General features: G+C 41.6%; 5 protein-coding genes and 1 pseudogene across 6 annotated transcripts; 2 read left to right on the forward strand and 4 right to left on the reverse strand.

Moving 5' to 3' along the window:
- Positions 1-13,015: 13,015 nt before the first annotated feature.
- Positions 13,016-17,819, reverse strand: LOC110526255 (G1/S-specific cyclin-E1). The gene is made up of 12 exons (XM_021607060.3): positions 17,610-17,819; positions 17,058-17,103; positions 16,772-16,859; positions 16,619-16,678; positions 16,211-16,380; positions 15,650-15,785; positions 15,068-15,214; positions 14,874-14,969; positions 14,459-14,593; positions 14,127-14,238; positions 13,836-13,993; positions 13,016-13,670 (listed from the first exon to the last, which is right to left on the reverse strand). The coding sequence occupies exons 2-12, from the start codon at positions 17,069-17,071 to the stop codon at positions 13,554-13,556; spliced, it is 1,233 nt and encodes a 410-aa protein (XP_021462735.3). The 5' UTR covers positions 17,072-17,103; positions 17,610-17,819; the 3' UTR covers positions 13,016-13,553.
- Positions 17,820-18,056: 237 nt separating this feature from the next.
- Positions 18,057-22,012, forward strand: LOC118965037 (uncharacterized protein F13E9.13, mitochondrial-like; annotated as a pseudogene). Its single transcript, XR_016496784.1, has 6 exons — positions 18,057-18,213; positions 18,810-18,880; positions 19,001-19,166; positions 19,317-19,468; positions 19,670-19,798; positions 20,954-22,012. The product of XR_016496784.1 is annotated as an uncharacterized protein F13E9.13, mitochondrial-like (transcript).
- Positions 21,156-24,727, reverse strand: si:ch211-260e23.9 (tumor protein p53-inducible nuclear protein 2). The gene is made up of 4 exons (XM_021607065.3): positions 24,092-24,727; positions 22,657-22,823; positions 22,318-22,453; positions 21,156-22,205 (listed from the first exon to the last, which is right to left on the reverse strand). The coding sequence occupies exons 2-4, from the start codon at positions 22,781-22,783 to the stop codon at positions 21,977-21,979; spliced, it is 492 nt and encodes a 163-aa protein (XP_021462740.2). The 5' UTR covers positions 22,784-22,823; positions 24,092-24,727; the 3' UTR covers positions 21,156-21,976.
- LOC110526256 (protein C19orf12 homolog) lies at positions 24,563-42,413 on the forward strand. The gene is made up of 3 exons (XM_021607061.3): positions 24,563-24,878; positions 25,535-25,708; positions 40,488-42,413. The coding sequence occupies exons 1-3, from the start codon at positions 24,674-24,676 to the stop codon at positions 40,751-40,753; spliced, it is 645 nt and encodes a 214-aa protein (XP_021462736.3). The 5' UTR covers positions 24,563-24,673; the 3' UTR covers positions 40,754-42,413.
- Positions 42,414-43,536: 1,123 nt separating this feature from the next.
- Positions 43,537-45,326, reverse strand: LOC110526258 (pleckstrin homology domain-containing family F member 2). Its single transcript, XM_021607067.3, has 2 exons — positions 45,056-45,326; positions 43,537-44,909 (listed from the first exon to the last, which is right to left on the reverse strand). The coding sequence occupies exons 1-2, from the start codon at positions 45,253-45,255 to the stop codon at positions 44,006-44,008; spliced, it is 1,104 nt and encodes a 367-aa protein (XP_021462742.3). The 5' UTR covers positions 45,256-45,326; the 3' UTR covers positions 43,537-44,005.
- Positions 45,327-47,215: 1,889 nt separating this feature from the next.
- Positions 47,216-50,800, reverse strand: pop4 (POP4 homolog, ribonuclease P/MRP subunit). Its single transcript, XM_021607068.3, has 7 exons — positions 50,413-50,800; positions 50,174-50,226; positions 49,386-49,609; positions 49,180-49,257; positions 49,027-49,088; positions 48,777-48,878; positions 47,216-48,654 (listed from the first exon to the last, which is right to left on the reverse strand). The coding sequence occupies exons 1-7, from the start codon at positions 50,417-50,419 to the stop codon at positions 48,518-48,520; spliced, it is 663 nt and encodes a 220-aa protein (XP_021462743.1). The 5' UTR covers positions 50,420-50,800; the 3' UTR covers positions 47,216-48,517.
- Positions 50,801-71,390: the final 20,590 nt, after the last annotated feature.

Genomic DNA, 71,390 nt, shown 5'->3' on the forward strand with positions numbered 1-71,390 from the left:
GATAGAACGTTCAGAAACCCTCGCGTTTCAACAGAACATGAACGCCTGACAAGTAGGCTATCATCCAAGAGATCATTAAGCAAAAGGGTTGAAGTGCCATCTCCAATGTGTGGGGGATGCCATGGCAACAGGGTTCGCCCTGCTTGAGAGACAAGATAAAAACAATGAGGCCGGGTGCAGGCAGGGCGCTGAACGATCGGCACTGATCGATGGATCCTCTCCTCTCTGTTATCCCCCCTTCAGAGAGGAGGGAGGAGAGGGGGAGGGAAGGAGGCAGGAGGGAGGGAGGGAAGAAGGGAAAGGCCAACCTGCTTTAGGCTTCATAGGTTGAGCAGGAATAGTGGGAACCTTCTTCAAAGCCCTAATTGTTTCCTCACAAGGGTCCAATTGAACATGCTATACAGTGTATTTGCATACAAGCAATTTCACACCATTACTTCATACAATGGCTAGAGAGCAGCATGTCAACAAAACTGGACTGGACGACCTGTGAGGAGGCTTCCTGCTATTTTACATTTGGCAATCATCCTGCTGCTTTGACTACAGGAAAAAATAATATTATGCAAACATACTGTATACTACTGTGTAGTTACTGCACTTTGAGTTTGAGTGAGGTGAGCCTTGAGTCTCTTTTCTGCATTATCTTTTGCAGATGTCAGCACAGTTAGAGTGTTGTGCTAAACCCCAGCAGGATGCCAGCTAAATGCCATCATGTTACGGCTGTGGTTGTTTGCTTCTTTTAATTTTCAGAATGATAAGCACTCCATGTCCCCCCCCCACCCCTCTCAGAGGCGCTCGTGCACACACACAGGCACACACACAGACACAGTTCACTTACTAACAACATGTGCTAATCAATCTGGTGAAAGCAATCTGTCAGGAAATCTTTAGCATTAAGAAACCCTCCTTGAATAAGGATAAGGCCCATCCACAGGGCAGGGCACGGCTGGGACTTAGGAATAGCTGCCTTTACGCATCCCTCTTGTCAATAAGGATTATGAGCAAGCTTTTATCTATTCAACCACACAGACCAGTCACTCATTTAAATGGATGAATAGTTTAGTTCTCTTCAAATACTCACATAAATACATTCAAATCCTAACCCAATTCAAATTCCAACACCATATGCCTAATGTGAGATCTAATCTTTCTTTTTATTCCTCGGAAATTCACTGAAGGCAATCTTTTAACATACTTACTTAAGACCTCAAAGGATAAACATAGCCCACCTATTGTTGACGGCACAGCACCTTTATTCTCAATTTAAGACCGACAATTCCTTTGAGAATATGCCATTCAGCGACCGACAGAAGCCGCATGCAAAGCAGGAGTATTGAAGAAGGATGCTGAACAAAAGAGACATTATTGTGTTTTATGATCTACCCAAAATACTGCTGAATATTTTTTAAAACGAACTGTGTTTACAGATACTTCAATAGAGCAGAAATGGCCTCATTTATATCTACGCCATCAAATAAATAGTACAAAAGAACAAATAGTGAAGAACAAATAAAAGCTAATTTTGACATTTTGCATTCAACGCCTTCATTTATAGGTCAGAGGGAACACCAGCCGACCTCACATTGTTTCTAAATGCCATTTTGTTAAACAGGGACACTGGAATTAATTAATGCGCGGGTATCTGCCACTGTCAAGAGGCGCGCATTAAAATCAATGATTAATAAATTCAAAACAGACAACAAACTCAGAGGGGAGATGAAAATAGTATTGTGCTCCCTAGGAAGCAGCCCCAGTGCGGGTCCTCCAACCAACGAGGCGGCCACTCAGATGCCTAATGGAAAGTAGCCGGTGCCAGCTGTGTGCCTGTGAATAAAATCACTTTAATTAAAGGAATTACAATGGAAAGGAACCGGGAATATGTGGAACAGAATTGACAGGAAGCGGCCCTCGTGTTCGACACACACTCCCTCCAAAAACCTAAAGACTTAAAGGAACAAGAGGGTCTTTGTGTTGCCCTTTTCAAATAAGCCTATAATTCCCTCATGCTTTATTATACACAGCACTGTACAGTCTAGTTTGAGATTTGATCATATCTGTCTTTTTCAATTTAAAACAATAGGCCAAAGACTGGTACTGTGGCAACTACAGATGTTAAAATCAGACAAATGAAATGTATTATTATTAACAAAGATGATGCAATGGATAACCCTGCTGGTTTGTTTGAGAAATGACAGCAAATAACAATCAAAGGGTCGTGGGAGGGTTTTTGTTCTGACATTGAATCAACACTTCGTTAGGTTACACATCAGAGCAACCTTTCAAATCACAAATCACACTACCGGCAGTTCTGAGAGCTATTGTCGTCCAAACACCATGGAGGCAGAATACTGCAGCTGGAGCAAAGAATAGCCAAAATAGTCACAATTTGTAGAAAGCCATAGCTTCACTGACCCTGCAGTTAATGTCAGAGGCCACAAGGGGGTGGCAGATGCACACTAAAACAGCATAACAAAACCTGAGTGATGTTCAATTTCTCTGCTCCACTGTCTGTTCAACAGAGATTTCACGTAATGGAAGAGCACTAGATGAACTCGATCAGATTTCTAGTGCTCACAGCTGTTGATCACCACCATGAGAGCTTAATCGTGGCCATAAGGATATTCAGAACTACATGTACCAAATGCAAAACATCAGATTTGTTCCTGAATATAGTCCATATTAATCCATATTGTCTTACTCTAGAAAACCAAATTAATAGGGAGTTATACAATAGACGTATACACTCAAACTAATACAGTTGCAGCACTGCAATTCTACTATTGTATTATGAAACTGAGCCTTCACTGACATATCACTCTGCGTTAATCTCCTTTATCAACTCAGTTGTTATTATCATTAATAACAATTACCACTAGGATAAGGTTCATTTTACCATGCCATGATCCTTAATGTTTCCTCAATATTACAGTGAGATAAGCCTTCACAAGACGTAAAGCAACATCCTAATCAAATCAAGACGTGTGTCCTGACAAACATTATTTTTGACGCCATTCTGTATTATGTTGATGTTCAAACGCTATCTTAGGTCTGACTACGTTATTTGAGGGAGAAGTGAAGTAAACTGATTATAATGAACCAAATTAACAAATTAGCAACAATGAAGTGTATTATACTGTAATTTAGTTGCAATAAGCTGCCATGGCTTTGATGAAAATAGCACACAGGGAACGTGTAGAAAAAGCTTGTGTTCAAGTAGTAGTAACCATGCATGGCTAAGAGCATTCCACTTCCATAGCCTAAATATAAGCTGAACAGTTGGCTAGCTGAGGCGTTACATTTATTGAAAATATCTTCATGAGCATTGCTTTATATCATAATTATGAATATAGTTAATAAAATATTGAAGTGTAAGAGAAGATACTAAGTCAGTGACATCAAAGCGTATATACACACTGTAGCAACTTGTTTACAAGAGCTAATGTGTCCCTGAAGGGAATAGCCTGGTTATTAGCAAACAAAAACAAGTGCTGTGAACAGCCTCTTGCTGCGGGAAGTATGAAATAACAGCAGAGAAAACGGCAGTGTTTTCTAGGGCGTATCATACCCACCTCCACCCTCAACCTACTTCTGACAGTTCCGGGCAACATGTAACATAGCAGTAAAAAAAAAAAAAGAAGGTTGTAGACACTTGTAGTTGCCATTCAGATGGTGGAAGACGGATAAAGACTATATGGTAAAAAATGCATTGAGTTATGAGGGATACTGAAGCCAGTTTATGTAAATAAGTGTCAAAAGATTATGCTCAGAATATTTTGAGGGGATATCATTGGCACAGTCACAATAATACTGTATCTAAAATCGGTTGGTTTGACCTATATTCCCATCCTAACATAGCATGTAAATGTATAGTAGAATATCTTCAAATGTTAATATTTTCACAGTGGAGTCTATCACTAACCTCTTATCCGATTAGAAGCGCTTCATCAGGTGTCTTTGATGAATGCTTCAAGGTCACCTGCATTCACATACCAAACACAAGTTTAGTTCACTGTCTTTGCATGTGCTGGAAAATACAACAACAACTTTTGTTGTCAGTACTTCTACGTCATAGGCCTATGGGCCTACAATTAGACCATTTAAATGATATATTTTTAATCATCCACAACATATTGTAAGTTAACAAAAACCGGTCTGTAGGAATATAGGCTCATTTGAATTATAAAGTGGTTTATAAATAGATAGTTTGCACATCTATATGTAGATTTAAAAAAATACACTTCCCTACGTATTTAATTGGACAGTGAAGCTAAAACTTTTAATTTGGCTGCAAACTTCAGCATTTTGGATGTTTCAAATGTTTCATTTAAACGCCACCTCTTCAAAGAGAATGTTATATAAGAAATCTCAGTCAGTCCACCCCCCCCCCAAAAAAAAGAAATAGCACTTGTTTCTTACTTATAGCACTAACTTTGCTGATAACTTCTTCATTTAGGAAAAAGTTACTTCCCACGACTGTGATTTGTGGTTGTCTCACCTAGCTATGTTAAGATGAGTGCACTAACTGTAAGTCGCTGTGGATAAGAGTGTCTGCTAAATGACTAACATGTCAAATGTAAATGGGACAGTACAGAATGCCACATTTTATTTTAGGGTATTTTCATACATTTCTGTTTTACCTTTTAGAAATTAAAGCACTTTATGTATCTAGTCCCCCAATTAAACTGTTGACTAATAATACACACACAGTATAAGTGAATTTGTCCAAATACTTGACACCTTCAAATGAGCATACTAGAGACATAAAGTGCTTTAATTTGTAAACGGTAAAACGGAAATGTATGAAAACACCCTCAAATAAAAGGTGACATTCTGTACTGTTGCCTCATAAGACGCATTTGATCACAAATCCAAGATGCTTAAGTAGAGACAAATGAAACGTTTTAGCTTCACTGTCCAAATAAATATGTAGGAGAGTGTGGATGTATGATCTATAGATCTACATACTATATCTAGTTTGAACAAGATTGAAATTGTGTGTTGGTCAGCAGTCTACCGGTATACTGTTTGTGGGCCTACATAGGCTCTGACTGTGTTTATTTGTCACTTGCAGTACAGCCAACAATTTATAAACCGACTGTATGTACCGTCTTGATTGATACATACATACATACATAAATACATACATACATACGAACATACGAACATACGTACGTATGGGCGGCAGGGTAGCCTAGTGGTTAGAGTGTTGTACTAGCAACCGGAAGGTTGCAAGTTCAAAAAACTCCCGACCTGGCAAGTCTGTCGTTCTGCCCCTGAACAGGCAGTTAACCCACTGTTTCTAGGCCGTCATTGAAAATAAGAATTTGTTCTTAACTGACTTGCCTAGTAAAATAAAAAAAATACATACATACATAACGGGTACAAAGGACTTGATGAATACTTTTAAAAAATGTTAAAGTTCATGCTGAGGCACTACCTTGGCAAATAACTTCCTTCTCGCTATACTGTCTCAAAAATGACTCCACTTTCCTCTCTCAACTTCTGCCGTTCTGGAAATGGCACTTTTGCCTTTCAGTACGTATAATAAAAGGTGGCAAATGCATTGACTTTACATTTAACGCGACACAACTCTATCTGAAATTGTAATCGACTACTGGACACAACACCGTTTCTAAATTAAATGGAAAAGGACAGCGTCAACCCAAGCTTTCGTTCTGCTCAGTCCTCAGGTACATGTTGCTCATTCAAAGTTGGGGCGTGGTTTATACAAATACAGTTTTCCTGCACCTCCCTTTGTGGGCGTGAGGAGAAATAGGGGGCGTGTTTCGTGTAGTCGCATACGTAAACACCAGCATGCCGTCTCAAAGCCACGTGGTCCCTCATTGACAGCTCCTTTGACAGTGACAGATACTGCAGCTCTCTCTCATCTATTTATTTTGCTTGATTATCAGCCTTTTTCCCCCTCTTTTTGCCATGGTCTTTTTCCATACTTTCTTCTCTTTTCATATTTTTGTGGGAGTTGATTATTTTAAGCTATAATCCTTTATTGAAACAATAAAGCTTTATACCTGAAAAGTAACCACTCTCAAATGCATAGACAGCTATGGATGCAAGGACTGTCATCCATGATATCAAATGTATGTTTTGAGGCTATACAGTGTTTGTTTCCATTTATGTTGTTTACAAACATTGGAGCTTATATTTTGGGTTCTGATGGGGTATGACAGTTGAGCTAAACTCTTCAGCTATTTCTAAGTTATATTCTTCAAGAATCAATGGGTATATATGATTAATTCATAAGGCAAAACATTTACGTAGCAACTAAGGACTCTTGCTTTAAACTGTGGTATCTTAGAATAAGCTTATCTAGTGAATTAATATACTATTATAGGCTGAAATGTAAATACTGGCCTTGAGGTCAGAACTGTAGCTCTTGTCTTTGTAGTTAATTGATTGACTAATATTACTGATTGGCCAATGGGGTCCCAGGACCCAATCAGTCCTAGAGGGGAAGGAGGAAAATCAGCAGTGCTGCAAACCTTGACGCCTGGATTTGAATACATCATGAAAATTTGCATTGAAGCCCTTCTATAGCCTATTACATTTTGTCCCAAATTAGTATAACATTGCACAACATTACTGTAATAACAATATCATTTTTGGTTTCATTTGCATGAGAGTAGGACAACACATAGTGTATAGGCCTATTTGAACAGCTTGACAGGTCAACCCCAGAGACCGCTCACAGCACTTTATTTCAGTGTTCACTAAAGGGTCATGGAAGGGAGCCTGAAATTCCCCAGTGCTCTGACTGAATGAAAGTTCCTGTGAAATGTGGTTCATTAGTACCCCCTCCTAAAAAGACAGCAAGGGGGCTTTGGTGAGGTTGGCCTGCAAACAACAGCCTGATCTTAGGGCATGCCCTATAGGGTACACCTACTGTATAAATCAATCTTCCCCTCACCCTTCTGTGCTGTTAACTTTCTAAAATCAATCGCAAAATGAATTGAGTGCACATAGATAGAATACTTCCATATCTTTCTCTTCATGTTTCCCTCTCTCTCAACCGCACAGTGCACCTATGTTGACTTAAAGTACCAGTCAAAATTTTGGACACACCTACTCATTCCAGGGTTTTTCTTTATTTGTACTATTTTCTACATTGTAGAATAATAGTGAAAACATCAAAACAATGAAATAACACATATGGAATCATGTAGTAACCACAAAAGTGTTAAGGAAATCTAAATATATGTTATATTTGAGATTCTTAGAAGTAGCCACCCTTTGCCTTGATGACAGCTTTGCACACTCTTGGCATTCTCTCAACCAGCATCATGAGGTAGTCACCTGGAATGCATTTTAATTAACAGGTGTGCCTTGTTCAAAGTTCATTTGTGGAATTTCTTTCCTTCTTAATGCGTTTGAGCCAATCAGTTGTGTTGTGACACGGTAGCGTAGGTATACAGAAGATAGCCCTATTTGGTAAAAGACCAAGTCCATATTATGGCAAGAACAGCTCAAATAAGCAAAGAGAAATGACAGTCCACCCTTGCTTTAAGACATGAAGGTCAGTCAATCTGGAAAACTTCAAGAACTTTTAAAGTTTCTTCAAGTGCAGTCGCAAAAACCATCAAGCGCTATGATAACACTTTCTCGTGAGGACCGCCACAGGAGAGGAAGATCCAGAGTTACCTCTTCTGCAGTGGATAAGTTCATTAGAGTTACCAGCCTCAGAAATTGCAGACCAAATAAATTATTCACAGAGTTCAAGTAGTAGACACATCTCAACATCAAATGTTCAGTGGAGACTGAGTGAATCAGGCCTTCATGGTTGAATTGCTGCAAAACAACACCACTAAAGGACATCAATAATAAGAAGAGACTTGCTTGGGCCAAGAAAAACAAACAATGGACATTAGACTGGTGGAAATCTGTCCTTTGGTCTGATGAGTCCAAATTTGAGATTTTTGATTCCAACCACCGTGTCTTTATGAGACGCGGAGTAGGTGAACGGATTATCTCCGCATGTGTGGTTCCCACCGTGAAGCATGGAGGAGAAGGTGTGATGGTGTTTTGCTGGTGACACTGTCAGTGATTATTTAGAATTCAAGGCACACTTAACCAGCATGGCTACCACAGCATTCAGCAGCAATACGCCATCCCATCTGGTTTGCGCTTAGTGGAAATATCATGTTTTTTTGGGCCTATTTTTGTTTATTCCCTCCATTCTCTCTAGCTCCTTGAAGAACGGAAACTCACCATCCAGTCCAGATAGGCAACATTGGTATGGGATGTTTGTAGTCTGTGGTTGTCTGTGTGAGTCCTTTTGAAGGTCTTCATAGCTAAACTGCCCACTTCTCTAATGGACATAGCAAGGGGAACCATCCACTTCACACACTCTTCAACGTTGGACCACGTCAGAGCTGCACAGATCAAGAGGGTCTGGTTCGGGACCAAACACTGACTAAACAACCTCGGTAGATATAGGTTATTGGTATAGGCATGCATTGCAAACCAATAGTGCTCAACTAATAGACTCATTGAATATGTTGATTGATATTAATAATTTCAAAAATGCATGTGGTACTATGGGAAACCTGAATACGTGATGAATATCAGTGCTGTTTTACTGCTACCCCCTGCCTTGCCTCAGGGATGAAAATGTGTCACCAAGTGGCTTATTTGACATGACAAAACACATTTTTATTGACCCTAAAGTGTCACAGTCAGCCTCCCAATTGAAAAATATGTGACCGAATTTTAATTACGAGTACATGCACCTTTTTCTTGATCAAAGCAGGATTATTACATCAATTTAGTCATTCCAATGTTGACACATGGTGCCATTTTAATTGCAATGTATGAATGATATAAAACACAAACGCTGGCCTAAGACTGTTACTATATGTAGGTGGAATCCCTTCAGCATTTTCAGTGATTGGTGTCTACTGTACCCCCTATCTAGGTGTGAACTCTTGTGCGGCTGGTGGCTTAGCCAATGGGCACCTGCTGCTGCCACAAGCGTCTGAGCTGCGAGAACAAAGGGGCCATTGAGCGCATAACAGCTGTTGTGCTGTTTCCTGCCTGGCTGCCTGAGGGTCCCATGCCCCAAGAGCCTGTCTGATGGGTGAAGCCCCCCCCCCCCCCTATCTTTGAAGAGACAGCAAGGGCCGCTGCTGCTTTAATGCAGCGTTAATCACTGAACATTGATGCAGAACAGTCGATGTGTGTGAAGAGCACCAGAGCAGAAAAGGGAACAGTCCATATTTTTTCAACAATGGTTGGAAATGGTTGAAAAATAATATAGGGGATAACTTCAGATGGCATGGTTTATTCACATTATTGCTAAAAAAGAGTGAAGAATTGATGTAGACTGAATATCCAAATGATTTAGTAAGACAATAGTATCAATCCATTTGATAAATGCATCTGATAAATTCAGCTGGCCAAAGAAAAACAAACCCTTAGGTGATCCAATCTGGTTTGTGACAAAGTGAAGGACCAGAGAATTAGACAAGTACAAGAATTACTCCCAGCAGCATCTGTCGAGTCGTCCCCGGCAAGTCTCACAAGAGAGCAGCTTTGACAGTGAAAGCGTCATACTGACATCTAGTGGATTAGTCCTGTGCATCTTTAAGCACACACTCCTTGACTGCAAGCAGAGGGCACTGTCTGTCAGTGAACGCATGAAAGAGACAGCCATTATAGAGGCCATCCCTATGCTCCATTTTGTTTTCATTCAGATGACTTTCCTTTTTGTCCCCTTTGATTCCAAATTGTGGCAAGTTACAGTGAATAAGAATACAAACAAAACGACACAGAAGATGTTTACCTCTACACCTTTCACACACACCTCCGTTTTCTGTACTTTACATTAGCCCAGTGCACCACCTCAGATGTCATCTTTGTGACCAATTCCTTAAACTTCCTACAATATTTTGTGAGTTTAAAGAAAAGCAGATGTTTCTAGCGATTTATATTTTACAGAAACATGCATTTATCGCACTCTTCTCTTAAACAGTTTAAATCTTATGTTATGAACTTCAATAACTTTCAGCATAAACTTTAGTTTAGCGAGAGGCACGTATAGAAATGGTAAGGCTTTAAAAGGAGCATCTAAAAGGTGCGCCACATTGAGAAGCATGAACACTAATGAAATGGTATAGTACCAGTCAAAAGTTTGGACACACCTTCTCATTCAGGGGTTCTCTATTTTTTACATTGTAGAATAATAGTGAAGACATCAAAACTATTAAATAACACATGTAAAAAAATTAAAAATAAAGTGTTAAACAAATCAAAGTATATTTTAGATTCTTCAATGTAGCCACCCTTTTCCTTGATGGCAGTTTTGCACATGCTTGGCATTCTTTCAACCAGCTTCACCTGGAATGCTTTCCCAAAAGTCTTGAATGAGTTCCCACATATGCTGAGCACTTGTTGGCTGCTTTTCCTTCACTTTGCGGTCCAACTCATCCCAAACCATCTCAATTGGGTTGAGGTTGGGTGATTGTGGAGGCCAGGTCATCTGATGCAGCACTCCATCACTCTCCATCTTGGTCAAACTGTTGAAAAACAAATGAGTCACACTAAGCGCAAACCAGACGGTATGTCGTATCGCTGCAGAATGCTGTGGTAGCCATACTGGTTAAGAGTGCCTTGTCTTCTAAATAAATCACTGACAGTATCACCAGCAAAGCACACCCACACTATCACACCTCCTCCATGCTTCACGGTGGGAACCACACATGCAGAGATCTGTTCACCTACTCTGCGTCTCACAAAGACACGGGGGTTGGAACTAAAGAAAATCTCATATTTTGGACTCAGGCCAAAGGACAGATTTCCACTTGTCTAATGTTCACCGCTTGTGTTTCTTGGCCCAAGCAAGTCTCTTATTGGTGTCCTTCAGTGTTTTCTTGGTAGCAATTTGACCATGAAGGCCTGATTCTCAGTCTCCACTGAACAGTTGATGTTGAGATGTGTGTTACTTAAACTTTGAAGCATTTATTTGGCCTTTCATTTCTGAGGCTGCTAACTAATAAACGTATCCACTGCAGCAGAGGTAACTCTGGGTCTTCCTCTCCTGTGGCGGTCCTCGCGAGAGATTTATCATAGCGCTTGACGGTTTTTGCGACTGCACTTGAAGAAACTTTCAAAGTTCTTTATAATTTCCAGATTAAGACCGGGAGGTCAGTCAAAGTAATGGACTGTCATTTTTCTTTGCTTATTTGAGCCGTACTTGCCATAATATGGACTTGGTCTTTCACCAAATAGGGCTATGCTCTGTATATCCCCTACCTTGTCACAATAACTGATTAGCTCAAACGAATGGAGGAAAGAAATTCCACAAATTAAGGCACACCTGTTAATTGAAATGCATTCCAGGTGACTACTTCATGAAGCTGGTTGAGAGCTTACAAATCTGTCAAGGCAAAGGGTTGCTATTTTGAAGAATCACATTACATGATTCCATGCGTCTTTAAATAGTTTGTTTTGACAAATTTTGCATGGAAAAAAAGTTACATTTTTTTAAATCAAGAAAAAACCCTGGAATGAGTAGGTGTACAAACTTAACTGGTACGGCACATCATTGCCAGTGACACATTAAAGTCTGCTCTATATTAAATTTTAGATGCGTTACATAACTACAAAAGCCATCATATTGTACATTTGTCATTAATCCAACAAAGATGTAGACAATTTCAAAATATAACCACATGGATAACGCATTTAAAACCGATGACAAGTTGATTTCCATTGTGGGCCTATTAAAAAATGGTAAAAAAAATAAAAAAGGCTAGGTCTACTGTAGCATAGGCCTACACATACAGCGTAGCACAACAAATTATAGGACGGCGTCGTAGGCTACAGCAGGATTTCATCAGTAGATTAGCAAGCTCAGGCTCCTAAACTGAATTAGATGGTTGTGCCAGATGGTGATGCTGTTGGCTAAAAAGCTGTTATCATTGGCCTCTCCAGGATGATGAATCATTGGCTCCATCCAGAATTTTCAGACAAATCTCAAATGTGGCAACACCCTAAAGTACAAGGCAGACCAACACAGCCAACGATCTACTGTGCACAGCCGGCATGCATGTTGGTCCGTCTTGTCCTTAAGACCCATCCCTGGCATGGCCAGGCACGACTCCAACACCATCATTAAGTTTGCCGACGACAACAGTGTTAGGCCTGATCACCGACAAGACAGCCTATAGGGAGGTCAGAGATCTGGCCGTGTGGCGCAAGGACAACAACCTCTTCCTCAACGTGATCAAGACCGAGGATCGTCGACCACAGGAAGAGGAAAGAGCACGCCCACATTCTTGTCGACGGGGCTATAGTGGCGCAGGTCAAGAGATTCAAGTTCCTTTGTCCACATCAAACGATCATAGTCCAAACACACCAAGACAGTCGTGAAGAGGGCACAAAGCCTATTTCACCCCCCCCCAACCCCAGGAGCTTGAAAAGATTTGACATGGGTCCCGAGATAATCAAAAAGTTCTACAGCTACACCATCGAGAATCCCGACTGGTATGGCAACTGCTCATCCCCCGACCGCAAGGCACTAGAGGGTAGTGCGTCCAGCCCAGTACATCACTTCAGCTCTGCCTGACCTCTATACCAGGCGGTGTCAGGAAGGACCTAAAAATTGTCAAAGACTCCAGCCACCCTAGTAATAAACGGTTCTCTGCTACCACACGACAAGCTGTAGCGGAGCACCACGTCTAGGTTCAAAAGGCTTCTCAACTTCTACCCCCCAAGCCGTAAGACTCCTGAACTAAACAAATGGCTACCCAGACTAGCTGCATTGCCCCCCCCCCCCCTTTACACTGCTGTTACTGTTTATCATCTATGCATAGTCACTCTAAATCTAATACGTACATATTACCCAGACTAACTGGTGCCCCTGCACCGGCCTGGTAGAACCAGCCTGATCATTGAGTTCGCCAAGCTATTTCACACGCAGTAAAACAGAATAGTGAACACGGCAGTCAGGGTGTTTCAACCAGGCTACAATCCCTGGACAAGGCAAAGACCCACAACATTGTAAAACATAAAAGCTGTCTGCGACAGTGACTTTATTTAAAAAATAAGTAGCAGCATCTCATTTCAAAACAAATCATACATTTTGGTAAAAACTCAAATGCAAGAGAGAAAGTTGCAGAGTTAAAATCTTAAAATACAATCCATATTTCTGCTTCTGAAGCAGGCTGTTCCACTTGTCCATTTTGGCAGCAGAGCTACTGGTCCCCAAACCTGGCAGTATTATCTTTCTCAAAATGGCAAGCGTGAGCTACACACACACATTCATCCACTGTTCCATCAATCCAAGTCCACCTTCTTTAGCAGCACTCAGAGCCGGTGACAGCTCTGGGTTTTTGGCAGGTGGTCCAGCTTGGCAACACTCCAATTAAAAATTGTCAACCCCCCCCCCAAAAAAGGCAGAGATCCAAAAACATCCATTCACCTTCGCACAATTAACACATGCACGCATGTAGAAAAAGCATTTGAGCACATGTTGGTGTAATGCCACGGATTTCTCCCAGTCCTACAATATCTTGGTCCCCATACTAACCCAATGGAAATCAAGAGACGGTGCCCTCTGGTTTCTCGCTGCTAGGGGGCGGAGTGAGCACTCCGGACGGTATTGGGGAACTCTGGCTGCGATCTACATCCACTTGTGGGTAGGAGCATGCCTTCGCCTAAAGAAACCAACAGAACTCTCAATACAGGCTGCAACTCAGCTGTGTACCACTGAACACAAGAAGCAAGCTGAGGGGGGAAAAATTATACTCTAAAACAGCCTGATACAATGTCCAAACTATGTCAAACATTGGCATAGAAAACCATACAAACGATGCCCTCACCATCCAGTCCAGATAGGCAGCATGGGTCTGGATGTTATGCATGTCATCTGCTGGGATTCCTTTGAAGGGCCTCAGGGCTGAGCTGCCCACTTCTCTGATGGACATGGCAAAGGGGACCATCCACCTCACACACGCCTCAACGTCTAACCACTTCAGAGCTGCACAGAGCAAGACAAAAGGGGTCTGGTTAGGGCTAAAAACACCCATGGCAAGTCCACCGAAACAATACAACTCAGTGGCTGGATTGAAGACATTGATTGACCTGAACAGCTTCAAAATGAAACGCCCTACCTGAGACTTTCTCCACCAGCTCCAGCGAGGAGAAATGGAACAGGGCAGAGGCAGCCAGCACTCCATAGCAGAACTCCAGAGATTTCACATCCAACACACACAGGTCCAGGAGCTATAGAGAGAAAACAAAATGAAAAGATAGATAACACGAGCACAACACCGACTTGAGGCAATGAGCCATTCTGAGGAAATGTGAAAACATTTCCTTACAACGCCATCGTGTATAAGCAAAAGCAGTGTCGTCTGTGAGGACATATTTTGCCTTGTTGAGCTTCTTAGTATCTTACAACAAAACATACCTATGAATCACATGCAGTGGCGGGAAACCTTACCTCGGCAATCTGTACAAACGTAGTTTGTGGGTACTGTGGGATGAGAACCTCCTCGGACTCTTTCAGGTAGGCAATCTGCATGTAGATGTTTAGCCAGGACACAGATGTCAGGGGACTCAAACGCCACTTCAGCTCCTGAGCAAAAGGGGACACAGTAGGAAGAGCCACATGATGATTTCATTACATAGAGAAGAGTCCCCCAGCTCAGATAGTAGGAGACTCAGTAAACATGTTTCTTCTAGCAAGTTAAACAGGAACTACCATTAGCGACAGAGCATCATTAGGAACACATGTAGTCATTTTTAACAGTAAATGGCTAAACGTTGATCATTTCTCAACGCGTTTCAGACAACAATAAGGATGTGTGACCCATCCGTACTGAGAAACACTGTGATGTAAAGTGTTTGAGGCATACCTTCATAATGATTAGCTCCATACATAAGATATCATCCTCAGTGCAGGCACCATCAGTAACATAGGCAAATTGATGCACCTTTGGAGGGTAGATTTCCTGAGAAGGAAAAGGGGTAGTGAACATGTTAATAATCTCACTGATATACAAAATGGAGAAAATGACTTAACAGGTTTGTAGAAGAGGCTTCTTCCTACCTCCATTTTGGCAGCTATAAACAGAGAAGAGATGCCGATGAGCTGTAGTGTTGACTTGAAAACATTGGTCTGCGTGGCCATGAACCTATCAAAGTAATCCTGAGCCAGGTAGAAGGTTTCTCTGTGTAGCTTGTACACCTCGCACACCTGAGAGAGAGAAAACAAGGTTGAGAACACAAGGTGTAGGCAATGTCACAGAGTAGCTAAGGAAGAGATCCCCCACGTAAAAGCCTTGATCAAGGTTCTCCATACCATAGGTCTAACACGACCCAACTTTAAAGATCAATGCTGATTCAGAAGAATTGGGTTAAAGGCGGAAGACATTCAGTTTTGCAGCCGACGAGGCTTCCCCTTAGAATATGTTAGAGCTTGGCCAAGACGCATCACCCGACAGCCATATCTTCTGTCTAGCCCCAGTTGACTTAGATAAACTGGGGACATACAGCTATTGGTAAAACTAATGCACTCACCACCTTAAGATAAACATGGATGACACTGATCAAGTAACATGAGGGTTTTGATCAAAGCAGTAGATCCACTGTGGGAGACAAATTTAGGCGGTTGCTACAGAGAGCAACAAACCTCTATTAGCCAGTCCAGAAGAATAGCCCTCATCTTGGGTTGGAGGTGTGGGTGTTTGGTCATGATGTGGATGTCTCGAGAATACGTCTCGTCTTTCCTCAACAGGTTGTTCCATACATCGTCCCTGCTTGCCCAGCTACAAAGAGAAACACAGCTATTTCAAATGTGTAGTTATCAATTTAAAGAAGGGGGATCAACAAAGAACCCCCCCAACTTGATTCAGAGTGCAAACACAGCTGTGAGGTTTAGTGTACAGGTACACATAATGGGTGTCAAGGAGGGAGCTGTTCTTATAACAGCAGACTGTACTCTTAGAGAGACGATAGCAGTGAGAGGACTACATGGTCTGTTACATTCAAATGAAACAGGTGAACACATGGGTTATCATAATGCTTGGCCTTGGACAGTGTAAGTGCAGAGCTTAAGGTAACGAGGCCGTGCAATCTCCTAGTGAAAAAAAAATCACACGTTACTTATCAAACATGTCAAGTAACCACGCCTGCTCTTTAGTAGCGTCACTGCATCTTGCCCATGTTGTCCCAGGTACCAGAAGTGACTCACCATAGCACAGGAAGAGGGGAAGACCTGGTGGGTGTGACAAATATGTTTTTGAAGGTGTACCGAGCGGAAAAGCCAGTGGTATTCAAGGCAACTGGTTGAGCGACTTCATTGTCAGGCGCGGGGATCCGCCTGCACGGGCTTGTGAAAACCGACTCAGGATTCCAGCACACCTGCACAGGAGAGGGATTAGAAAACAGAAGAAAGTCCACCGACCGATAAAAACAAAACAGCACAAAGAGGATTCTGAAACTGACACCGATAGCAACCGATTAAACACAATTGTGTCATTTATTGAACAGTCCTGATTAACCTGTGTAGGTCACTGACTGGTGTGTGTTGCTAGCTAAAGCCAACAAATGCATGGTCTTGCAAGGGAATGCATTGGAATAGTACAACGCATGTAATTACCGGAGTTCCACACTGTTTCTTTTTGATCATCTCTGCCACTTCATCTGGGTCTTGCAAATACTGAGGATTGAATAAGGAAAATGTTCATTCTGATAAAGCACATTTAAAAAGACATAGCCAGGTAACCATCTCGCTTCAGGAGCAATAACTTACAATGGCAACGTCTGCTTTTCTTTTCCTGGATCTCACTGTAGTTTCCTTGGGCATCTCATGATCAATAGACCTGGATTCCACATTTGTCCTGAAATGACACAGTAAATATTGAATTCTAATATGCATCCTGCTGAAATGCTAAGAAACGTGTTAGTTATTGCTCGCTAACTAGATAAGCCGCTGCTAGTTAGTTAGCAAGCCAGCTAATGTTACCTAGCTAACTTTTTTTCGTCAACTAGCTACATTGACTGACAAGACTAGGTCAACCTGCAAAACTGAAACTTACCCCTTTCTTAGCATTATAGCCCACGTGTATCACTCCAATAGAGAACCTGCAAACATTGAACATTTTATTTCTTCAGAATTTAGGTATTACCACCACAACCCAACCCCCCACGTAAGACTCACAAAGCCAACTCGTCAAAAGCTCTGGGCGCGGGCAAATGGAAGTGGGACAATGTTAAAGGACGACAAACCATATGAAATACTGCAACAATTGTCACAAAAACCACGAATACATCGACAGCAGATTCCACACTATCGCCTAAACCTAACAGTTTGACACACAATCGATGGAAACTAGTTCATTTATTCTAAATGAGAGAGAGAAGCTGGACAGAAAATGGCCGAGCCACCAAGTATGCCATTTTCCATTCACCCGCTCTAACAAGCTCTCACAACAAAAAACTATCCATCCAATATTGTCCATCGCCTATCAAATTCTGGATATTTACAATCTTATCACTTATTTCGAATCACGTTGAGGGAGTTTGATTGAAAAGTTGCAAGACTACTAGCTAACAAGAGATGTTACAATGATTTGCCAGCTTAACGTTACCTAAAAGTATTCCCCTGCGAAGAAGTCCACACTTGGCTGAAAGGATCAGACAAAATATAGCTACGGTTACTAGCTAGCTATTTCAATTATTGTTCGATTCGTGGCCTCTGTCATCAAAAGGGAGCTGTGAACTTTGCTAGCTACTTGTTCTTCGCTAGTGCGGTGAGTTTTGCGCCTTGGCTTATAAACTGCTTGCTGTCTACAAATCATAAGGGGCGGTCCGAGCGGGTGATTTAAATACTTGGCGCTGTTCAGTAATCATTCCCCGTTACATTTCAATGAACATTATTATTAGTCATTAATTGTTCAGAAGTGAAGAGTGAAATCACCTGAAATCGTATGTTGTGTGAGAAATGTACATTATAATGGTGTTCCAAATATTGCATATTTATCCGGCAAAAGGGAGGCTTGGCTAGTGCGGGGGCGGTGCTTAGAATCCGGAACCACAAAGTACCGCGTGGCTAGGGAAGACGGATGTAAACAAAGACTGTATCCTTCTCAAAAACCTGCAAATCCGGACGTTATGCTGATTTTTCCTGACATTTTTGAAAATGTTTATCTGTCAAACCGACAGAATGGACCTTCGCTGTCCATAATCCAAGAGGTATGTCATTATTTTAAAATCAAATTAATGCCGCGCAATTTGCTAAACGAGAATGGTGATGGCGCCCTGCACTAGTGCATTAGCTACGTTTAGTGGCTTCCTCTTGTCTACACTAATGATTTGTTGGAAAATAACAGTGCAGGTTTAGTAAAATAAATTTTAAGCACCATCTTATGCTTTCATATATAATTCATACATGTGTTTTCTTATCAGAAGAGGAGGCTAATCTGCACATGTGCCTTTTCTCAGTCATAACTGTTATTTTAATATGTTTCATGAGCCACACGAAGAAAACACTGGATTGGCTGACAATCACTCATAAATCTCGAAACCTGCATAAACTTATACTTTGACCAGGAACGTGATCAAGCTAGCAGCTATATGGGAACGAGTCTCATTGCAAAGCCACTGTGCCTCCACATTGCAACTGGTTTGAAACAATCACAGAAATTAAGTTTCTGAAACTCGTTGGACGTGCCAAATCTGTGGTTATTGGAATGATTCATGTTCAAGCCTTACCAGATAAAAATTATTGAGACGCATATGTCGTTTTTTACTCTCTTTTTGTTTTTAACTTTGATTTTTACGTTTTTCAGGCACACCTTTTGGAAGCATGGCCTCAAATTATTGAGGAAGCACGCCACGAATCTATCACAATGCAGGAATTGTAAGTATAAGCAGAAGAACTCTGTACTTTTTGATGTTACTAATATTGTAGCCTATGTAAACCACAATAGTCATCCTCAAGGTTGACTGGAAATTAATTGTCTGTTGCTCTTTTGAACAGGATGGGCTGATCATTGAGAACATGCATGATGTTCTGTACACATTCTCAATTGGACCAGAGGTGTGTGCCTCTATGACAGCAGTGTGTGCAGCGGGGAGGGGGATCTGTCCATCTCTGTTCAGATCCTGTCTGCAGCAAACAGCTCTTGATGTTGCACTGGCTTCAGGTTGATATAGCTGGCTTTGCTTATTACTGATTAATACATGCAGGCAAGAGTGCTTCAGGCTAGCCTGGAATTTTAGTTTAGTAGAAAGATCCGTATTAAGTGGTTGGGAAAATCAAATGTTTAGCTACCTATTTCGTTGTCTATTTCCAGGGTGTGGATTTTATCAGGGCAGAGGGATATGTCTTCTCAAGTGTTGCTGATGAAGGCCTTTTGAATGCATGTGTCGGAGTCCTTTTGCGATACGGCAAGCAAATAAAGGCTGAACATGTACAGATCTTCACTGATATAAAAAAGAAGCACAGGTGAGCAATCATTCAAAAACATTCCAATCAGACAACCCCACTGGCTAGTCTAATGTCCTGATATGGTATTTCAGAATGTTTTCAACATGCAAGTATTGCAGCTAATATTATCTGTACTGCAAGGAGATGGAAGGTACCATTTCTGACTTTTGTAGTAATGTTGTTTTGGATGTTTTATGATTTGTGGGTTTGTGTTCCAAGCTCCCATGTCCTGACTTCAGATGTGAGCATAGTGGAGACGGCCAGAGCAACTGAGTTTTTTCCTCTCTGACGGGGTCATTATCACTGGAACAGCCACAGGGGTTCAGGCAGATCCAGTGGAACTCAGAGGTGTGTGTCCTGTCTCTGAATGCTTTGACACATACAGACATGTATGTACGGTATGACACATACACACATGTATGGTATGACGCACAAACATACGGACACATACAGTAATATAAAAAGACCCCCAACTCGTTATAATGAATACCAAAAAAACAAATAAGGCATGGGCTATTACTGTGTAATCACTATTTTACCACTTGGATCAAAGGGCAGCCGACAGTCACATACACACATACATTATATATCTGAGGAATAATGCTAGGTGTATCATTTTAGGAATGCTCAGCGTGCACCTTAGTACAAAAAGTTTTCACATCTCTAGATAGTTTACTTTCCCTTTTTAATTTTCTCTCAAACATGCCTGTAGTCTTGGTTAATAAGGGAGTTCCCTTTTTCTAAATGTCATGCATTCTCCCTAACCATAACACACACCCTAACAAAAGTATGTTCAGTCACCTCACTCAATTCCATACCACTCCCACTGCATATGAGTCTATAGCATACTTCCTACATTTGAAAGGGCAGATAGTTCCTGGCTTTAGTTTTTCATGTAGCCCAGAGGTTAAGCTTCCCTAAAGCCCATGGAGCCTCTGAGCCTCGCTGCTGGCCTTATAAAGAGCAGACTTGTCTGGGGAGAGGATGGCGGCCTCACAGTCCCCCCAGTCTGGATCATGCTGACCATGGGCACACAGCCCGGTCCTGCCCTTGCCTGCCACAGCTCTGCTTGGCTAATATAGACACCAACATCGGCTGCTATTTTTAAGCACAGCCTACAGATGGCTGACTTAGACAGAAGGCTGTAAACACAGGCAGGCTCTGGCCAGACTGCCGCACAACCCTACTGCCTAGTTCGGAGGTGCTCCTACAGTCTCTCAGTACGATTTCATTGGGCTGGCTGTTGTCAGATTGGTATATGGAGCTGCCAGAGTCTGGATTGATCTCTTTCCTCATGTGTTTTTCTCATATCATGTCTGAACATACTTTTACCATTTACTTATTAGAGATGATGCATGACACTTGCAATGCATTCCTAAATCTAACCATTTAGGTATTTGTTTCATATAAGCTCTTGCACAGCTTTCCAATATAATGAACTCAGTAAACTTAATGTAACATCTCAAAATATTTACTCAACAACCTTTTATTTTCTATTTGCAGATGTTGCAGAGTCTGTAAGACTCCTAGTTCTTATTGGCTCAGGAGTAACCCATGACAACATGGAACAATACCTTGATTCTATTGCAATGACAATTGGCTCTTATTTCAAGAGGGGAGGCGTTTGGGCATATGCTGTTGATCCGGAAAGCGTTAAGAAGTTCATGGGGAAGGTGCGTTTTCTTCGAAAATGAAATCCACTAAATGTGCTACTAAAATAATTTAATGCAGACCAATGAAATACATTTGGTGGTAATAATACATGTAATTACTGAAGTTGTCTCATGCTATTTAATAAAACACAAATAATACCCAAACAAAACAGACTTGTTTAACAATGTTTAACATTTAAATATACACCAAAATAGCAAAAACAAAATCGGAATATATTTACAAACAGGTCTTGTAGCAGTACAGCATACATAAGAACACACTGGGAATAAATGTATGAAAACAAAGTGAATAACTCAGTACAAAACATACATTAGAAACAGTGTCCATCATTATTTGCTAATCCTTCCATATATTGTATTTGTTCCGAGGTCCAATTACTCAAGAGTGATGTTTTCTATCGTAACATATCATATACAAAATAGCTTTTCATAGCTATGAAACTTAACAACTTTTCCTTCAAGCAATATACCCAGAACGTATCTAAATCTAAGGCACACGAAATAATAGCAAAAAGTATACCATATCCAATAAAATTCACATTTGCAAGTGCAATAAACCTTTTGTATTCCATACACTAAATAAAAGTTTATCAGAGCCATAAGACTTAACAGTAGCAAGCCAGTTATAATACTTTTCACATGTGCACACACTCAAGGCTATTTCACTCTCAAACTGGGCTCAGCATGTTAATAACATACTCAGCAAAGGGGGGCTTTCCTTGATCAGGGTAAAGAAATTGACACCGGTAATATGTCTACGGTCTGTATGTTAAGTGGCTTCAGACAGTGACGTTACTCAGTAGAGTACCTAAGAGTTACTCAGTAGAGTACCGTGCGGTTACTCAGTAGACACTCAGTGGTTGTACAGGCGCTGGCAGGGTTGTTTGAAGTGACCAAAGCGTCTGTCAGAGGGGGAGAATCGCATCTTGGCAAGGTTCTGTCTCTGGAGAGCACTCCTGGTCAGCTCCTTGCACTCCATGTGAGTCCTGGCTCGCTGTATGGCAAGCAGTTGGACGTTGCATGGAAGCGGGCTGCCCCAGGCAGCTAACCTCCAGGACACATGTTGTTTGACTGGCACAGGCCTGCAGGGTGGGGGGGAAAGGACAGAATAAGTGTAAAATGTGGCGCTCCTTTCTCTAGGATAATGGTTGTGATATCACACTGACTAGATGGATCCCCTGGATAAAAACTAACCTGGGAGAAGCATCCTCTTCATCTGAGTCTTCCTCATCACTGGTCTGGTGTCTGATCTGGTATACAGACATACTGGGATGCTCAATCAGCAGGTTCTCCAAAGGGTCTTCCTCAGGCGGGGTCAAGGAGTTGTTCTCTGGAAACAGACCACAAATTTACTAAACCGAGACCAAAGAGAAAAAACACTAGTGAGACCTCTAATAGTGACCATTAGATCTACTATCCAAATAACTACAATGCTACCATTTACAAAAAAAGTAACCGCAGACAACAATGCCCATACCAGTTTAACAACTAACTTGTGATTTCAACTTTCAGGGAGCATAATTATCGGCTTACCTTGAAAGTTGATAATGACCCATCCTCCCTCCTCAAACTCAATGAGCTCCTCATAGGTTTCATTGTCATCTGTGGAAAAATCATCATCTGTGCTACCAAGGAAATGGGCAAATATCTTTCCAATCATTGTGTATATGTTTTGCCTCCCTTGGCCCTCTTATTGCAGTCTGCAAAGAAAATGAGTTAACATAGTGTTACAGTATGTCAACCCCATAAGGTAAACAATTGCATAACGGATGCAATTATTGCTAAACTGGTAAAATTGCAGAACTGATCGTGGTAAAACATTGCATCAAATGGCAAGAAAACAGCACAACCTGAAATGGCATGTGTAGTTTAATATCCACATTGACAGAAAATAGATCGGAAACTATTCCCGGGAAGCAGACTCTGAACAACACCTTACATTATGACCTTTAGTTTTTAACATTGGGTCCTGGGTTAATGACCCTGCCAGCACAGTGGAATGAGGAACAGCATTCCCCTTGGAAGCTATCTGCAGACTGGAGGACATGCCATCCTTTCTGACCAGCAATCTCATTTCAAGACAGAATCTGAATCTTAAGATATGTTCTGAATAAAGTAATGTGGTGAATATGAAGCCAATTGGCCAAACTATGGTGAAAACAGCTGGTTTGTAAATATATAAACATTTTAGTGTATATCATTTGATTCAAAGGGCCTACATTTCTAGTCCAATAGGCCTATTAAAAACATAATCAGGTATAAACGGTATGTGTAGGTCTTTCAGGCTTAATGTGTCATAGACTAGACAGAATACCACAACGTCCACTTTTAGACCTTGGGCTGTCCAGACAGCCACGGTCTTTGAATGCCTTGGTGTACTTGTCAACCTATATTGTCAATAAACAGCTACACCCCGGCCTGCCAGCAAGGGAAGATCCAATGGTGCCCAGACAGAATTAACTCATAAGGTGCTAAATGTATTGCATATATTTTCTGGTGTGCCATCAAAAAGTCCATAAATCAGAAGTTTAAAGACATGTAAGACAATCCTTACATTAGACCCTATTCAAGATATATACATGTGTGATAGAAACTATTAAATCATGAAAAAAAAACATAGGAGAGTAGTTTGGGTGAACTTGATATGGCATTAATTGCGTTTAGACTTCTTCAATAAATAAGTAAATAATTAAGAACTGCATTTACTATATGTAATTCACTGACAATCAAACAAATAAACCTACATACAAAATTACACATGACTTGGTTACAATTACATGGTAGTCTACCAAACTAAAAAGTTGGCTTAATAGGACACTTTGGTAATGTAGAAATCAATACAAACACGCAATGGATAGATAAATTAGTAGGCTAAAGAAAAGTGTCTAGACAACACATTAACAAAGGCTGCAACACGGATACAACCTCTCACACAATGTTGAAGGCTACGATGTATTTTGTTTCTTACCTGACAAGTGTATATGTAACGGGCGGTGGCCGACGGCTAGCTCGAAACTATAACTGATCTGTAATTGTTTTGATACAGACTTGTTTATGAACACCAACTGCTTCCCTTTGCTTTGGTGGGTGGTAAACAAAAATCCCAACTCGAAGGCGGAGCTTCAGTTGGTTGCGCACTTACTAACCTTTGTCATCATATTTTGGCAACTAGCTGTCAACTTAACAAAAGTGCCCTTCTTTGAAACATACATACATACATGATTTCAACCGACGTCCAATCTTTCAAATAGTCTAGGCGTGTGGTCTATAATAACAAGTCAAAATACATAAGAGTGGAAGATTTCTTTTTTTTTTGTACAGCAGTCTGCAGTCCGCCACAGTGGTCGTCTTCGTTTTGCATGGCCCGGTGCCCCGTAAGAGCGGAGTTGGTTATTTTAGATTATTCCATTGATTGTTAAGAGGAGTCTCCACCAACCTTGAGCACTGGGCCTTGCAAAACGAACCCCACCAATATGACGAAAAGGGGGGAATTGTATCAATTACTTTTCGTGCAACTTTGTTGCAAATATTTGTCGCGTAAACTACATTTATGCCAGGTTGCCCTACTGAGACCTATTCATTTGGCTGTGTGTTGTTTTGTGCTTCTAACAAACCACAGCGAATCGTTTTAACAGGATGTGGGCTTGTCCTAAACGAATGTCCCGTCATTCACCGCGGTCCTATTTGTTTTTTTTTTTATACCACCGCTCATTATACACAAACAGTTACACATCATCAAAGTGCGAGATCTGACGGTAGGGATTCACCACCAATGTTTACTTTAGGCTATTTTCATGTAGGCCAATGTGAGAGTCCGTCCTGTGTGATGGGGACAACTATGTCGTTATGTAAAGGTTATTGCCGCACTTTTAACGGAGAGAGAAAGCTGATGGCCACACGATGACACACACTAACAATATGTCGTCTTAACGCCATTATAAAAGGCCTACATATCAGAAGTGAAGTATAATTATTGTTATCTGCGGTCGTTATTATTGTGGTTATAACATAAATCCGAGGGAAGCATGTCGAATATCTTGTGTGAGAAGTTTTTGACTCATGGCAATGGTCTGCATTAAGTCATTCGTTATTTTCCCAGTCTCTGTATGCTAAATATGATAACTGAATTAATTACAATAACATAGTTGCCTGGTTTTGTCAACATTTGGAGTGAAAAAGGCCTATACCATTCATGAACAATAGTTTATTTTACTTTCGGTATAGGCTACTCTCAGCAGTGTAATGCAGTTCATTACCAGAAGATGGCATACTCCTAGTCTTAAGGGCATTTCACAGAAGTCAAGTCATACATCTCTTCCAGTGTAGTGGCTATTTTTACTCGTATACTAGAGACAGATGCGTTGGCTTGGTTGCATGTTGATCTTCAGTGTCCCTCTTGCCATAACACCAGGGAGAGAAGCTACAATGTCTCCACGTATGGATGATGTCATGCAACTATGCTGTGACCTGTCTGCAAATCAGCAGATAAAAGCAGCAGTGAAGAATTCTGGGAAAGGATCAGCAGTGGCAGGAGGGACTGCATTTTTAGGAGGTCTTCTAGGTGGTCCCCCAGGGATTGCTGTTGGTAAGGATCCTATCAATTAAGTAACCATAATTATAATTGTCTGCATTTCCATACTTCAACCACAAGGTGGAGCCATATCCTTTCTCAAACCAATTGTATTGAGTGCAGCTATGAGATTTTCAGTGTATATGCAGTAGGCCTATAAAGTATGGCATTAGGGTAGAATAATTCTCAGCCAATGTTGTCTTATGATTGGTGAGGTAGATTTGGATAAATATGGGTGTTTATTTTTTATTTAAGGCAGCAGCCACTCTTCCTAGGGTCCAGCAAAATTTAACTCTCCTTCCAGACTCACATTAAGCATCTCCAATCCAAAATTAAATCTAGAATCGGCTTCCTATATCGCAACAAAACATCCTGCACTCATGCTGCCAAACATACCCTCGTAAAACTGACCATCCTACCGATCCTCGACTTCGGTGATGTCATCTATAAAATAGCCTCCAACACTCTACTCAACAAACTGGATGCAGTCTATCACAGTGCCATCCGTTTTGTCACCAAAGCCCCATACACTACCCACCATTGCGACCTGTACACTCTCGTTGGTTGGCCCCCGCTTCATACTCGTTGCCAAATCCACTGGCTACAGGTTATCTACAAGTCTGCTAGGTAAAGCCCTGCCTTATCTCAGCTCACTGGTCACCATAGCAGCACCCACTCGTAGCACGCGCTCCAGCAGATATATCTCACTGGTCACCCCCAAAGCCAATTCCTCCTTTGGTCGTCTTTCCTTCCAGTTCTTTGCTGCCCATGACTGGAACGAATGAAGCTGGAGACTCACATCTCCCTCACTAGCTTTAAGCACCAGCTGTCAGAGCAACTTACAGATCACTGCACCTGTACATAGCCCATCTGTAAACAGCCCATCTATCTACCTATCTCATCCCCATACTGGTATTTATTTATTTATTTATTTATTTTGCTCCTTTGCACCCCAGTATCTCTACCTACACATTCATCTTCTGCCAATCTACCATCCCAGTGTTTAATTGCTATATTGTAATTACTTCGACACCATGGCCTATTTATTTCCTTACCTTACCTCATTTGCACTCACTGTATATAGACTTTTTGTTTTCTTTTGTTCTACTGTATTATTGACTGTATGTTTTGTTTATTCCATGTGTAACTCTGTGTCGAATTGCTACGCTTTATCTTGGCCAGGTCGCAGTTGCAAATGAGAACTTGTTCTCAACTAGCCTACCTGGTTAAATAAAGGTTAAATAAATAAAAGGCAGTTATACATTTAAAAAACATTACAATACATTCATAACCAATTTCACAACATATTAAGGGTGTGCCCTCAGGCTTCTACTCTACTACCACATATCTACAACACAAAATGCATGTGTACATGTGTGTATAGTGCGTATATTATTGTGTGTTTGTATGCATGTGTCTATGTTTCCTTGCTGTTCCATAAGGTGTATTTTATCTGTTTTTTAAATCTAATTTTACTGCTTCCATGAGTTACTTGATGTGGAATAGAGTTCCATGTAATCATGGCACTATGTAGTACTGTGCGCCTCCAATAGTCTGTTCTGTACTGCATGGGTGTCTGAGCTGTGTGCCAGTAGTTTAAACAGCCAGCTCGGTGCATCATCAAATCATCAAATCAAATTGTATTAGTCACATTCACCTTACAGTGAAATGCTTACTTACGAGTCCCTAGCCAACAATGCAGTTTTAAAAAATATGGATAAGAAATAAAAGTAACAAGTAATTAAAGAGCAGCAGTAAAATAACAATATCGAGACTATATACAGGGGGGTACCAGTACAAGATCAATGTGTGCACAGTTGAGGTAGTATGTACATGTAGGTAGAGTTATTTAGCGAGCAGTTGCCATACCAGGCAGTGATGGTGCAGCTGTAGAACCTTTTGACGATCTGAGGACCCATGCCAAGTCTTTTCAGTCTCCTAAGAGGGAATAGATTTTGTCGTGCCCTCTTCATGACTGTCTTGGTGTGCTTGGACCATGTTAGTTTGTTGGTGATGTGGACACCAAGGAACTTGAAGCTCTCAACCTGCTTCACTGCAGCCCCGTCGATGAGAATTGGAGCGTGCTCGGTCCTCTTTTTCCTGTAGTCCACAATCATGTCAATACCTCTCACAAATACAAGTAGTGATGAAGCCAATCTCTCCTCCACTTTGAGCCAGGAGAGATTGACTATGTTAGCTCTCTGTGTTTGTGCAGCTATGAGATTTTCATGGTATATGCAGTCTGCTTATAAAGTATAGCATTCGGGTAGAAATGTTCTGTGCATCCAAGGGACAGCCGTGCTGCCCTGTTCTGAGCCAATTAAAATGTTCTATCTTTTTAAAAAGTCCCTCTTTGTGGCAGCTGACCGCATGACTGAACAGTAGTCCAGATGCGACAACTTGGGCCTGTAGGACCTGCCGTGTTGAAAGTGGTGTTAAGAATGCAGAGCAGCGCTTTATTAGAGACAGACTTCTCCCCATCCTGGCTACTGTAGTATCAATATGTTTTGACCATGACCGTTTACAATCCAGGGTTATTCCAAGTAGTTTAGTCTCCGCAACTTGCTGAATTTCCACGTTATTCATTACAAGATTTAGTGTAGGTTTAGTGAAGGATTTGTCCCAAATACAATACTTTTCGTTTTTTTTAAATATTTAGGATTAACCTATTCCTTGCCACCCATTCTGAAACTAACTGCAGCTCTTTGTTTAAGTGTTGCTGTCATTTCAGTCGCCGTGGTAGCTGACGTGTATAGTGTTGAGTCATCCGCATTCATAGACACACTGGCTTTACTCAATGCCCTGGGGAATTCCTGATTCTACCGGGATTTTGTTGGAGAGGCTTCCATTGAAGAAAACACCCTCTATGTTCTGTTAGACAGGTAACTCTTTTTATTTTTTAGAGGGTGGATCAGCTTAATATTGCGAAAAAGAATGTTGCTTCCAATGTAATTGTCTGCATCATTTCCAATCCCCCATATTTTTTTGGTAAATATATATATATCCATACACGCATGCGTATACAGTGCCTTGCGAAAGTATTCGGCCCCCTTGAACTTTGCGACCTTTTGCCACATTTCAGGTTTCAAACATAAAGATATAAAACTTTATTTTTTTGTGAAGAATCAACAACAAGTGGGACACAATCATGAAGTGGAATGACATTTATTGGATATTTCAAACTTTATTAACAAATCAAAAACTGAAAAATTGGGCGTGCAAAATTATTCAGTCCCCTTAAGTTAATACTTTGTAGCGCCACCTTTTGCTGCGATTACAGTTGTAAGTCGCTTGGGGTATGTGTCATGTATTGTCATGTTGTGTCTTGTTTCTGTCCTTTCCCTTCACCCTGTCTCCCTCTGCTGGTCGTTATTAGGTTACCTTTTCTCCCCCTCTTTCCCCCAGCTGTTCCTTGTCTCCTCCTAACTACCTCGTCACCCCTTTTCCCACCTGTTCCCTTTTTCCCTCTGATTAGTCCTCTATATCTCTCTCTGTTTTTGTTCCTGTCTTTGTCGGATTCTTGTTTGTGTTTTTCATGCCTGAACCAGACTATCGTCATGTTTGCTGCAACCTTGTCCTGTCCTGTCGGAATCTGCCGGTCCATCTGAGCCTACCTATGTTTTGTTATTAAAGAAGTTCTGTTTACGTTAATTCGCTTTTGGGTCCTCATTCACGCACCGTGACAGAAGAATCCGACCAAGAATGGACCCAGCGACTTCGGATCCTCTCCACTCAGCCGTCGAGATCCAGGGAGCGATGCTAGGCAGACACGAGCAGGAATTGTCTGCTGCTCGACATGCCGTTGAGACCCTGGCCACCCAAGTCTCCAACCTCACAGAACAGGTTCACCATCTCCGCCTCGATCCACCGGCCACTTCCAGGGCTTTCGAATCTCCGGAGCCCAGAATCAATAACCCGCCGTGTTACTCTGGGGAGCCCACTGAATGCCGCTCGTTCCTCACCCAGTGTGATATTGTGTTTTCTCTCCAGCCCAACACTTACTCCAGGAGCACTGCTCGTGTCGCCTACGTCATATCTCTCCTTACTGGACGGGCTCGTGAGTGGGGCACGGCAATCTGGGAGGCAAGGGCTGAGTGTACTAACCAGTATCAGGACTTTAAGGAGGAGATGATACGGGTTTTTGATCGATCTGTTTTTGGGGAGGAGGCTTCCAGGGTCCTGTCTTCCCTATGTCAAGGTAATCGATCCATAACAGACTACTCTATTGAGTTTCGCACTCTTGCTGCCTCCAGTGGCTGGAACGAGCCGGCTTTGCTCGCTCGTTTTCTGGAGGGTCTCCGCGCAGAGGTAAAGGATGAGATTCTCTCCCGGGAGGTTCCTTCCAGCGTGGATTCCTTGATTGAACTCGCTATTCGCATTGAGCGACGGGTTGATCTTCGTCACCGAGCTCGTGGAAAGGAGCTCGCGTTCTCCGTTGCCCCCCTCTCCGCATCACTACCATCTTCCTCTACCGGCTCGGGTGCTGAGCCTATGCAGCTGGGAGGTATCCGCATCTCGACTAAGGAGAGGGAACGGAGAATCACCAACCGCCTCTGTCTCTATTGCGGTTCTGCTGGTCATTTTGTCACTTCATGTCCAGTAAAAGCCAGAGCTCATCAGTAAGCGGAGGGCTACTGGTGAGCGCTACTACTCCTGTCTCTCCTTCAAGATCCTGCACTACCTTGTCGGTCCATCTACGCTGGACCGGTTCGTCAGCTTCCTGCAGTGCCTTAATAGACTCTGGGGCGGAGGGCTGTTTTATGGACGAGACCTGGGCTCGGGAACATAACATTCCTCTCAGACAGTTAAGGGAGCCCACGGCCTTGTTCGCTTTGGATGGTAGTCCTCTCCCCAGGATTCAGCGTGAGACGCTACCTTTAACCCTCACTGTCTCTGGTAATCATAGCGAAACCATTTCTTTTTTAATTTTTCGTTCACCTTTTACACCTGTTGTTTTGGGCCATCCCTGGCTAGTTTGTCATAATCCTTCTATTAATTGGTCTAGTAATTCTATCCTCTCCTGGAACGTCTCTTGTCATGTGAAATGTTTAATGTCTGCTATCCCTCCTGTTTCCTCTGTCTCTTCTTCACAGGAGGAGCCTGGTGATTTGACAGGGGTGCCGGAGGAATATCACGATCTGCGCACGGTGTTCAGTCGGTCCAGGGCCACCTCTCTTCCTCCACACCGGTCGTATGATTGTAGTATTGATCTCCTTCCGGGAACCACTCCCCCCCGGGGTAGACTATACTCTCTGTCGGCTCCCGAACGTAAGGCTCTCGAAGATTATTTGTCTGTAGCTCTTGACGCCGGTACCATAGTCCCCTCCTCCTCTCCCGCCGGAGCGGGGTTTTTTTTTGTCAAGAAGAAGGACGGGTCTCTGCGCCCCTGCATAGATTATCGAGGGCTGAATGACATAACAGTGAAGAATCGTTATCCGCTTCCTCTTATGTCTTCAGCCTTCGAGATCCTGCAGGGAGCCAGGTTTTTCACTAAGTTGGACCTTCGTAACGCTTACCATCTCGTGCGCATCAGGGAGGGGGACGAGTGGAAGACGGCGTTTAACACTCCGTTAGGGCACTTTGAATACCGGGTTCTTCCTTTCGGCCTCGCTAACGCTCCAGCTGTCTTTCAGGCATTAGTCAATGATGTCCTGAGAGACATGCTGAACATCTTTGTTTTCGTTTACCTTGACGATATCCTGATTTTTTCACCGTCACTCCAGATTCATGTTCAGCACGTTCGACGTGTCCTCCAGCGCCTCTTAGAGAATTGTCTTTTTGTGAAGGCTGAGAAGTGCACTTTTCATGCCTCCTCCGTCACATTTCTCGGTTCTGTTATTTCCGCTGAAGGCATTAAGATGGATCCCGCTAAGGTCCAAGCTGTCATTGACTGGCCCGTCCCTAAGTCACGCGTCGAGCTGCAGCGCTTTCTCGGCTTCGCAAACTTCTATCGTCGTTTCATCCGTAATTTCGGTCAGGTGGCAGCTCCTCTCACAGCCCTTACTTCTGTCAAGACGTGCTTTAAGTGGTCCGTTTCCGCCCAGGGAGCTTTTGATCTCCTCAAGAATCGTTTTACATCCGCTCCTATCCTTGTTACACCTGACGTCTCTAGACAGTTCGTTGTCGAGGTTGACGCGTCAGAGGTGGGCGTGGGAGCCATTCTTTCTCAGCGCTCCCTCTCTGACGACAAGGTCCACCCATGCGCGTATTTTTCTCATCGCCTGTCGCCGTCGGAACGTAACTATGATGTGGGAAACCGCGAACTGCTCGCCATCCGCTTAGCCCTAGGCGAATGGCGACAGTGGTTGGAGGGGGCGACCGTTCCTTTTGTCGTTTGGACTGACCATAGGAACCTTGAGTACATCCGTTCTGCCAAACGACTTAATGCGCGTCAGGCGCGTTGGGCGCTGTTTTTCGCTCGTTTCGAGTTCGTGATTTCTTATCGTCCGGGCTCTAAGAACACCAAGCCTGATGCTTTATCTCGTCTCTTCAGTTCTTCAGTAGCCTCCACTGACCCCGAGGGGATTCTCCCTGAGGGGCGTGTTGTCGGGTTGACTGTCTGGGGAATTGAGAGGCAGGTAAAGCAAGCACTCACTCACACTCCGTCGCCGCGCGCTTGTCCTAGGAACCTTCTTTTCGTTCCCGTTCCTACTCGTCTGGCCGTTCTTCAGTGGGCTCACTCTGCCAAGTTAGCCGGCCACCCTGGCGTTCGGGGTACGCTTGCTTCCATTCGCCAGCGTTTTTGGTGGCCCACCCGGGAGCATGACACGCGTCGTTTCGTGGCTGCTTGTTCGGTCTGCGCGCAGACTAAGTCCGGTAACTCCCCTCCTGCCGGCCGTCTCAGGCCGCTTCCCATTCCCTCTCGACCGTGGTCTCACATCGCCTTAGATTTTGTCACCGGACTGCCTTCGTCAGCGGGGAAGACTGTTATTCTTACGGTTGTCGACAGGTTCTCTAAGGCGGCTCATTTTATTCCCCTTGCTAAGCTTCCTTCTGCTAAAGAGACGGCACAAATCATCATCGAGAATGTTTTCAGAATTCATGGCCTTCCGTCAGACGTCGTTTCGGACAGAGGTCCGCAATTCACGTCTCAATTTTGGAGGGAGTTTTGCCGTTTGATTGGGGCTTCCGTCAGTCTCTCTTCCGGCTTTCACCCCCAGTCTAACGGTCAAGCAGAACGGGCCAATCAGACTATTGGTCGCATCTTACGCAGTCTTTCTTTTCGCAACCCTGCGTCTTGGTCAGAACAGCTCCCCTGGGCAGAATACGCCCACAACTCGCTTCCTTCGTCTGCGACCGGGCTATCTCCTTTTCAGAGTAGCCTCGGGTACCAGCCTCCGCTGTTCTCATCTCAGTTCGCCGAGTCCAGCGTCCCCTCCGCTCAGGCTTTTGTCCAACGTTGCGAGCGCACCTGGAAGAGGGTCAGGTCTGCACTTTGCCGTTATAGGGCGCAGACTGTGAGAGCTGCTAATAAGCGTAGAACTAAGAGTCCTAGATATTATCGCGGTCAGAGAGTTTGGCTCTCCACTCAGAACCTTCCCCTTAAGACCGCTTCCCGCAAGTTGACCCCGCGGTTCATTGGTCCGTTCCGTATTTCTCGGATCATTAATCCTGTCGCAGTGCGACTTCTTCTTCCGCGATATCTTTGTCGCGTCCACCCGGTCTTCCATGTCTCCTGTGTCAAGCCCGTTCTTCGCGCCCCCGCTCGTCTCCCCCCCCCCCCCCATCCTTGTCGAGGGCGCACCCATCTACAGGGTCCGTAGGATTTTGGACATGCGTCCTCGGGGCCGTGGTCATCAGTACCTAGTAGATTGGGAGGGGTACGGTCCTGAGGAGAGGAGTTGGGTTCCCTCTCGGGACGTGCTGGACCGTGCGCTGATCGATGATTTCCTCCGTTGCCGCCAGGTTTCCTCCTCTATTGCGCCAGGAGGCGCTCGGTGAGTGGGGGGGTACTGTCATGTATTGTCATGTTGTGTCTTGTTTCTGTCCTTTCCCTTCACCCTGTCTCCCTCTGCTGGTCGTTATTAGGTTACCTTTTCTCCCCCTCTTTCCCCCAGCTGTTCCTTGTCTCCTCCTAACTACCTCGTCACCCCTTTTCCCACCTGTTCCCTTTTTCCCTCTGATTAGTCCTCTATATCTCTCTCTGTTTTTGTTCCTGTCTTTGTCGGATTCTTGTTTGTGTTTTTCATGCCTGAACCAGACTATCGTCATGTTTGCTGCAACCTTGTCCTGTCCTGTCGGAATCTGCCGGTCCATCTGAGCCTACCTATGTTTTGTTATTAAAGAAGTTCTGTTTACGTTAATTCGCTTTTGGGTCCTCATTCACGCACCGTGACAGTATGTCTATCAGTTTTGCACATCGAGAGACTGACATTTTTTCCCATTCCTCCTTGCAAAACAGCTCGAGCTCAGTGAGGTTGGATGGAGAGCATTTCTGAACAGCAGTTTTCAGTTCTTTCCACAGATTCTCGATTGGATTCAGGTCTGGACTTTGACTTGGCCATTCTAACACCTGGATATGTTTATTTTTGAACCATTCCATTGTAGATTTTGCTTTATGTTTTGGATCATTGTCTTGTTGGAAGACAAATCTCCGTCCCAGTCTCAGGTCTTTTGCAGACTCCATCAGGTTTTCTTCCAGAATGGTCCTGTATTTGGCTCCATCCATCTTCCCATCAATTTTAACCATCTTCCCTGTCCCTGCTGAAGAAAAGCAGGCCCAAACCATGATGCTGCCACCACCATGTTTGACAGTGGGGATGGTGTGTTCAGAGTGATGAGCTGTGTTGCTTTTACGCCAAACATAACGTTTTGCATTGTTGCCAAAAAAGTTCAATTTTGGTTTCATCTGACCAGAGCACCTTCTTCCACATGTTTGGTGTGTCTCCCAGGTGGCTTGTGGCAAACTTTAAACGCCACTTTTTATGGATATCTTTAAGAAATGGCTTTCTTCTTGCCACTCTTCCATAAAGGCCAGATTTGTGCAATATACAACTGATTGTTGTCCTATGGACAGAGTCTCCCACCTCAGCTGTAGATCTCTGCAGTTCATCCAGAGTGATCATGGGCCTCTTGGCTGCATCTCTGATCAGTCTTCTCCTTGTATGAGCTGAAAGTTTAGAGGGACGGCCAGGTCTTGGTAGATTTGCAGTGGTCTGATAGTCCTTCCATTTCAATATTATCGTTTGCACAGTGCTCCTTGGGATGTTTAAAGCTTGGGAATTTTGGATTGTATTTATCATCATTAGTCATTTAGGTCAACATTGGATCATTCAGAGATCCTCACTGAACTTCTGGAGAGAGTTTGCTGCACTGAAAGTAAAGGGGCTGAATAATTTTGCACGCCCAATTTTTCAGTTTTTGATTTGTTAAAAAAGTTTGAAATATCCAATAAATGTCGTTCCACTTCATGATTGTGTCCCACTTGTTGTTGATTCTTCACAAAAAAATACAGTTTTATATCTTTATGTTTGAAGCCTGAAATGTGGCAAAAGGTCGCAAAGTTTAAGGGGGCCGAATACTTTCGCAAGGCACTGTATATACACATATATACATACACATACCTATATAGACATACATACTTTTTTAAAGAATATACCTTTATTATTCCCCGCAAACCCTACCGCCGATCCCCCAATTGGAGTAAACTAATAAACACTTCTGCTTTTACCTTCAATCCATACATCTTATACACACTCTACAGACACAGTCTACTTTACAATAGTTCTCTCTTGTTTGTTCTTAGTCCTTCCTCTATTTCTGATGTCCACCCAGTTTGATTTCTATTTGTAACTATGCTATTTCACAGAAGTTCCGAACCTATATACATTCTACAGATCCCTTATGCTTTATATTGTTTATCTTGTTATTAATCCCACCCTTCAGCTCCATTCAACCCCTCCCATCCATCTCTCAACATCATCCATTTCGGATTTCTATTTGCCATATATTTTTCAACTGTGCTGTGATGCTTCACAAAATAACTGAACCGTCCTATTCTCATAGATTCTACAGATTGTAAATGTAAAAAAAAAAATGTTGCTAAAATAATTATTATATTATTGATTGATTGACTATGGCTTTTCAAATCACCCAGTATTGCAGTATCTGTAGTGTTAGTTCTAGGCAAATGTTGCAATTCTTCAGCCATTCCTGGACCTGTGACCAAAAACGAGCTACATATGGACAATACCAAAATAAATTATCTAATGACTCTGCCTCCTCACAGCAGAATCTGAAAAGCTGGGAAGATTGTATCCCCCATATATATAACATTCTATTGGTTGCAATAATTTTGTATAGTAAATTATATAGAAAAATTTGAAGTTTTTTGAATCCGGCATTGTTTTGCGTATCAATTCATAAACCATGTGCCATGGAATGGGTACATCGAAAATCTCTTCCCAACTATTTTACAATTTATATGGCACCACTGTCAGTTTTTTGGTCCTTAAATGAAATTGGTATATGTTTTTATTTATCACACTTTTCTTTAACCATTTATGTTCTTTAATACATGGCCGACATACAAGTTCCTTACTTTTTTCCCCTTCTACTTGCCTCTTCCATTTTTGTGGTAATGCTGCAATTAATTGGTTGTAATTTTGGGTAGAGCAGACATTTCCATATGTCTGTGTTAGCTGCATGTGTGACATAACTCCACCAGTCCTATTTATGATATCATTCACTAAAATTATACCTTTTTTAAACATGTCTTTGATAAATACATTTTTTTTATCAGTTAGTATATTTGAATTTAACCACAATATTTGTTGTACTATTTGTTCCATCCTTTCAGGTGGATTAAACTGAAATTGCAACCAACTTTCTAAGGCTTGTTTAAAAAATAAAGATATTTTGGAGATTATTTCCTTTTCAAACAACCGAAGTGAGCAGGTGTAATCTGAATAAAGGGGAAAAGGCCTTTCCTGAATATAGGATGAGACATTCGTACCAATTGACTAGAGAACCAGTTTGGATTTAAGTATAACTTTTGTATGACTGATGCCTTTAGTGAGAGGTCTAATGCTTTAATAATTTCTGCCCACCAAATTCATATTTGTTATATAAATAGGCCCTTTTTAATTTTATCTGGTTTGCCGTTCCAAATAAAATTGAATATTTTTTGTTCATATAATTTAAAAAGCAGGTCACTAGGTGTAGGCAAAACCATAAGCAAATAGGTCAACTGTGATATAACTAAGGAGTTAATCAGGGTGATTTTTCCACAAATAGACAGGTATTTTCCTTTCCATGGTAGCAAGATCTTATCTATTTTTGGAGTGAGATCATTTCAGGTAACTCTTTATCCTCAATACAGCAATAAAGCTACAACACATACGTTTTTCCAGCAACAGACTATGATCAAAAATGTCAAAGGCCGCACTGAAGTCTAACAAAACAGCCCCAACAAACTTTTTATCGTCATTTTCTCTCAGCCAATCATCAGTCATTTGTGTAAGTTCTGTGCTTGTTGAATGTCCTTCTATTGTCAATTTGTTTACTGTAAAATAGCAGTGTATCTGGTCAAACACAATTTTTTCAAAAAGTTTACTAAGGCTTGGTAACAGGGTGATTGGTCAGCTATGTGAGCCAGTTAAGGGGATGTTACTATTCTTAGGTTGGGGAATAACTTTTGATTCCCTCCAGGCCTGAGGGCACACACTTTCTAGTTGGCTAAAATTGAAGATATGGCAAATAGGAGTGGCAATATCGTCCGCTATTATCCTCAGTAATTTTCCATCCAAGTTGTCAGACCCCGGTGGCTTGTCATTTTTGATAGACAGCAATACATATTCCACCACTTCCACACTTACTTTATGGAATAAAAAAATACAATACTTGTGTTTCATAATTTGGTCAGATATACTTGGATGTGTAGTAGAGGTCGACCGATTATGATTTTTCAACGCCGATACCGATTATTGGAGGACCAAAAAAAGCTGATACCGATTTATTTTTTATTTGTAATAATGACAATTACAACAATACTGAATGAACACTTATTTTAACTTAATATAATACATCAATAAAATCAATTTAGCCTCAAATAAAATGAAACATGTTCAATTTAGTTTAAATAATGCAAAAACAAAGTGTTGGAGAAGAAAGTAAAAGTGCAATATGTGCCATGTAAAAAAGCTAAAGTTTAAGTTCCTTGCTCAGAACATGAGAACATATGAAAGCTGTTGGTTCCTTTTAACAGGAGTCTTCAATATTCCCAGGTAAGAAGTTTTAGGTTGTAGTTATTATAGGACATATAGGACAATTTCTCTCTATACGATTTGTATTTCATATACCTTTGACAATTGGATGTTCTCATAGGCACTTTAGTATTGCCAGTGTAACAGTATAGCTTCCGTCCCTCTCCTCGCCCCTACCTGGACTCGAACCAGGAACACATCGACAACAGCCACCCTCGAAGTAGCGTTACCCATCGCAAGGGGAACAATCACTCCATGTCTTAGAGTGACATTTGAGACGCTATTAGCGCGCACCCCGCTAACTAGCTAGCCGTTTCACACCGGTTACACCAGCCTAATCTCGGGAGTTGATAGGCTTGAAGTCATAAACACCTCAATGCTTGAAGCACAGCGACGAGCTGCTGGCAAAACGCACAAAAGTGCTGTTTGAATGAATGCTTACGAGCCTGCTGGTGCCTACCATCGCTCAGTCGGACTGCTCTATCAAATCATAGACTTAATTATAACATAATAATCACACAGAAAAATGAGCCTTAGGTCATTAATATGGTAGAATCCGGAAACTATCATCTCGAAAACAAGACGTTTATTCTTTCAGTGAAATACGGAACCGTTCCGTATTTTATCTAACGGGTGGCCTCCATAAATCTAAATATTCCTGTTACATTGCACAACCTTCAATGTTATGTCATAATTACGTATAATTCTATCAAATTAGGCGGCCCAAACTGTTGCATATATACTGACTCTACGTGCAATGAACGCAAGAGAAGTGGCACAATTGCCCCGGGTTAATATTGCCTGTTAACCTGGATTTCTTTTAGGAAAATATGCAGGTTTAAAAATATATACTTCTTTGTATTGATTTTAAGAACGGCATTGATGTTTATGGTTAGGTTCACATTGGAGCAACGACAGTCCTTTTTTGCGAATCTGCACCTCATCGATTATATGCAACGCAGGACACGCTACATAAACTAGTAATATCATCAACCATGTGTAGTAAACTAGTGATTATGATTGATTGATTGTTTTTTATAAGATAAGTGTAACGCTAGCTAGCAACTTACCTTGGCTTCTTACTGCATTCGCGTAACAGGCGGGCTCCTTGTGAGGCAGGTGGTTAGAGCGTTGGACTAGTTAACCGTAAGGTTGCAAGATTGAATCCCCGAGCTGACAAGGTAAAAATCTGTTCGTTCTGCCCCTGAACAAGGCAGTTAACCCACCGTTCCTAGGACGCCATTGAAAATCAGAATGTGTTCTTAACTGACTTGCCTAGATAAATAAAGGATAAATAAAGGTGTAAAAAAATTACAACATCGGTGTCCAAAAATACCGATTTCCGATTGTTATGAAAACTTGAAATCGGCATTAATTATTTGGCCATTCCTATTAATCGGTCGACCTCTAATGTGTAGTGTCAGCATTTGTTGCTGGCATGTCATACCTAAGTTTGCTAATCTTGCCAAAGAAAAAATCATTAAAGCAGTTGGCATCATCAGATGGTTTTATGATGGACGAGCCATCTGATTCAATGAATGATGGAGCGGGGTTTGCCTTTTTGTCTGAAATTTCATTTAAGGTTCTCCAAAGCTTTTTACTGTCATTTTTAGTCATTTATCTTTGTTTTATAGTGTAGTTTCTTCTTCTTTTCTATTGAGTTTAGTCACATGATTTCTCAATTTGCAGTACATTTGCCAATTGGTTGTACAGCCAGACATATTTGCCATCTTTTTGGCCTCATTCCTCTCAACTATAACATTTTTTTCAATTCCTCATCAATCCATGGGGATTTAACATTTTTACAGTAATTTTCCTAATGGGTGAATGCTTATTAGTAACTGGGATAAGCAATTTCATAAATGTGTCAAGTGCAGCGTCTGGTTGTTTGTCATTACACACCACGTACCAACAAATATTCTTCACATCAACAACCTAGGAATCACTACAAAACATATTGTATGACCTCTTACACACTATATTAGGCCCAGCCTTTGGAACTTTGGTTTTCTGAGATATGCCTGCTATATTGTGATCACTACATCCGATGGATTTGGATACTGCTTTCAAGCTAATTTCTGCAGCATTAGTAAAGATTTAATAAATACATGTTGATGATTTCATTTCTGTACTGTTTGTAGCTAGGTTGACTTACAACCTTAACCAGGTTGCAGGCCCTTGTTACAATTTGAAGCTTTCTCTTGAGTGGGCAGCCTAATGAAAGCCAGTCAATATTTAAATCACCCAGAAAGTATACCTCTCTATAGATATCACATACATAATCAAGCATTTCACACATGTTGTCCAGATACTGACTGTTAGCACTTGGTGGTCTGTAGCAGCTTCCCACCAGAATGGGCTTTATGTGAGGCAGATGAACCTGTAGCCATATTACTTCAACAGTATTTCACATGAGATCCTCTCTAAGCTTTACAGGAATGTGGTTCTGAATATAAACAGCCACACCTCCACCATTGGTATTTCTGTCTTCTCTGTAGATCTTAAAACCATGAGTGTTTAACCATCTGTGGGCTGCAGCTCTTCTCCCCTCTTGATCTTCTGACACAGATCTCGTTTGTGTGGCTCTTTAGGTGGTGCAGTAGGTGGCCTGTTGGGATGGTGGATGACCAGTGGACAGTTCAGACCTCTCCCTCAGATCATCATGGAGCTGCCTCCCCACCAGCAGCAGAGGCTCTATGCTGATATCATGGCCGTTTTGGGCTCACTGGACTGGACAGACCTGGCCCAGCTGACCGCTCTGGTCATAGGGAATGCTACTCTCCAGCAGCAGGTCACTGCTGCCCTACTCAGTTATATCACAAAGGAACTGAGAGCAGAGGTGAGATATGGGGACTGATCTACACAGACTGAATATCTGGAGGAACTTAGAACACACATTTGCTGCCTTTTGAAAGAAACAACTTTTTGTACTCAAATTCAACTCCAGCTTATTTTTGGAGACTGAAATAACCTTCACTGGAAGAGGCCTTATGGAGTTAATACATTGAGGCTCATGTCAGACCTGTCATGTCACCCAATATCTGATCATATCCTTTGATAAAGCACCTAATGGACGATTCCATCACTTTTTCACGTGATTTTCATTATCTCCAGACCAATACCAGTGTCTACATATGTGAACATGGCACATTTCTACGTTTTGCAGAAACAAATATGAAGTCAAAAGTTCTACCCAATGACATCATCCAAAGTTAGAACATATTTAAAAACAGTGATTTTCAAACACTTTGAGACTCGCAGAAAATACCCTCTGGCTAGAAACTTTTTTTGAAACTTTTACTCCTAGCCTGTTATGTCACAGAGAAGCATTTTTTTATGACCTTTCTTATTTTTTTAACCACAGATCCTAAAAACACGCTGTTTTTACATACTGCATGTAGACACTAGTATGGCGCTGGAGATGATGAATGTGAGGTGGAAAAGTGGTGGAATTGCCCTTTAATGTACACATTTGTTTTGTTTTAGATGAGAGCGTTTTACCTCTGAATGTAGCGGTATGATTGAAACTTCTCTTGTAAGAACAGTCCAGCAGTTAATCAATATGGTGCACTTTATTTGTACTGTAGGGCATCATTTGTTGCCAATATTCTGCACTGAAATGTACACGTTGAATATTGTTGTGCATTTATAATTTACATTTATTTGCAACAAAGACAATGACAAAATAACCCTGATCACTCCTCTTGTAAGTGTGCCTGGGATCTCAAGCGACTCATGCGTTGTGAACATGGTAAGAGATGAGTACTGCTGAGAAACCGGCCTTGATACTTCTGGCGCATAATGGTGATAAGTCCCACCTAGTCCTAGAATTAACTAATTGGGAAAATCTTGGACACTTTTTGTAATGCTCTGTACTGAAGTGTTTATATGAAAATCATGATAAATTAAGTAAAGGTCAAAGGTGACTTGTATGATCACCACAAGCTTTTAGTATGACATCATTAAGCCAGAAAACATGTTGTTTCAGTGAATCAACTGACAGTTTCGTAAAGGGAAATTCAACCACTTAACACGTTATTTGTAAGAAAAGGAAGACAATGCTACGCAATGTAATCTCTCCTGGACAGATGCATGCACGTAACAGAATGGTATCTCCTCTGACGCAATTACGCAGTATTTTTGTTCTGGCTTTCTGAAATGGTACGCAATGTGACATAGTTCCTCTTTTTCAATGTTTCAAATGTAGACTTTTGAATAACACTAGAATCTTAAGGTATCAAAGCACTTTTTGAAGTATGTGCAAAGGTTGTTTGTCATGATGCCTCTGTGCATTTTTTTATTTTCATTTTTTTTCCTAGACGTTCCTTCCTTGTTCCTTCTTTGCAAGCAAATGTAGTCATGGAGGTTGTCATAACATCATACAGAGAAAGATAGATTATTAATCTCAAGGATAAATTTCTTAAGAAGTTATGTCATTCATTTCTGAGAGATGGTTGTTAGTCTTGTAGGAATGGCTTACTAATAAACAGTTTCATCGCAGCTTTTTCAAATTCCAATGGTTTGAAGTCTCACGATATCATATTACATCACCACTTTATTGGTAGTCTGGGATGTGAGAGCAGTCTTATATCTTCGTTGAAAAACCTTTTAGACAGTAGACAATTTAAACAGATTTTGTTTGAAATGCCTTTGAAGTGTTATTTTGTATTTTTATTTTATTTCACCTTTATTTTACCAAGTAGGTAGGCCAGTTGAGAACAAGTTCTCATTTCCAACTGTGACCTGGCCAAGATAAAGCAAAGCAGTGCGACAAAAAAACAACAGAGTTACTTACACATAAACAAACGTACAGTCAGTAACACAATATAAAAATATATATTTTACTAGGCAAGTCAGTTAAGAACAAATTCTTATTTTCAATGACAGCCTAGGAACAGTGGGTTAACTGTTCAGGGGCAGAACAACAGATTTGTACCTCGTCAGCTCAGGGATTTGAACTTGCAACCTTTCGGTTACTAGTCCAACGCTCTAACCACTAGGCTACCTTGCCGTCCCACAGTGTGTGGGGCAAGGAGGTAAGGCAATAAATAGGCCATAGTAGCAGAGTAATTACAATTTAGCAAATTAACACTGGAGTGATAGATGTGCAGATGATGATGATGATGTACAAGTAGAAACACTGGTGTGCAAAAAAAGTAAATAAAAACAATATGGGGATGAGTTAGGTAGTTGGATGGGCTATTTACAGATGGGCTGTGTACAGCTGCAGCGATCGGTAAACTGCACAGATAGGTGATGCTTAAAGTGAGTGAGGGAGAAAAAAAAAATCTTATTTTTCCTACGGGTGGGTGTTGTTATGGTGACCAGTGAACTAAGGCAGAGCTTTACCTAGCAAAGACTTCTACATAAAGTGTTCATGATAGACATGTTGCAGTTGAATGTTCTTTCCAAAATGTCATTGGCAGTTGCCCTGAGTATTGCCAATGACAACACTAGAGTTAGGAAAATCAAGTGATGGAAGAACTTTCTCTAAAGGCTTATCTACTGCACCTGTTGCCCCAGGACTGTTTCATGTGTCTGCTGGACTTTTGTAACACTAAGCACTTAATAGTTTGATTACAGCTGTTTGGAGGTCAACAAAGCAGTCTTACCAGGTGTTCGGGACAAGGATGACAAAAGTTTGCTATCAAAATATGTTTTATTTTATAGGTAAATGGTTGATTTGAATGTGATAAACGAGAATAGGTATTGTCATTTAGAGTTATAATTGCAGGTACACATAATATGGGCACGTTATCTTAGTCAACATGCCTTTTTTTTTTAAAGAAGATAAGTATTGGATGAATATAAAAGTATTCAGTGCAAAATATTTCATGTAAACAAAGATGCTGCGTGAGTGTATAATGGACAGTCAACAATGCATAATACAGGTTAACATTTATCAAACGGATGACACAAATAAGCCCCCCCCCCAATACACTCAAAGGTATATTAACAGGAATATATTGATCCAGTAGTGTTCATATTTGCACAATATTTCTGATTTACATGTGACCATGTAACGTCTTGATTTGACACTTCTTCACCACATACTCATTCAGTAACTACTTTTCAGTGTCCTCTCACATTGTCCAAAAGTCAATCCAATTCAAGTCAAGTGGCTTGACAAGCCAGTGAGATTGGGACTTTGATGGTGCGGTTTTAAATAGTTATACGGGGACCAAGAGTTGATCTGAGACTCAACCCACTTGTGTGGTGCGTGGTCATCTACCCGCTCATCTGCCTCATCGTCGATAGTCGCCTCGTACTCGGGCATGACCAGTTCATATTCATCAGAGCAGTTCCTCCCATCACTGTCCCCCCGTGAACGCACCTCGTCCTGGGTCAGCGCCCCATGGTCCTGGAGACTGAGGTGACACAGTCGACATACCCTCACAGGCTTAGTAGAAATGTGGCAGATTACGGCCCGGTTCTTGGAGCAGGCGTTGCAGACGACGAAGCCGCAGCGACGACAGTGGTGGCGTCGTTTGTTGACCCGAAATGTTTTAGAGCAGCGCATACAGATGGCGGACGCCTGGTCAGGGATCCAGGTGGTGGCGAAGGTGCATCCGGGCTGGCAGCCGGCATGCTGCAGCTGCTTGAACTTGCAGTCTTCGATGTGCTTCATCCAGGCATGCTTCTCCTCAGCAGAGGCAGCTGACACGTAAAATGACTTCCGTGGGGTGCGGATTAGCCACTGGTTCTCCATGCTGACCCCGTCCTCCAGGTCCTCTAGCTGGATATCCTCCAGGGAGATTATCTGCTGGTTCTTGTGCCAGTGTCCATGAAGGATGATGCTACCGTAGACCAAAATGTCATTAAACAAGTAAAATACTTTGGGCTGTGGGCGGCGTCGACACAGCTTCATCAGCCGCCCCTCGCCTATCAAGACCCGGCCAGGTCTGAACAGGGACTTCCCAGAGGGGCCAAAGGAGTTCTCCACTGCCTGGATCCGCTCTCTGTTCTCTTGCGTGAAAGCCAGCTGGTCCACCATGATGAGCTGGATTACAACACTACAGGAAATTCACAAAACATTCACAAAATGTAAATACAATTGAAATAACAAAATAATGACATTAAGTTTACACATGAGACGGTAGTGGTAGGTCTATGTCACTAATGATCGAATAAATGTATAGTGAAAAATAGTAAATTGTACCTTTTACTCTCTCTTTTGTGATTAATATCTTGTTTACGCTGCAGCAGTCTGTGTCTCGGTAGTAAATCGCTTAGTTCCCGTTTGACCACCATACAGTAGGTTTTGTCAGTGTCAAGTAGTAGTTTCTGTAATGAAGAGTGAGTTGCCACAAGAGGTCCTTTATATGTGAAACTCACATTTCCTGTTGAGTCGCACAGCATGGGGAGTTCCAAAACAACTTGACGTGGAGAGAGAGAGAGAGAGAGAGCAATTAGAAAGAAGGAAAACAGGCAAGACCAGATTCCAAAACATGACGGGATGTGACTCCGGGCATAGAGATCCTGTTAAATTACAGTAAATACAAGAATTGTAAATGCAAATTCTATGACTAGGACTATGAATACAGGAAAACCCCTGTTGGACAGCATTAGAGCTAGCATCCTTAATTGAAACAATAATAAAGCTGTCATCCCGCCAGTGTTTTGGTAAAAAGCTGAGGGATGGGCCTTGGAGAAATGTAAACACTCTCACATTCATAGAGAGAGCTATGGATGCAAGGACTGATCATCCATGATATCAACATGTTTTTTAACCATGTTTTGAGGCTATACGGTGTTTGTTTACATGTACAATGTTTACAAACACTGGAATAAAAAACAACAGTTGACCTAAGCTCATGTGGCATTTATAATTCTTCAAGAATCAATGGATATGAGTGTACAAAACATTAAGAACGGTTCTTTCCATGACAGACTGACCAGGTAGATCTAGGTGAAAGCTAGGATCCTTTATTGATGTCACTTGTTCAATCCACTTCAATCAGTCTAGGTCCAAAAGTATTAACAGCTTCTACCCCCAAGTCATAAGACTCCTGAACGGCTAATCAAATGGCTACCCAGACTATTTGCATAGAACTGCAATGCTGCTGGGTTTTTCAGAATCAACCGTTTTCCGTGTGTATCAAGAATGGTCCACCACCCAAAGGACACCCAGTCAACTTGACACAACTGTGGGAAGCATTGGAGTCAACATGGGCCAGCACCATGTGGAACACTTGACACCTTGTCGAGTCCATGCCCTGCTGAATTGAGGTGTACAAAACATTTGGAACACATTCCTAATACTGAGTTACACCCTCTTTTGATGGACCATTCTTGATAAAACACAGGAAACTGTGGAGTGAAAAACACAGCAGTGTGCAGTACTTGATACACTTAAACCGGTGCACTTGGCACCTACTACCATAACCCGTTCAGGTTATCATCCATTTATAGGTCCAAAAATGTACGTAGCAACCAAGGATTCCAGCTTTAAGCAGAAATATTAATAACAATATAATGATAGGAAAAAAATCACATGGCTATAAATTATAGGAATATAATGACGGTTAGTGATACTAGCTAATGGTTGCAGCTGAAAAACAAAACAATGAACTTGCTATAATTGAAAAGCAGCATTGAATGGAAAATCACAAATGATTTTGCTGCATGTTGATCAGACACTCGCTCTGGGGAAAACCACAAATATTCGCTAGTATGAGAAAGTGTTCTCTTGATGGATCACTCCTATGGAATGTTGTATAAACTAGGACATAGGCCTACACAAAGACCAACTTCTGATAGGGAAGCATTGAAAAAATGTAATGACATCACAATCACAAGTGATCTTCTCAAGCCACTTTATGATGGAACACGCAGATTAAAAAAGCAAACGCACAAACGTGCCATTTTCAGAGGCCATATCTTCTTTAAACACAACTATCACAACTAAGAATGAGTAAACAATGTAATTGTGTTGTGTTAGCTCAAACGTGTGTATCATTGAACTAGGTGGGTGCAAGAGTTGTTACAGCTAACAAGGTTGGCCTTTTTTCAGTAGAAAAAAACACTACATGAAAGTACAGTTTAACTGTGCCTGATGTTTACCAAAAAGGCATCATTCTATTTTTAAAACAGACCATCATCAACTGACTGTCAACAACCAACATTTAAAGAACAACCCCAATTTTGTCTGTCTGGTTGAGCAGAATACAGCAAAGACTGTACAGGTGGAGAAAAAGATTGACATTGTTTCAAGGAATACTCTTACCGGCCATTATACCATGACAAATATGACAGATTTCCAACAAGCTCTACGCTTTACAAGAATACAGAAGTAGAACAAAAGAATTGTGAAATCTGGTTAATGTGCATCCTGTGTTTTTTTTAATGAGGGAACACAATATGCCCCAGTATGGCTATTCTTTAGCATGGAATGCCAAGTCACCAGGGCTGAACAAATAAACATAGCACATGCATGCTAGAAACAGTGGATTTGAATATTACACATACAAGGTTGAATAAAAACGTATGCTTTTTGCAGCATCAAATGAGGTCATAGACGCATGTGTTGCATTGCACGGACTGATTCACCAGCCCTCTTGACCAAGACCTTACACCCTGTGAAAAGAAAGTAGAAAGCATATTTGAAGTCCCAGTGAAGAAGGAAGTGATGACATTAAGTGGTTCCCTTCCAGTCGGTCTCATACACACCACCTGCCCAAAAAACGAAATATCTCATGCATCAGCACACTACTTAGAACAGGGATAGGCTTTTTACTGGGAAATGAGGGAAATAAAATGTTACAATATTTTACAAAACAGACAGCAAATGCTTTGTCTATTAAATTGATTTAAAAATATATATATATACATTCAATTACTCAGTTGTCATTATTGTAATAGCATAAAAAGTTGACAAAATCACACTCATGGTTAAGAAACAAATATGAGCAATCCAAACGCCAAGAGATATACTTGTCAATGCAACTCAACTACCAAATGAAAATTGCAGGTCAGCAATGTTTAGTATCTACGCCACTTCAATTGACAAACCAACATCCAAACCAACAATATACAACAGGTACCTCATAAAAAATTGAGCAACTAGGAAATTCCCAAATGATCAGGAAATTAAGCATCTTGCATACCAAAGACAGGCACATTTTCAGTTTCCACATAGTAGTATCATTGTATTGTAACTCATTGTGTTACTTCAAACTAGGTGATCAAGGAAATGTAATCTGTCATTTGACAACAATTTATAGATAGATATGTTTATTGTACATACATTGAAGCAGATTGATTTAGTGCCACCTTGTGGACATAGGTAGTGTTGCTCAAAACAGATCAATGTATTTACAATTATGTAAAATAATTGAATCATTGACCAATCAATGGACACGTTTACAAAAAAAGAAAATACCAACACAAATGCTTTCTAATCACAACTATGTTCTGATTGCTTTGAGTTTGTCAGGTCTTCTGTCTTTGCCACAGTATAAAATGCTATAGAACAGGACTTGCATCCAAAACAGAAGCCGAGGTTCCCGTATGACTTGAAAATAAGAATTGAAGATGGTGATAGTCCTTATTATAGATCCTGACAGGAGTTGTTTACTTCTCTGTCCTTTGAGCTCAGTCTCATTACTACACTCCAACAGGATCACAGGTCTATGGTTCCTTTGACTTTAAATTTCTTTGCGGATCGCTCGCTTGAGCGGAGTTCAAACTTGCTACCGTAGATATGGGAGACAAAGCCATCGATCTCCACAGCAAACACACTGTTTCGCTTCGGTATGACTGCAGAAGAAGGAGAGATAAGGAAGAAAATAGAATGTCAGTTTGGCAGTTGAAAAACAGTTCAATAACAGCAGACTTAACGAGTACCTAAACAAAAAGGTACTGAAATGTGGCGTACAAACCTTTCAGTTTGTCCTCCTTTGTGATGATTTTGAAGACATGTTTCATCTCCTGCACTAGGATTCCTGTGGTGCCTACATACGAGGGGCATTTGGACCTGGCCACTGTTTCACACACGCAAAAACATTGGTGATCATTACATACACATGATTATATACAATGTGCCATAGATGTGCTAATTAAGATCCTGAAGACTGGCATCGATTAGTGACAGTAACAGCAAACGTTTTTGGACCAAATCAACAAACTCACCTGTAAGAATGGCACCATGAAAATCAGCCTTCAACAGCCTCTGCTGAATTGTCTGTGGGTTGCTTCAACATAGATGTCATGTTATTAGGACTTAACATTCTAGCCATACAAAAAGCTTTGTCCTACATGAACCAAATAAAATGCTTTTCTTACCTCTCTGGTTTCAATCCGTTGCACAGATCTCTGATGTACTGTTCCCATAGCTCATGCAAGGGCAAGAAAAGCTCATATCTGCAGAGATAAAAATAATAACAAGCGTGTAAAAAAATAAATACGCCTTATTAGGATGTAAACCTAACATGTCAGAGCAGTGTAAACAACATATTTAGTCCTACTACAAGGAAAAAGCATGTACAAACTTTTGATGCTCTGGTTTCAGCTGAAAGACCTTCATCTCTCTCCTTTGTTTAGCATTGAGACCCTTGGCTCTCTTTTTGTTTTTCTTTTTCTTCTCCTTTTTCGCATACTTTAGAACCACAGCCTTGTGAAGCATGAAGTCGCCGATTTCCTTCTTGCTCATACCCGGTAAACTGTTCTTCAGAAAGCCATTTGTGAACATCTCCGCCTGCTTATCACTCTGAGACTGTATGGGCACCAGAACAGACATATCCCATCACGAGACAACTATAACTAACAGGCTAGTTAGGCTATGTATCTAGCTTGTCTGCACAACTGAAAACAGTTAGGCTTTGTGACAGCATATTTAAGTGATAATGCCTGAGAAGCTGGTGTTTGAAGGATATATTAGTAGAGGGCCCGGCAAACCATGCCATTATATCCTCCAAACACTGGCTTTGAAAGCATTATCACTTTTATACAACGGGTTACCAACATATTCAAATAATGACTGACATAGTATGAATTTACTCATACTATTCCATCCTTTCACAAGATATAGTTCCAACACAAATCTAGGGCTGCTACCCAAGCCGGCTGGTCGTTCATTCTATTGGTTCGTTTGCGAACCACCCAGTTTATAATGGTGAATATGTTAAAGAGTGTCTGTGATTAGATCCTAACAGCAGACTACCTAGTTGCAGTGGAAGGCTTTCTATAAATGCCTGTCTCAGGTTGTGTCCAACCTAATTCCTGGCTACATAATGATAGCGAACACGACAGTATCACAACAGCACCGTAGGATACCCACCACGATACCCAGAATGTGTCCCTGATCAGGAGGTAGGCTAGCCTGCACGAGTCCTAGAAGATAAGAGAACAAATGTTACGTTATCAGTTAGCATTTTAGCTAATGTTGTGAGATGTAGCTAGGAACAACACATATGCTAACGTTCGTAAACGTGTAGCTAGCTAATCTTAAAATAATGAACAACGAATGGATTCATGTGAGTAATAGTTCGTTTAAAAAAGACAGGTTAGGATACTCACTCTCCATATTTCAACTGGTACGCAAGTATGTCTGTAGAAGCCACAGCTCCAGTTGTAAAATAGCTAGCTAGCACTCAACTTTGACAATGCATGTATTCACAACACATGGGACTATCGTACGCAGGCGCACAGCTGTAACACTGACTTAGGCCGTCGAGAGGCTATGGCTAGTGCTATATGGGTTCATTGAGACGTTCCTACCGTAAACCTAGCCCTTGATCATGACTATTTGTTCCATTACATTACACATAAGAGTCATTGGAGGAAGGCGTCTTCTGTATGGGGGTGTTTTGTTAAGAACCCCAATGTTTGGTCTGAACATTAACACGCACCGCTTACGGTCATAGCCGCGTGAAGTAGGGGTGCTGAGGGTGCTGCAGCACCCCCCTCCGAAAATTCTGAAAAATGTCTATACACTACGATTCAAACGTTTGGGGTCACTTAGAAATGTCCTTGTTTTTGAAAGAAAAACTTTTTTTTTGTCAATTAAAATAACATCAAATTGATCAGAAATACATTGTAGACATTGTTAATGTCGTAAAGGACTATTGTAGCTAGAAACAACAATTTTGTTATGGAATATCTACATAGGCGTACAGAGGCCCATTATCAGCAACCCTCACTCCTCTGTGTTCCAATGGCACATTGTGTTAGCTAATCCAGGTTTATCATTTTAAAAGGCTAATTGATAATTAGAAAACCCTTTGAAATTATGTTAGCACAGCTGAAAGCTGCTGTACTTATTAAATAAGCATTAAAACTGGCCTTTAGACTTGTTGAGTATCTGGAGCATCAGCATTTGTGGGTTCGATTACAGGCTCAAAATGGCCAGAAACAAAGAACTTTCTTCTGAAACTCGACATTCTATTCTTGTTCTGAGAAATGAAGGCTATTCCATGCGAGAAATTGCCAAGAAGCTGAAGATCTCGTACAACGCTGTGTACTACTCCCTTCACAGAACAGAGCAAACTGGCAGCTTCATTAAATAGTACCCTCAAAACACCAGGTCTCTGACCTCTTCCCTATAGGCTGTCTCATCGTTGTTGGTGATCAGGCCTACCACTATTGTGTCATCAGCAAACTTGAGAATGGTGTTGGAGTCATGCCTGGCCATGTAGTCATGAGTGAACAGGGAGTACAGGAGGGGACTGAGCACGCACCCCTGAGGTGCCCCCGTGTTGAGGATCAGCGTGGCGGATGTGTTGTTCCCTACCCTTGCCACCTGGGGGCGGCCCATCAGGAAGTCCAGGATCCAGTTTCAGAGTGAGGTGTTTAGTCCCAGGGTCCTTAGCTTTGTGATGGGCTTTGAGGACACTATGGTGTTGAACGCTGAGCTGTAGTCAATGAATAGCATTCTCACATAGGTGTTCCTTTTGTCCAGGTGGGAAATGGCAGTGTTGAGTGTAATAGAGTTTGCATCAGCTGTGGATCTGTTGGGGCGGTATGCAAATTGGAGTGGGTCTAGGGTTTCTGGGATAGTGGTGTTGATGTGAGCCATGCCCAACCTTTCAAAGCACTTCATGGCTACAGACTTAGCATAGCGGGATTTCTTATAGGCTTCCGGGTTACAGTCCCGCTCCTTGAAGCGGCGGCTCTACCCTTTAGCTGAGTGCGGATGTTGCCTGTAATCCATGGCTTCTGGTTGAGGTATGCACGATCGATCACAGTGATGTCGACATCATCAATGCACTTATTGATGAAGCCAGGGACTGATGTGGTATACTCATCAATGCCATCAGAAGAATCCCAGAACATATTCCAGTCTGTGCTAGCAAAACAGTCCTGTAGTTTAGCATCTGCTTCGTCTGACCACTTTCTTATTGACCGAGTCAATGGTGCTTCCTGTTTTAGTTTTCGCTTCTAGGCAGGAAATCAAGAGGATAGAATTATGGTCAGATTTGCCAAATGGAGGGCGAGGGAGAGCTTGTATGGGTCTCTGTGTGTGGTGTAAAGGTGGTCCAGAGTTGTTTTCCCTCTGGTTTCACATAGTGTGGTCTTCAGCTTATCATGAGATACTCTACCTCAGGTGAGCAAAACCTCGAGACTTCCTTAGATTTTGTGCACCAGCTGTTGTTTACAAATATGCATAGGCCGCCAATCAAAGCTACTGTACACACAACTTGATTTGACTTCATTTTATCTGTGGCCAATGGCACTTCTAATGTAACTCTATGGCAGCTCCCAAGGGGCTAGAATTTTCTAGCTCTACCCATAGGCTTGGCTGTGACGTAGCGTCCCAATGAGTGACAGAACACTGAGCCAATCACGGCACAACGCCCCATATTGTCTGCTGGCTTGCCCCACCACCACAGAAGATGGAGATGCCTTACTCAAGAAACCAAAAAAGAGACCATGTTTGTTTGTGGCTTTATTAATGCAATGATATATATTTATTTTTACATTGTTTGCAAGCAATATCACAATATCACACTCCTAGAGCTATGCTCATGCTGTAGAGATACACCTAGTGGACTCAAACTTCACTGTTGTAAGCATAATACGGCTAGTGCTATCTAGTCTTGCGCTGGCAAACGAATCCATTACATTTGCTACCTAAATGTAAAGTAAACCAACTGAGAGGCAATAGAGAAGGGAGACTTTTTTTGTTTTGTTTTTTTGAACTTTACCCCATTTTCTCCCCAATTTCGTGGTATCCAATTGTTTAGTAGCTACTGTCTTCTCTCATCACTACAACTCCCGTACGGGCTCGGGAGAGACGAAGGTTGAAAGTCATGCGTCCTCCGATACACAACCCAACCAAGCCGCACTGCTTCTTAACACAGCGCGCATCCAACCCGGAAGCCAGCCGCACCAATGTGTCCGGAGGAAACACCGTGCACCTGGCAACCTTGGTTAGCGCTCACTGCACCCGGCCCGCCACAGGAGTCGCTGGTGCGCGATGAGACAAGGATATCCCTACCGGCCAACCCCTTCCTAACCCGGACAACGCTAGGCCAATTGTGCGTCGCCCCACGGAGCTCCCGGGCGCGGCCGGTTACGACAGAGCCTGGGCGCGAACCCAGAGTCTCTGGTGGCACAGCTGGCGCTGTAATAGCGCTGTAACAGCGCCCTTAACCACTGCGCCCTGAGAATGGAGACTTTTAACCTGAAAACGTGCAGGATACTGTATCTCTTTTCCGGAATATTAGTTTGGGTAGCACTCCGCACAGGCTATTTGGTGTATGTTTTTTTGCTGGTGAGATAAAACTGCCAAAAATTTTAAAGGTATTATTGTACGTCAGGATTGCAACACAAGATTTGTTCAAGAATAAAATGTTAGTCCGTAATCATAACATGGTGTTTGTATGTTCACAGATTACATTTCACTTGTATGTTCATGTTTCACGCATGGCTTTTCTTACGATCCTAACAATTTACATATGTATTTTCTTGCGATCCTAACGATATGTATGGTCAACCTTTTGGCAGGTATCTTGCTCCGTAGAATGTGGCTGTGCCTCGATCAGGACAGTGCAGAGCTGGCGCCAGATATGGCTCGGAAAACATACCTCAATCCAGGGATGGGAGATGGCAGTGTACTACTAATTGTCCCGCTATCCCAACTGACAAATCGAGAAGATTGAAATACTGCTAGTGTTTTATGATTGCTATTTGTTCCGTCAGCCTGATAACTGGGCCATCTGTCTTCTCCAGCTGGTGGCGTTGTTTAGTTTCTTTCGCTCTAGAAGAAAAAGAAACGCACACCTATTAATAGAAAACTTGAAAATTAAAGAGAGCCGCACACTCTAGGAGCTCAGATGCAATAGTTTCTTTCGCTCACCAAGCAAGGAGTTTTTGTATGGAGGTCAATGAGAGTGTTGAATTTGGTCAACAAAAAATGTAATTGCTTATTTGCTACGTAAAGTTTATTTGATCTTATAGAAGTTTTGTAATGCTTGTTACGAGTGTACTGATATGAGTAGGACACGTGACATAAAACTTAATGTCGGAGTTGTCTCGATGGCTATGTATATTCATGACATGAGGCTAGTAGCATAGCATCTCTCTCCATTGAATACAGGCTGTTGACTTCAACACCCCACATTGAATATTAAAAAAGTTTTATCCACCAATCCAAAGAGAGGAATAGGCAAGCTTGACAGCCTGCTGCTCCAGTCTGTGTACAACAAATCCCATTGTTAGGGTGGAGACATAGGTATCTTGTCATTATTACCAAATCTCTGATCCAATGGACTACTTGACCATTAGCTAGCCTAGCATGCTGACGAAAAACTAGCAGTTATTAAAAACGAGCAGTATTTCAATCTTCTAGATTTTTTAAATAAAACTACTGATTTCAGCACTCAAAGAATAGCCTTCAATTACACACGCCATTGTTATGCGTAATTTGGGTGCTGAAATCAGTTTTTTTTTATTTTATAAAAACTTAATTTTATGTGACAGTCCACTCATACTAGCAGCAGCTCACCTTCATCGTAAATAGAGGAGTTGTGTAGTTGGCTACCCTACAACTAGACTAATGCGTGAAGAGGCTTAATATGAAGGTTTATCACATTATTTAGGAAGCTGATACTTGAGTGAGTCATATACTGAATGTTTAGCTAGCTAGTTATTCTCCATAAGACATGAACATGCATCCTGCTCCTAAAATAGCATATATGTATAGCATTTTCAAATAAATCAAAATGGCATCCACACAAATTATACCAGACAAATATTCTACAATTATAGTCATCTTTTTTTGCTGGCGAGAGAGTCTCTTTGTAGTATTATGCCCCAACAGTGATAATCCCCCCTCCTCAACAAGCATGCTGTTTTAGTTTCAGAGTGACAGAACAATTTAGAAAAGCTAGATTACTTTTTATTTTAAAGACTCAATTTCAGTGAAGCATCAATAGGCTGTTGTTGGGCAATGAAGTGCACTAAGCCTATGTTATGCCCTCCAGCTTTCTGCTCCCCTGATACCTGTTCTCCTGCACTTGTGTGTTTCTTCTAGTTTAGGTAGTCTCAATGTACTCCAGCAAATATTATTAAGGAGGCTGTCAAAAGATGTTCAGCATCTTTACTCAACCCCTGTTGCGCTTATCTAGCTGACTGACTTCTATTCTTGTGTCTGTTTCTTTTCACCTTAAAGACTAAATGATTGGCCTCTGGCTTATGCCCTAGGACGTGAGAATTAAGTCATGATTTGACTATTGATTTCACTGTTCTTAAAATTCATATTGGCACTTGGTAGGAGGGGATTCTCACGTGGGCCTTTTTGACTACTGCCACAGTGGGTAGGCTACTTGCCGGATACCTGGGAGATTAGAGCTGTCCTCCACTGTTGTGCTCTGATGTGTTATTGTGAAGGTCAGTTTTAATTCACCTCAGCCTCTGCAGCTCTGCTGGGCTTCACTGACCTTTACTCTTCTTTACACTTAGTGGTTCTCTCCTCCGGGTTTTTACACTTGCTTAGAAGCGAGGTAGCTCAGTTGGGTAGAACAGACGGCTAATAATACCACTGTTGGGGTTTGGTCATTGAATGGGCAATACATAGCTGTAGGGACTGCAAATCTATCGGAGTAATTGTGTCTACTAAATAAAAAAGGAAAGTGTGCGCACATTCACTCTTTACATTTTTTTTCTTCTATTTAGAACCTAAAAGGGTTCTTTCTACCTGGAACCAAAAAGGGTTCTCCGATTGGGACAGCTGAAGAACCATTTTGGAACCCTTTTTTTCTAAGAGTATACTGTATGTTCCCCTACAAAAGAAAAGCACATAGCCATAGGCTTCCAGACAGTATCCCAAGAACTATGGTAGAACTAAGAGCAAAATGTAATTGGAAGCTAAAAAAAACTCAAATCTCGGCATATTGAATAGGGCCGTAATTGACACTATTAATCACATGTAAAAATGTCTAAATCATTTAAAGCTTGATATCCAAGGTCCTCAATGATTTAGGAGGACTCAAATGTCTGTCACAATGAATGAGCTGAACAAATCTCCCTGACAAGCAAAATAAAAATGTATAACCATGTGTCTGGCTATAAAAGTCAGTGGTTTTGTCTTTGAGGAATTCTTCAAATGTAGCACCAAGTAGAGGGTGTTTTGTTAACTACCTGCTCACGTAAGATTTCCCATTGGTTCATTTTAGAGCCCTGCATTTCTGTGACAGCAATACCGATGAAGAAGTGATGCCAGATGCAGGGCCTTCAAAAAGTATTCATACCCCTTGACTTATTCCACATTTTGTTGTGTTACAGAATTCAAAATGGATAAAAAAACATGATTTATCTGACCCATTTACACACAATATCCCATAATGACAAAGTGAAAACGTGGTTGTAGAAATATATTCCACTTTTATAGAAAATGAAATACAGAAACGTCTCATTACACAAGTCTTGAGCCAATGCTTTGTAGAAGAACCTTTGGCGGCGATGACAGATTCGAGTCGTCTAGGGTATGTCTGTATCAGCTTTGCAGATCGGGATTTGTTTAGTTTTTTCCCATTATTCCTTGCAGATTTTCTCAAGCTCTGTTAAGTTATGAAGCAAAGATCAATGATATAGAGAATTATTGAATTTTAAATGAAATGATGGGCAAAAAGCCAAATTCAACTCTATCTTTCATTGAATCAGATGGCTTATTCATCACAAAACCATTTGATGTTGCCAAATATTTGAATGATTACTTCATTGGCAAAGTGGGCAAACTTAGAAAGGAATTGCCAACAACGAACAGTGAGCCATTGTACTCATGCATTAAAAAAACTAATAATAGAGGCATTGTAAGTTTGACTTTTGTAAAGTTAGTGTGGGAGAAGTGGAAAAATGATTGTTATCGATCACTAATGACAATCCTCCTGGGATTGACAATTTAGAGGGAAAGGTACTGAGGATGGTAGATGACTCTATAGCCACTCCTATCTGTCAAATCTTTAATCTGAGCCTAGAGGAAATTCTTTGTCCTCAGGCCTGGAGGGAAGCCAAAGTCATTCCACTACCCAAGAGTGGTTTAGCGGCCTTTGCTGGTTCTAACAGCAGACCTATCAGCTTGCTGCCAACTTTTAGCAAACTGTAAATTTTTTGTTTTTTGTTGTATTTGTTGACCAAATACAATGCTATTTCTCTGTAAACAAATTAACAGCAGACTTTCAGCATGCTTATAGAGAATGGCTGCCACGTTCTGACCTTAGTTCCTTTGTTATGTCTTTGTTTTAGTTTGGTCAGGGCGTGAGTTGGGGTGGGTAGTCTATGTTCTTTTTTCTATGTTGTGTTTATGTGTTTGGCCTGGTATGGTTCTCAATCAGAGGCAGGTGTCGTTCGTTGTCTCCGATTGAGAATCATACTTAGGTAGCCTTTTCCCTGTTGTGGTATACAACAGGGGGCAGGCATCAAGGCCTTCTACTTTTACCAATGATGTGCCACTGGCATTAAACAAAGCATGTCTGTTCATGTATGCTGATGATTCAACCATATACGCATCAGCAACCACAGGAAAGGAAGTCACTGAAATCCTTGCAGTCAGTTTTGGAATGGGTGGCCAGTCATAAACTGGTCCTGAACATCTCTAAAACTAAGAGCGTTGTACTTGGTACAAATCATTTCATAAATTCTAGACCTCAGCTGAATGTGGTTATGAATGGTGTGGCTGTTGAGCAGTTCAGGAGATTCAATTACTTGGTGTTACCTTAGATTGTAAACTGTCATGGTCAACCCATGTAGAGTCAATAGTTTCCCAAAAGATTGGGAGAGGTCTGTAATAAATGCAATAGATGCTCTGCCTTTTTGACACCACACTTAACAAAGCAAGTCCTGCTTTATCTTATCTTGATTACTGTCCAGTCATATGTGACCGACTGCCTTGATTCGGTCTTATGTTACAAAATTTGAAATTGTGTTTTTTATGTAATTATGCTTTGAAAGTTAATAAACTTTTGAGAAAATGGCCTTTGAATGTTTTGGTACATACCGGAGAGCTCTTCTTTGTCTACACCCATTCAGCATCGTTCACACCCTCTTAAGCTTTAGCCCCTACCCAAACTCGGACCATTTTACTCGCCCTTGCAGAGCTGGTTAGGCTGTTTTTATGTTATCCAGAGTGTTGTTGACTGTAACTGTGCTGCCGGCAACAATTTAATTAAGTTTTTTTGCCAACGTTTACAGACACCGGCCATATTCAACGGGTGTTGAGCATTTTTATATTCATCAGTTATTCTGCACTCTGGCACACTCAGACGAGAGTGCTGTGAAATTGGAGTAGATGGCCAGACTGAATTTATGAACGCACCCGAAATGGTTACTTGCATAGTGGAGTCTTTTGTTAAGACATGAAGTTGGCTAGCTAGCTAGCTAGGTAAACAATGAACCATAATCCCAACTCCTGATGTTACTACACTGCATGAATCTGCAGGTAGCTAACCAAAATGTAGCTAGCTAGACTTTCTTACCCATATACATCATGGATGGATGTGTCTCCCTGTCACGGGTGCCATGGTTGCACTTTGTTTGAAGATGTAATCCGGAGACGTGTTTTCTCCATCTCCTTAGCTATCATACTCGAATTCCACTGATTTCAAAACTCGATCCTCCAGAAAGTGGAGCATGACACTTATGCAGTTTTACTAGGCAATGTATATTTTTAAAAGCCGCGTTAAACAAGATTATCTACTCATATTGACCAGCTTAAATAGACAGAAGCATGGTATATGGCAGACGAATCCAAACTCATCTCTTCGACATGTCCAGCACACTCATTATCTCAGTCAATTATGGCTAGCGGGAAGGTTGCTGGCTTTTTCTGTGGCTAAACCAACTAGGCTCGTAATTTAACAATTTAATTCCTATTTACATATGGCATACAAGTTTGTTTTTAAGGCACATGAAAGTTCACATGATCGAGATGGCATTTCTGCCAAAAAAACACATTTTGATTTAAAAAAAAGTTTACATTCATAAGGCTCTCCTGTGAAGTAGTGACCCGCGACACATGCCTAAATTCCTGAAATGACGCACATATGGTAAAGTGCTGCAAATAAAGACCTTGTTAAGCTGCAACTGGCCCAGAACAGAGCAGCACATCTTCCTCTTCTTTTTAATCAGGGATAATATCAGTCAACTTTATTAATAAAGCCCTTCTTGGCCTCCCGGGTGGCGCAGTGGTCTAGGGCACTGCATCACAGTGCTAGCTGTGCCACCAGAGACTCTTGGTTCGAGCCCAGGCTCTGTCGCAGCTGGCCGTGACCGGGAGGTCCATGGGGCGACTCAAGTGATGCACCCCTCCTAGGGACGGCATGGAAGAGCACCAGTACTCAGCGCCTTTAATAGGGTTTGAGGCAGAGAATCCCAGTGGAGAGAGGGGAACCCGCCAGGCAGAGACAGCAAGGGCGGTTCGTTGCTCCAGTGCCTTTCCGTTCACCTTCACACTCCTGGGCCGGACTACACTCAATCATAAGGAACTACTGAAGAGATGAGTCTTCAATAAAGACTTAAAGGTCGAGGCTGGATCTGCGTCTCTCACATGGATAGGCAGACCATTCCAAAAAAATGGAGCTCTATAGGAGAATGCCCTGCCTCCAACTGTTTGCTTAGAAATTCTAGGGACAGTAAGGAGGCCTTGTGACCGTAGCGTACGTGTAGGTATGTACGGCAGGACCAAATCGGAAAGATAGATAAGGAGCAAGCCCATGTCATGCTTTGTAGGTTAGCAGTAAAACCTTGAAATCAGCCCCAGCCTTAACAGGACGCCATTGTAGAGAGGCTAGTACTGGGGTAATATGATCACATTTTTTGGTTCTAGTCAAGTTTCTAGCAGCTGTGTTTAGCACTAACTGAAGTTTATTTTAGTGCTTTATCCGGGTAGCCGGAAAGTAGAGCATTGCAGTTGTCTAATGGTAATAAAAGCATGGATAAATGTTTCTGCATCATTTTTGGACAGAAAGTTTCTGACTTTTGCAATGTTAGGTCGATGGAAAAAAGCTGTCATTGAAACAGTCTTGATAATATAGTCAAATATTAATACTTTGCATGCCATGAGTTGTTGTTTTTGTAAGAAACATTCATTCATGTGTTGGAAATTCCAAATTGTTTGCATAGTCAACTCATACACAACACTGACACACACAATACCCCACCAGACATGCCACCAGGGGTATTTTCACAGTCCCCAGGTCCAGAACAAATTCAAGGAAACGTACAGTATTATACAGAGCCATGAGTTCATGGAACTCCCTTCCATCTTATATAGAGCAACACCTTCATGGGACAACGCCTCTCCCCCATGTGACCTACTTGTTGTGTGTATGTACTGACATGTGTAACTGACAGATGCTGTCACGCCCTGGCCATAGAGAGGTTTTTATTCTCTATTTTGGTTAGGCCAGGGTGTGACTTGTGTGGGCATTCTAGTTTCTTTATTTCTATGTTTTCTTTTTCTTTGTGTTTGGCCGGGTGTGGTTCTCAATCAGAGGCAGCTGTCTATCGTTGTCTCTGATTGAGAACCATACTTAGGTACAGTGCCTTGCGAAAGTATTCGGCCCCCTTGAACTTTGCGACCTTTTGACACATTTCAGGCTTCAAACATAAAGATATAAAACTGTATTTTTTTGTGAAGAATCAACAACAAGTGGGACACAATCATGAAGTGGAACGACATTTATTGGATATTTCAAACTTTTTTAACAAATCAAAAACTGAAAAATTGGGCGTGCAAAATTATTCAGCCCCCTTAAGTTAATACTTTGTAGCGCCACCTTTTGCTGCGATTACAGCTGTAAGTCGCTTGGGGTATGTCTCTATCAGTTTTGCACATCGAGAGACTGAAATTTTTTCCCATTCCTCCTTGCAAAACAGCTCGAGCTCAGTGAGGTTGAATGGAGAGCATTTGTGAACAGCAGTTTTCAGTTCTTTCCACAGATTCTCGATTGGATTCAGGTCTGGACTTTGACTTGGCCATTCTAACACCTGGATATGTTTATTTTTGAACCATTCCATTGTAGATTTTGCTTTATGTTTTGGATCATTGTCTTGTTGGAAGACAAATCTCCGTCCCAGTCTCAGGTCTTTTGCAGACTCCATCAGGTTTTCTTCCAGAATGGTCCTGTATTTGGCTCCATCCATCTTCCCATCAATTTGAACCATCTTCCCTGTCCCTGCTGAAGAAAAGCAGGCCCAAACCATGATGCTGCCACCACCATGTTTGACAGTGGGGATGGTGTGTTCAGCTGTGTTGCTTTTACGCCAAACATAACGTTTTGCATTGTTGCCAAAAAGTTCCATTTTGGTTTCATCTGACCAGAGCACCTTCTTCCACATGTTTGGTGTGTCTCCCAGGTGGCTTGTGGCAAACTTTAAACAACACTTTTTATGGATATCTTTAAGAAATGGCTTTCTTCTTGCCACTCTTCCATAAAGGCCAGATTTGTGCAATATACGACTGATTGTTGTCCTATGGACAGAGTCTCCCACCTCAGCTGTAGATCTCTGCAGTTCATCCAGAGTGATCATGGGCCTCTTGGCTGCATCTCTGATCAGTCTTCTCCTTGTATGAGCTGAAAGTTTAGAGGGACGGCCAGGTCTTGGTAGATTTGCAATGGTCTGATACTCCTTCCATTTCAATATTATCGCTTGCACAGTGCTCCTTGGGATGTTTAAAGCTTGGGAAATCTTTTTGTATCCAAATCCGGCTTTAAACTTCTTCACAACAGTATCTCGGACCTGCCTGGTGTGTTCCTTGTTCTTCCTGATGCTCTCTGCGCTTTTAACGGACCTCTGAGACTATCACAGTGCAGGTGCATTTATACGGAGACTTGATTACACACAGGTGGATTGTATTTATCATCATTAGTCATTTAGGTCAACATTGGATCATTCAGAGATCCTCACTGAACTTCTGGAGAGAGTTTGCTGCACTGAAAGTAAAGGGGCTGAATAATTTTGCACGCCCAATTTTTCAGTTTTTGATTTGTTAAAAAAGTTTGAAATATCCAATAAATGTCGTTCCATTTCATGATTGTGTCCCACTTGTTGTTGATTATTCACAAAAAAATACAGTTTTATATCTTTATGTTTGAAGCCTTAAATGTGGCAAAAGGTCGCAAAGTTCAAGGGGGCCGAATACTTTCACAAGGCACTGTAGCTCTTTTTTCCACCTGTGTTTGTAGGAAGTTGACTTTGTTCAGGGCACATAGCCTTTGAGCTTCACAGGGTTTTTTTTTTTTTTTGGTAGTGTTTATTGTTTTGTTCTGCATCATTTTTGATTTAAATAAAGAAAATGTACGCTCGCTGCGCCTTGCTCCTCATCTTTCAACAGCTGTGACAGATGCATACTACATGTTAATGTTTTTAAATGTATGTAAATTGTAAAGTATGTTGTCTGTAATGTCTTTTTCGTTATGTGTCAGACCCCAGTGAGACTAGCTGTTGCTAATGGGGATCCTAATAAATGTATTCCAAATCAAATGGGGAGCGGCGTTGAACAGCAATCTTGGGTGATGGTGAGACGGTAGGTTGGGTGTTGGTGAGACGGTGGGTTGGGTGTTGGTGAGAAGGGGTTGGGTGTTGGTGAGAAGGGCCTGGGTGTTGGGGAGAGGGGCCAGAGAGGTGATGAACCAGGCTGGGGAGATGATGAATCAAGGGGCGAAGAACCAGCTGTAGATGGGCCCTCTCTGGACTGTCCAAAACACCACCCCCCTCCAACACTTACAAGCAGATGGCTTCTGAGTGGCGCAGTGGTCTAAGCCACTGCATTTCAGTGCTAGGGGCATCATTACAGACACCCTAGTTCAATTCAGGCTGTATCAAAATTGGCCCAGCGTTGTCTAGGTTTGGCTGGTGTAGGCCGTAATTATTAACTGACTTGTCTAGTTAAACAAAGGTTAAATAAAATAAAAAAAACAGAATGGAATGCAATCTTAAAACATATCCATGGGCTCCTTGGAGTTAAAATGTTTACCCAAGGAAAATATTTTATAAATATCACAATCTTATTGACACACAACACACTGTCTGTTTTTTTAATGTTTAAACTAGCCCTGCTAATCGTTATGATAACACAGGCACGGACTATTTCCCACTCAATTTCTACCATCCACAAAAGAGCTGAGTTCACATGTTCTACCTCGGTCTGCTAAACATACGATAACAAACTGACTTTACAAAAGGGCTCGGCTGCATGACCAGTACATACCATATCTGGCATACAGTGCATTCAGAATGTATTCAGACCCCTTTAGTTTTTCCACATTTGATTACGTTACAGCCTTATTCTAAAATGGATTAAGTCGTTTTTTCCCCTCATTAATCTACACACAATACCTCACAATGACAAAGCAAATACCGGTTTTTAGAAATGTTGGCAAATTTATAAAATAAAATAAATTAAATACCACATTTATGTAAGTAATCAGACCCTTTACTCAGTACTTTTTTGAAGCACATTTGGCAGCGATTTCAGCCTTTTAGCAAACTCCTAGTGAATTTTTTTGTAAACCTACTGGAGAGCTCTTCTTTGTCTACCCCCATTCATTATCGTTCACACCCTCTTAAGCCTTAGCCCCACCTATCTCTTTAAGGATTCACATGTGAATCACATGCACAGGATACAGGAAGTGTAAACGGTACAGTGAAGTGGTTACTTGCATAGTAGCAATATCAAAAATAGAAAGTGTCCAGATAAATATATTTCATGCATATTTTATCATTATTAGATGAGTGTTACCTGACACACTTGTCTGAATTGGAGGAAATGCTATAACCACCCCCCAGCTACATCTAGCTAAGTGGATGTGTCACTGTTGTCTAGACATGTGCACATGTTCATGAAATACAATAGATGACCGTAATCACCTTCAGACACGCCTGGCTAATATGATGGGTCATGTAATATAATCCAGCAGATGTGGTCTTTTGTTTAGACATGTAACTAGCTAGGTAGCTAGCTAGCTAAACAATGAATTTACATAATCCCAACTCATACTACTACCAGTACAAACTATGTCGTAGCTGTAGCATGAATCTGCAGGTAGCTAAAGCTAAAACTAGATTCAATGTTAGCTAGCTAACATTGAAGGCAATGGATTTCTGATACAAATAATATTACTAAACAGATCGTACATGTAACGTTAGCAGTGGTGGAAAAAGTTCCCAACTGTCATACTTGAGTAAAAGTAAAGATACCTTAATAGAAAATGACTCAAGTAAAAGTGAAAGTCCCCCAGTAAAAACCTACTTGAGTAAAAGTAAAAAGGTATTTGGTATTTTTAAATATAGTTCAGTATCAAAAGTAAATGTAATTGCTAAAATAGACTTAAGCATTACAAGTAAAAGCAAAAGTATAAATTATTTAAAACTCTTTATGTTAAGCAAACCAGGTGGCACAATTTTCTTGTTTTTAAAATTTACGGATAGCCAGGGGTATACTCCCACACTCAGACATAATTTACAAACAAAGCATTTGTGTTTTTTGTGTCCGCCGGATTAGATACAGTACGGATGACAGAGGATTTTCTCTTTAAGTGGTTGAATTAGACCATTTCCCTGTCAAAAGTTGTCAAAAATGTAAATAGTAAATTAAAGTACAGATAACCCTAAAATACTTAAGTAGAACTTTAAAGTATTTTTACTTAATTACTTTACACCACTGAACGTTAGCTAACGAGCCAGCAAGCTAACACTTGCTAGCTAGCTAACAGTATGTTTTAACTTGCAATAAAAAGGACCTTCTGACAAAATTACAAAGTTATATCTGAAAATGTAGCTAGACTCATACCTGTATACATGGATCAACGCTTCACACAGACTGGAACCATTTAACTCCATTTTGTTTGTAGCTACATCTTGTTTGGCCAGCATTGTGTAACATCACTTCAGTTCACACTGACCTTGGCATGTGCAGAAAGTAGCCCATCACTTTTCCCAACTGATCTGTTGATAGCGGGGCATCAATGTTGTTGAGAAAAGTAGCAAAACTTTTGTAGTTCTCCATGGCTAAGGTTATATCTTTCAAAAACAGCACGGTTGAACGGACTATCAATACATACAGCTCACGTTATAGACATAAGCATGCTACATGGCAGACCAATCCAAACTCATCAACCCGGCATGGCCAGCCCATCCATTATCTCAGCCAATCATTGCTAGCGGGAAGGTTCCTGTCTTTTTCTGTAGCTAAACCAGCTAGGCTGGAATACAAATTTGTTATTAAGGCACATGAAAGTTCACATGTTGCGGAAGGCATTTCTGCCAAATAACGCATTTTGTTTACTTTCCAATGCTGCTCCCGTGAAGTAGTGACGTGCGACATATGCCTAGTTTTCTGAAGCGAGTCACATATTGGTGTCTGTCTGACGATGTTTCACGTGAACACAAAGTCAATCCAATTGTCTGACAATCGGTGCTAGCGGCAGCCCCACTCCTCGTCTCCTTCACCCTTTTCAGAATGTGAACAAACCGGTCCCAAATCTTTCTCCATGTTCCTTTAATATCAGTATTGGTTTTCAAATTCCATGATTTCTCCCTACAGCTGTTATCTTTTGCGTGCTTGTCCGAATACAACTACATCAAAGGATTGCAAAGGTTCTTGTATTGTCTCACCAGCTCGCACAGACACTCCTCCAAACTTGATAGAGACATAATTGCGCAAGCAGTAGAAGCGAAGTAGCAGAATGTCCATCTCTTCTATGTTTATACTAGAAGGGATACCAGAAAATATGTGATGTAGAGACAGGGGCGGGACTTCCATTGCAAAACTCACTCAATACGGGTCTCTAATTTCCAGTGAGGAAAAATCAGAGTTGAATGACAGAGCGTATTACTGTTGTCCTTCTGGCAGGTTCTGCCATCTCAGCCAAGGAACTGTGTAGTTCTGTCAGAGTGGTCATTGGGTTCTTGATCCCCTCCCTGACCAATGTCCTTCTTACCCAGTTGCTCGGTTTTGTCAGACGGACAGCTCTAGGCTGAGTAGTTCCATATTTTTTCAATTTCCCAATGATGGAGACCACTGCGCTCTTGGAAACTTTCAACATTCTAGAAATTGTTTTATACCCGTCCCCAGATGTATACCTTATCACAATTCTATCTCGGAGATCTATGGACAGTTCCTTGGACTTCATGGCAATAGTTTCTGCTCTGACATGCCCCAGATAACAATCTAATATGTTTAGATGCTTGCCTTTTCCTCCCTCTTGCTTGTTTCTCTCTCTCTCTTTCTCTCTCTCTCTCTGTGTGTGAAAGAAACCACCTAGTTTGTATTTATTCTTGATTTTCCTCCAGGGGGCAGTCTGACATCACATTTGATAGACTGTCTAGCCTTGTAGGAATGCCGTAATGTCTGAAATACGCATAGTACTGCCTGATTTATTTTGATAGGCAAACAGAGGCCAGAAAATAAACAACATCTTTATTGCTTCATTGTTAACGGATTAAAAACAAAATCATAGTGATTGATTTATAGATAGAACCCACGTTGTTTGCAATATTCTTTTTGATGATATGAATTTGTAACTGTAAACACTTCATGTGATTTTTTGGCAACAAACACCTCTCTTGCAGATGTCAAGAATCAATTAATCATTGGTTTTTATTTTGTTTTCAGTTTTAAATGTAGCCTCATGTACTTACCTCCTATTCTACATTATGTCTCTGACACTGCTTCTGAGCCTTAGCCAGAGGACACACACACACACACACACACACACACACGCACACACACACACACAGTGGGGGCTGGCTGATAATGACTCTTGTGCTTGTAGCCAGCCGACAGCCCGACAGCCTCTGCTTAGTGGAAACAAATTCAGACTCAGTAGGGCCGTAAACACATACAGGAATATGCCCTCCGCCTACTTTTAAAAGAACACATGCATATCCAACCCACATGCATACACAAACAGCCAATATATCAACACACATTAGCCTGACGAGCCACGCACTTATACACAGCACCACACTCAAGATAACAATACCTTACACCAGCACACATTAACTTTGAAAGCAATTGAAAACAGCTTTCCACTTGATTTCAGAAAACCATGCAACTATGTATTGTAGAACCTGACAAAGGCTATCTGTAACTATGAACTTGGTAAAGAATGACATTGACCACAGTCTATGACCTATGGCCAGACTGACTCAGTAATGTCAACAGTGCAGTCTGAGAGCCCCAGGCACTGCAGCCATGAAAAGGAATGTTTTGGAAATTTGACTGTAGGAAAACATGCTGCTCGTATGTCAGTACACTTGTGGATCACTTGTGTGATGAAGGTCAGTAGGACCTTGTGAGTAATATGCAATGTGACCAGATACCAGCTCATGTAACAGAGATGAAAACATGAGGAGCCACTTGAAAAGTGTCTATTCCCAAACACTTGAGTAGAATGTATCTAGCTATCTGTCTCGCATGTTTTTGGGGCGTGTTTTAACAAGAGAGGGCGAGAGAGTGTGTGTTATGGACGCTCCTAAGGTCACAGAGATGTGGTGTGCCACGGTGGGTATTTATTTCTATGTGTTTGGCACTGACAGCTCCTCGTGTTTGGGACGTCATGTTCCCTCCACATGCCTGGGTTAAAGTGCCGGGTTATCCACAGGGTAGGGCACACTGAAGATAACTACCTCTGAGGTTAATCCATATACCAGCACCTAACTTAGCTAAAAGCAACTGCTCTTTCAGAGTAAACTAAATAACAGAGTAAATATGAATACACCCAGTTTTATTGCAACAGGCAGCAGCAAAGCAATACATGTTGAGCAGAAGGCTTTCCTAGGATTGGTATTACTGTCATTTCTTTTATTGTTATATACTGTATGTGTTACTTCACAGAATACTCCTTCACAGAATACTCTGCGAGCATTAGACTCTAGAACAGGGTTCCCCAACTGGCGGCCCCTCAAGTTTTCTGAGCAAAGAAAACAAACCTGGTTGGACATAAAATACAAAAAACACCAGGAAATCAGCTCCAAGTTATTTTCATTTTGGAAATCTGTTCCCATGTATTCCCACACATAATAGAGAGACACATAATAGTATACAAATGTAAGCAAGGTTTGAAATGATGTTTTAGTCAAATATTGTATCTGTTTTGGCTTCCTGCTGTCAATTTCCAGTGTACAAATTATTTATAATTATGTTCCCCCCCCCCCCCCCCCCCTCCCCCCAAATGTCCTGTCGCTGAATCTAGTTGATGATCCCTGCTCTAGAGTATGTCGTTATAATAATAGCCATTGTGCTGTTTGGGATCGAGTGGCCCAGTGCTCACAAATTACATGAATATTATTCTGTTCCTTTTAATGTAATGTCACGGGTCATGGTCAGGTCATGTGGCTTAGTGAGCACAATGTCATATTGATATTGCGTTACATTTTTTAAAGAAGATAATCAACCCTCAAGCTACTTGAGGCCTAGTGTTGCTTGATACTGCATGTGTACAGTCTATACTAGACATCAGGTTATAGGCTATAGTTACTGTTTATATCGTTATAGGCTATAGTTACTGTTTATATCAAATGTATTCACTGATTTATGAATTCTTAAATACCTGGTCATTACTAAATGTACAGTAAGCACTAGTTTAATTATTGAAATGTAGCTTACCTGGTGCCAGTTCAGTAGACACATGAACTTCTACTTCCCTTTCTTTCAGTATCAGGCCCCATTCTGAGGTTTGAAAAATGGGCATACTGAAATATAATCTGCCATTGAACTTCTCAGGGGCATTTGGAAATTATTTATGCCATTTTCACTCAAAGGATTGAAGACATATGGCAGAATCCACTCACACGAAGATGACAGTTGGTTCTGTCTTCTCAAGCTGCCCTTGCATATGGACAGATTGACAGGAAAGGAAGCTTTCTTTGCATTTCACTCTGCATTTGTCTCTGCATGTCTACACTCACAAGACACATAAACACAGACGCATGCAGGGTTAGGTAGGTTGCTATCTAAATGTTAGTTGCTGGTTACCTGTCCACATTTTTTATCAGTAATGTAACTTTTGGATTACGCAAAATGTAATCTGATTACTTTGTTACTTTTACATTACTTTCCCCTTAATAAGAGGCACAGGTTAGAAGCTGGCACAGCCACGCAGTCATACAATCATATTTTAAACCTTAACCTTAATCACACTGCTAACCCTACTGCCTAACCCTAACTTTAAATTAAGACCAAAAAGCACATTTTTGTTTTTACAAGACTTTGCAGTTTGACTTTGCAGTTGGCACACCCAGCGGAAATCGCTCAGGTCTGCCTCAAGGACAAGACTCATTCCAAAAAAAGTCAACCTGCTTTAGAAGCATTAAAATAGGACAAAAAATGAATATTACCAACTGAACATTTGCAGACTAAATCAATGTTAGAGTCGACCATAAATGTATCTTGCATGTTGGTTAAGTACAGTTGAAGTCGGAAGTTTACATGCACTTAGGTTGGAGTCATTAAAACACGTTTTTCAACCACTCCACAAATTTCTTGTTAACAATCTATAGTTCTGGGAAGTAGGTTAGGACATCTACTTTGTGCATGACACAAGTAATTTTTCCAACAATTGTTTACAGACAGATTATTTCACTTATAATTCACTCTATCACAATTCCAGTGAGTCAGAAGTTTACAAACACTAAGTTGACTGTGACTTTAAACAGTTTGGAAAATTCCAGAAAATTAGGTCATGGCTTTAGAAGCTTCTGATAGGCTAATTGATATAAGTTGAGTCAATTGGAAGTATACCTGTGGATGTATTTCAAGGCCTACCTTCAAACTCAGTGCCTCTTTGCTTGACATCATGGGACAATGAAAAGAAATCAGCCAAGACTTCAGAAAAAAAATTGTAGATCACCACAAGTCTGGTTCATCCTTGGGAGCAATTTTCAAATGCCTGAAGGTACCACATTCACCTGTACAAACAATAGTAAGCCAGTATAAACACCATGGCACCACGCAGACGTCATACTGCTCAGGAAGGAGACGCGTTCTGTCTTCTAGAGATGAACGTACTTTGGTGCGAAAAGTGCAAATCAGTCCCAGAACAACAGCAAGGGACCTTGTGAAGATGATGGAGGAAACAGGTACAAAAGTATCTATATCCACAGTAAAACGAGTCCTATATTGACATAACCTGAAAGGCCGCTCAGCAAGGAAGAAGCCACTGCTCCAAAACCGCCATAATAAAGCCAGACTACGGTTTGCAACTGTACATGGGAACAAAGATTGTATTATTTGGAGTAATGTCCTCTGGTCTGATGAAACAAAAATAGAGCTGTTTGGCCATAATGACCATCGTTATGTTTGGAGGAAAAAGGGGGAGGCTTGCAAGTCAATGTAAATTGTCCAGTGGCGATTTTATGAATTCTTCAGCAGTCTTAAGGCTTGGGGGTAGAAGCTGTTGAGGAGCATTTTGGTTCTAGACTTGGCGCTCCGGTACCGCTTGCCGTGTGGTAGCAGAGAAAACAGTCTGTAACTTGGGTGACTGGCGTCTCTGACAATTTGATGGGCTTTCCTCTGACACCGCCTATTATATAGGTCCTGGATGGCAGGAAGCTTGACCCCAGTGATGTACTGGGCCGTTCACACTACTTACTACGCATTGTTCCCACCATTGTTCCTGTTCCCAAGAAAGCTAAGTTACCTGAGCTAAATGACTACCGCCCCTTAGCACTCACTTCCATTATCATGAAGTGCTTTGAGAGACTAGCCAAGGACCATATCACCTCCACCATACCTGACACCCTAGACCCACTCCAATTTGCTTACCGCCCCAACAGGTCCACAGGCGACGCAATCTCAATCACACTGCACACTGCCCTAACCCATCTGGACAAGAGGAATACCTATGTGAGAATGCTGTTCATCGACTACAGCTCATCATTTAACAACATAGTACCCTCCAAACTAGTCATCAAGCTCGAGACCCTGGGTCTCTACCCAGCTCTGTGCAACTGGGTCCTGGACTTCCTGACGGGCCGCCCCAGGTGGTGAGGGTAGGTAACAACATCTCCACCCCTCTGATCCTCAACACTGGGGCCCCACAAGGGTGCGTTCT

Source organism: Oncorhynchus mykiss, chromosome 6 (assembly GCF_057628025.1).
Source record: "Oncorhynchus mykiss isolate SJ-2025 chromosome 6, ASM5762802v1, whole genome shotgun sequence".
NCBI classification, from domain to species: Eukaryota; Metazoa; Chordata; class Actinopteri; order Salmoniformes; family Salmonidae; genus Oncorhynchus; species Oncorhynchus mykiss.

Bases quoted from the DNA above. Each gene is read 5' to 3' on its own strand.
- LOC110526255 (XM_021607060.3), bottom strand. The intron at 15,215-15,649 runs GTTTGTTGCTCT...TCTCTCTCTCAG, and splicing joins TTCTGGACTGGCTAATAGAG to GTGTGCGAGGTGTACAAGCT. The intron at 14,594-14,873 runs GTATGCCTCAAA...CCTTTTGCTCAG, and splicing joins TGGAGCTAATCATTATGAAG to GAGCTGAAGTGGCGTTTGAG.
- si:ch211-260e23.9 (XM_021607065.3), bottom strand. From the start codon at position 22,783: ATGATTGGAAAGATATTTGCCCATTTCCTTGGTAGCACAGATGATGAT. The intron at 22,454-22,656 runs GTAAGCCGATAA...GTCTGTTTCCAG, and splicing joins GGTCATTATCAACTTTCAAG to AGAACAACTCCTTGACCCCG. The intron at 22,206-22,317 runs GTTAGTTTTTAT...CCCACCCTGCAG, and splicing joins GAAGAGGATGCTTCTCCCAG to GCCTGTGCCAGTCAAACAAC.
- LOC110526256 (XM_021607061.3), top strand. From the start codon at position 24,674: ATGCCAGGTTGCCCTACTGAGACCTATTCATTTGGCTGTGTGTTGTTT. The intron at 24,879-25,534 runs GTAGGGATTCAC...CCATAACACCAG, and splicing joins TCAAAGTGCGAGATCTGACG to GGAGAGAAGCTACAATGTCT. The intron at 25,709-40,487 runs GTAAGGATCCTA...GTGGCTCTTTAG, and splicing joins TCCCCCAGGGATTGCTGTTG to GTGGTGCAGTAGGTGGCCTG.
- LOC110526258 (XM_021607067.3), bottom strand. From the start codon at position 45,255: ATGCTGTGCGACTCAACAGGAAATGTGAGTTTCACATATAAAGGACCT. The intron at 44,910-45,055 runs GTACAATTTACT...AATTTCCTGTAG, and splicing joins CACAAAAGAGAGAGTAAAAG to TGTTGTAATCCAGCTCATCA.
- pop4 (XM_021607068.3), bottom strand. The intron at 49,610-50,173 runs GTGGGTATCCTA...GTGCCCATACAG, and splicing joins GACACATTCTGGGTATCGTG to TCTCAGAGTGATAAGCAGGC. The intron at 49,258-49,385 runs GTTTGTACATGC...TTATCTCTGCAG, and splicing joins CTGAAACCAGAGCATCAAAA to ATATGAGCTTTTCTTGCCCT.